Consider the following 72,089-nt stretch of genomic DNA (forward strand, 5'->3'; position numbering starts at 1 on the left):
AAAAAAGAACAAATGGAAGACGTAATTGTTTTATCTAAAATAGATTTCTCCAACAGATTACTACTGAAATACACAGACTTTTTCCCAGGCTGCTAAGCAGGACGAAAACCTGGAAGGCTCCATATGTCATTCAGCCAGCCATTAGATTAGAATATAAGGTGCAGAAATGAAAACCAAAGACAATTGCAACAGCTAAGTTCAGAGCTACAGCAAGGAGTTACATTTGCCACCATTTTAAATATAAACAGAGGGACTGGAGGGTCAGAGGTATCCATCAGAAGTTCTGAAGAGGGCAATCAGCATCACCTAAATACCCAGAAATATTTCTGTTCCAAAATCTAGGACTTACAATTATTTTGAGTGAGACAAAATACTATTTAGAATAACAAATAAGAAGCTAGCTAACAGGCAGACCATCGATTTTCATCAGCTCTAAAGCGCAACCAAGCTATGCTATGCTTTCCTCAGTGGTCACAGCCCAAAGGATCTCTCTGTTACTACTAGAGCTGAAGCCCTAATAAAGGTTTTCATTTTTGCAGGCATAACATGAGGTTGCATTTTCACATTTACTATTAAATACAGGTGTCACTCTGCACCCTTTCCAGCTAGCTGATAACAAGAGCAAAGTAAGCAGCTGGAAATTGAGATCACTCCTTTTCCCTTGTACTTGGGGTCTTTTCAGCTTTGGTGACATTAGAGTAAAACAAATTATTAGATTGTTCAACATTAAATCAGCTCTTTGTATCTTTCCTGAGGTAACTTGGTATTTACCATTCTGTTTGATGTCAGACAGAAATACACTCTTTTTGGACCCCAAAATAAATGTATAATAAGATTCTAATAATGAAACTGAACTTTAGCTGTGATAATCAAAGTTATAACTTGAAGAAATTCTCCTGTGTTTCCTATGTAGAGAAAAATTACCTTGACTTCTTCTAAAAACATCCCTGGAGTAAATTCTTCTATTCCTGAGGAATACTTCTGGTCCACCACCCTGTTCTGGCTTGAAGAACAGACAAGAGACAAGAGACTGTCCTGTCAAAACAAAGCAGACTAAAATGTTTTTCTCTATAGCCCCCCTCCACCCACAATATTATTTCCCTTCTGCCTAAAAACAGATAAAACCGCCAGATCTGAACAGCACAATGCCACCCCCTTGACTTTGCAGAAAATCAAAATTAATCATTTTCTACTGCAGCAGAATTCTTTCTGCTACCTGCGTAACAGGAATCCTAATTTCTTCAAGAAAATGAGCACCTTTTTAAAGGGGTGCCCACAAAAACATCAATGTCCTTACATCCTACTCAAACGAAAATGCTCACTGAAAGGCTGTTATCTACATGCAATATTATGTTTAGTAGGAAGTATGTTTGGAAATGTCTTGTTGCTGATCTCCTCCGAGATCCCTACCTCAGCACCAGAATGAATTCAGATGTGACCTGCAAATGTCTGCAAATGCCTGCCGCTTGCTCATACTGTATTTGCATCAATAAGAGAAACATTTATGCAACAGACACCTATTTCGTGTTGCTCTCTGTTGCCACATGTTCACCAGGACTTGAAAATGCCCAAAGCAAAATCCCACTTGAACTTACTTCTGAAGTCAAGGCTGTAAGGAGAAGTGCTGGGTGTCCTTGACCTTGTGCTTTACAGTGTGCAGCTTTTGCAGACATGCACCCACAGATTTCTCTCCAGGCCAGTGAGACCCAAGCAAGCTGCCTCCAGGCTAACCCAGGGAGCCTAAAAACAAGAGACTGAAGCAAAGGTGAAATGAGTGCAGAGCTCCAGGAGGACCAACCCTGTCAGCTCCAAACCAGAGTAACAGTCAGAGTAGGAAGTCGACCTGCTTTGAATTTTCCTGCCATTTCCCTGGTTGTTGTTGGACTCCAAACCAAGCTGGACACACCAGCTCCTATTCAAAAATCTTATATTCATCACAGTCCTTGTCACGTCAAAATAATCACCTAGCTGGTGAATCCATGTTTGTTCACATCTTTCTGGCTTGGAATTCTAGTTGGATAGATACAAGCAGGGCAGAGTCCAGACATGCAGGCTGGGGACAGGTCTGTGTGCCCCCTTCCCACAGCCCTCCACACCCCAGGCTCCCCAGGGAAGCTGCATTCACACAAACAAAAACATACCAAAAACCCCCATCCACTGTAGCAAGACTAAAGAAAAATGACTCATCCACCATAGTTATATTCAGAATCAAATAAATGTCAGGTGGTCCTGCATTAAATAGGCTGACCTGGAACAATTGATGTCTAGTGTCACTGAGCAGTGGTTTTGTTTTCTTCATATATCTTCTTTAATAGATGACCTGTGAATCTGGTCTTCTTCAATTAAATGAATGCTCTTCATTTTAATTGTTGTTTTCAATTGTTTTCAGTCTGTGTGTTACTGAAGAAGACAAAATGTGGTTATAATTGAAATTACATTTTCTTCAGGGACATGTGCTTTGCCTTAAAGTAAGCCATTTGAAATTATGAATATATGTACTGAGGTCTAAACCAATATAATTATATTCATTGAAATTAAATGTACTCAGTACTGGTGAGGCCTCACCTCAAATCCTGTGTTCATTTTTGGGCCCCTCACTAGAAGAAAGATACTGAAATGCTGGAGTGTGTCCAGGGAAGGGCAGTGGAGCTGAGGAAGTGTCTGGAGCACAAGTCTGATGAGGAGCAGCTGAGGGTGTTTAGCCTGGAGAAAAGGAGGCTCAGGGGGGACCTTCTCACTCTCTACAACGCCTGAAAGGAGATTGCAATCACTTAGGGGCTGTGGTTTTCCCCCAGGTAACAAGCATCAGGACAAGAGGAAACGGTCTCAAATTGCCATTTCCAAGGGAGATTTAGATTGGATATCAGTAAAACTTTCTTCATGTAAAGGTTTGTCAAGCGCTGGAGCAGGCTGCCCAGGGAAGAGGTTCTATCACCATCCCTGGAGGCATTTAAAAGATGTGCAGTTGTGGCACTTGGGGACATGGTTTAGTGATGGGCTTGGCAGTGCTGGCTGGGTTAATGGATGGACTCACTGAACGGAAATGTCTTTTCCAATAAAAATTATTCTGATTCTATGATTGTGAAATAAATCTTTACTGGTTAAATTTTTAATGAAATGCAAACTACTGAATTGGTTAAAGTTACCGATTTCTGACCTGAAACAAGAATTTGCTGAAGATATAAAACTGGTTTTGGCATTTGGACTCTCTTTTCCAGGTTCAAACATTAATTTTCCAAAGGAAAAAAAAGAATCATTTAATCAACTGTCAGTTCAATAATTTTTCTTTTCAAAAAGTAGCACGCTTTCTCTTCTTCTGGTTCAGGAAAATGATACATTCAGAGCAGAAGAGATCCAATAGTTTTAAAATCTTAAAGGGCATGATCACAATAGCAAGGTTTGCCAAGTAATTAATGGTAATATTTCAAATGTTTATTAAATAATGTTTTGAATATGAGACATTTTTCATTAACTTTTTTCTCTGACATATGTACCACACTGAAGGTAGCTTTATGAAATTAATCATTAAAATGTTTCTGTGCATTTAATTGAATTTTATTACCATTTAAATATAATTTGACACAAATTGCACATAAAACATTAATCATCTAGCAGAAAGGAAATGTATCATTCATCATATTACATAGTGAAAATGTGAGACATAAAAGATCAGAGTAAGAATATGTTATTACTTACTGACACATACCAAACCCTACATACATATATACATATCTTTATAGGTATAGCTGTATGTCTTTATATCCAAACACACATGGTTTAACAAATGTTGTCTTGTTTAGTAGAAAAATGCCAAATTTATTATACAAACATGTTCTTTCCCAAATCAAGAAGTTTTAATGGTTCTTTGCCAGTAAAGGACTAATCTATTTTTGGTAAAACAATTATGATCATAAATTGAAAATAAGGTTATAATAGATTATTTAAATCAAGGCTGTCCACTTACTGATTTAAATTATTATTAGAATTGGCAATTTACCTCATTTTAATTAAACTAATTCAGTCATGCAATGATATTTTTTGTCATTAAAATATTCCAAAAGATTTACAGAAAATTGAATTAGAAGCCTCTCTGCTCAAAAATTTGCAACAAAATAACACAAGTTATTTAGAAATAAATATATTTGTAGCAAATATTTTCTGTAGAAAATAATCACATTTTGCTTCCAGTTAGCATATTCCAGAGCCAGGGTTTGGGGTGTTCCTGAAAACCCCATTTTCTGAGTCCTGTTTTGCCCTATGCGTGATATGATGTTTTCTACTTGACACATTATTTAATATATATTTTCTGTTAAAAGGTGGATCTAAGTCAAAATATGGTCATTTAGAAACATGTTATAACTTGACTCTTCCCAGACTGCAGTGGAATACCAATATTCAAAATGAAAATCATTAATTGTGCCTGTACCCAAGATCAGATCTGGAACAAGCTGCTGGGACTTTAACATTTAATGACCCTCATTTTCCTATGTCGTTTCAGGAACTTCTCTGTGCAGACTTAAATTCCATTAAATTCCAACATGAGACTGCACTTGGCACCAGAGTTGTACAGGAAAGACTTTCTCCAGGTCTCTACAGGTACAGGAAGGCCTTGGCTCAGCAGCAACTACTTCCCAAGATGACAAAACTGATCTTGGATCTTGACCTTCCAACATGATGGCCTTCCCCTGCCCCCACAGCTGCCATCCCCATCACATCTGGATTTTCAGCCTCTGTACAACGAAGGTTCTCACTATAAGCAAAAAATGGCTTGTGGACAATAAGTAGGACAGATTCCATGCTGTTCAGCAAAGGTTGGCCTCTTAGGTCTTGTAGGACTCACCACTGCTAAAGACCTCGATGAAGGATGGCAGTTTGTAATGACACTGTGACGCTATGCTGGCAGGAGCAGCCAGTCCACTGGACAACGGGATTAGTATTGAAAATCACCTTGAAAAATGGAAAAATGTGCTGGGAGGGGGAGTGGGGGAAATTCTGCTGTCAGCAGGTGAGGGACAGCACTTGGGAAGGAATAATCAACAGCACTCACACTAAAGGGAAGCAACTACTCACAGGGCAGTTTTGGAGAAAAAAATCTATACATTGTAGTGGATCAGTATGAAAATAAGCCAGACGTGAGCAAGGGAAAGAGGAGGAGACACAAGCAGCAAAATGCTCCCTGAAAACATATCCCATAGCAATACCTTTGGCTGGTCTGTTCTCTCCAGTTTTCACCCTGCACTTCATTTGAACATAGTGCAGAGAATAGCAACATAAAAAGAACCCAAGCTCAAAAACAGAGAAAAAGAGTTGAGGGATATTTAGCCTGAAGACAAAGTAGGATGATAACCCATCCACTTCTAAGCCCATTCTGTATTCAGCAACCAGGATGTACAGATATGCTGTCCCATCAGTGACACCATTCATTCTGTAACATTTTGCAATTCTAAGCAAACTAGCAAGAAACAAAGGTAAGATTTACCTGATCAAGCACAGACATTAGTGTGCAAGCACGTTGCAGACTCTTTTGATAATCAAAGGAAAATTCATTCCAGCCTAAGCAGAGTCCATGTTTGTTTATGAGAAGCATGGACTACACAAGCATTTCAGTAACTATAAAGGCAACCCAGGGTAATGAGCTTGGATGTAGGTATTTATCCAGTAGAGATTAATTCCACTCCAAATTATTTTGGAGAACCACTCAAGAGACTCTCTTTAAAACTATAGATTACACAGAATTAAGATATTATGTCTGTCAAAGGAACTGTTTCTCTGCAATATCTGAAAAGTGCATGTGCAGCTGTGTTTTCACATAAAACACTTCCCCTTTTCATTACAATTAATATGAGTATCAATTAGTTAAATACAATTAATAAACAAAAATAAATGAGGACTTACTGGGGCTCAGAAAAATACAAGATTCATTTTCTTGTGGTTCATTTTCTATTAAAGACATACCAGCCAAGTAATATGAGATGTGCTAGAATGAATGTTAGCTTATGAATCTTCCAAGTTAATAAGATCCAGTGCTTCAGAGCAGAAAAGCCTGGTCTGCAGGGAGTTAAAATACCAGTGCTTCTTATCTAGGAGACTTATTGCTAACTGGAACAAATAAGAAAGAACATGCACAAAAATTCAAAAAGGATCTGAAGACATTGCAGCAATAGCTTGCTGCTAAAGAAAATAAAGCATACTATCCTCTGAATCAATAAAACACAGCAGACAGTTTAGTCTTTGGGACCAAAATGTAACTTGCAGAAATAATTTCATCTGAAATATACAAGTCAGCATTCCTTTCAGTCTCTCTTCTCTGAGAGTGACCTACACAGCCAGATGCACACATGAAAATGTCGTGCAAGAACACCTCAGTGAAAATCTGCCTCTGGAGACATCTTTTGAGCATCACTACTCTCTGAACACAACACAGCCTCACCAAGCCACCTCCCAAAACCAGAGGTTCAGCTAATACTACTGAACCACCATGGCAGCTCTGCTACAGACAGCTTTGCAAACATACCCAATGCTACACATTAGGTGAGCTTTGCAATACAAATTACACTGACTTATGTTCCTCCAGCAGATGACTATAAAATTATATAGAGCACTCTCCAAAAGGAGCTTAACTTGCCTTCTGCAATGAACACAAGTGTGTGGCATGAATCAGGAGGATGAATATGAAACTGATTCTTAATAGCTTATTGCTTCACAGGGGAGAGATCACCTTTGCAGGGGAAAAGGGGCCTGTAAATTTAACACAAAGCTAATGCCTCATAAAGCCTTCACATAGAACTGAGGAGAGGCTTACTTTCCTCAATTATTCCATGTCTTTTCTTCCTAATTTCTCGCCTTTAAGCTAGCCAACTGTTTTCCAAACTCAGAATATACCCAACTGCATGCAAGTTTCTTTCAGGACACAGTTTTACTCTGTGATGCAACTTAAAGACAAACAGCTCCAAAGTGTAATGTTTCTTCAGTACTTGTTCTTTTTCTGGACGTTCTCTTAGCCATTTTAGGGACATTGGTACTTCCTTGTCAAGCTTGACTGTGATTCATGGTTACCACCATTTTTTTTGGCCATGGACAGAGCATGACCCCCAGGACTATGACCATCATTTGAGACCACTGTTGCCCCTCTCCACTCTGCAATCCCATGTGCAGAAGGTGGGACTGGCCACAGACCAGGAGTGAGGTCACAGCACTGGAGAAGCGTCAACAATCTATCTAGACTGAGGTCCCCCCGTGAAGGTGGGAGCTTCCTGTATAATCAGGACAAACTACAATGGTTTTCTACATCTGTCTTAGAGTAACTACTATTAAAACCCACAGTAGTTTCCCAGAAGGTCAGTGTGGGTCAATGTACTGGAACCATTTCCTTGTGTTCCTTCACCCGTGCTGCAACATTAAACAGGTTTATCTTGGGCCTTTGCATTTTCTGTCCACTAAAGGAAATGGTGAGGACTGAGCTTTATTCCCTTTCAACTATTTCTTTTACACAAACATGCACAAATACAAATGCTTGAGCAGCTCATCCAGGTCACACCCAAACATATCACCCACACAAGCTGGTGCAGAGGAAGAACATAGGCAGGAGGCAGGAGAGCCTCGATCTTGCCTCAGCTTCAGCCACCACTGACACATGATGAAGAGCTGATACTTAAAATAACTACAGTAGCTTTCTTTCTCTGGAAGCTCTCTTTCTCTGCTTTTGCCAAAGATTTTCACATTTGATGTCCCTGAGTTAAGGGAGATGGACTATGAATCATTTTGCCAAAGATTTTCACACTTGATGTCCCTTAGTTAAGGGATATGGACTATGAGATCTGGGGAATGAGCAAAACAGTCTACATTGGTGAAAGTGTTTCAGCAATAGCAATAAAAATCTTTCAAAACCTCTTGGAGGAAACTGGGACTGATACAAACTTTACCTTCATTCTTTTCTTTTTTAACTGAAATTGCTGAAGTTCCAGTTTTCCAAATGGCACAAGGGTAGATATGTTGGCATGAATTTGGCAAATCACAGAAAATTTCCATGTAATCAAGACATATGTGGGACCTGGCACAGTTTCAGATGGTTGAGTGCATAACTGAGAGTGGGATTTTATGGGAAACATCTGCTGATAATTAAACTACACAAATTCCTTTGTAACTGGAGAGGGGCTGGAGCTCTTCAAAGATTTTCAGTACTTGCCACCACCAACTCATTTCTCAGTTTCCCAGCTGATTATTTTCTTTGAAGATTCCTGATCATTTAAAGTCATGCTCCTCCTTTCTACTTTCAAATTCCAGGAAGAACATAAGCATTCTCACAGTATGAGCCCGCCATATGGAGAATCTTCTCTTTTGCATATTGTGAATGGACTTTATTTTCCATTCATTTCATTTTCTTAAGGTTGTTTTTTCCTGCTTTTGGATTCAGCATGAAAAATCATTTCATCTGCCACTCTGATTTCATTTAGTTACGTGAAAAGGCCACACTTCCCTAAAAGTAAAAGTGCTCTTTGTATATGCACCAGCTCAGGAAGCTCAGAGTTAACCCATAATCTATTTAATCATAGTTAAAGAGTCTTTTCTCTCTGTTATAATGTAATAAAAGCTGCCACAACTTTTTTCTGCTACTCTAATTCCTCCGTATACTGGTGGCAAATATATACATTATTGCAATCACTAGAGCTATTGCATGAGTAGTGCCATTGACTAAAGGTGGACAAGATGAACATCATGGAATTGCACCAGAACTTGGTAATGGTCTCAAGAAATGTTCTGGTGAAGCAGCAGACCTACTCAATCTTTGCCCTGAAGAAAAGTAAAAAAAACCCATTACTTCAGTTAATTTATGTGTACACACCATCACATTTTAGCAGTATCTTTAATTAAATGTAGAAGCCCATAAAAATCTGTATAATCCCTACTACATCTGGATACAATGTCTGCATACAAAGGTGACCTCTTCCTTCATTTCAATCATTTCTCCATTAGCTGTATACAGTGATATCTTTCACAATTTTTTCTCTATTTCACAGCCTGTGACTAGCAGGGAAGACCTCAGGAAAAACACTGAATTGACTGGAGAATAATCAGATCTGCACTCTGTAAAATAAATGAATACTTAACCATTGCTATTTCCTCAAGGAGATTGTATTCTTTGTAGAGGGAAAATGTTGTAATACACAACTATAGAGCTTGTAACTCTTACAAAGTATTATCTCACAGAGGAAACACTCTAGCAGCATTCACAGAGGCAAAGCTTCATTATTAGGAAGGTCAGTTTGCTCAGGGCAAAGTCACAAAGCACTCTTTTCCAGCTTTTGTAGGATGATATATCACCATATCAGTCATGCATAGAAAACATATATTTAGGGTTTAAGTGATGAGGGGAGATAATCTAGCCAAATCCCTATCAGCAAAACAAAACAAACTAGATAATAGCCCAATAGCTGCACAAAGCCTGCAAACCTCTCTGCTTTGAAAAGCTTCCTAAAACAGATCACAGAACATAAGATCCTGCGACCAAACACAGAAGAAAAATGGGGTATGCATGTTTTCCTCTGCCAGAGAAGACCAAGACCATTTCAATAAGTACTGTCTGTGTGCAGAGGTGGGGCAGGGGGAGGGGTGGGGGCGGAGAGGACCAACTACAGGGGTTTAAAGAAAAAGAAGTACCTGGGTTTTTTGGTGTATCAGCCAGAGCTCTGGATATGGAGATGAGGACAGAGGTCTAAAACAAATGGTTTGCATTTTCTTTTTAGCATTATCACTGTCTAGAAGCAATAGGTTTTTCATCTAACTCCAATCTCTCCATCCATAAAATAGGTGCAAACAAATACATTACTCACATAGAAAGCAATCTCCATCCCTGGAACTGGAGACATTAAGCTCACCACAAGATCCTCAGTAGCTGGGGGTCCCCTGCTTCTTGAGGTCCCCAGGAATACAGAGCTCAAAATGGGAGATGGCACAGCGTTGCTCTCTCATCATTGCTGCATTTTGGACAGTAGTGTTAAGAACCACTGGCATAAATACTCAGAAAGTGGAAAAAAAAAAAAAAAGAAAAAGAAAAAGAAAAAACTCTGGAAGGTGCCTGAAATTCTAGATAAAAGTCAATATTTACCATCATATACATCTAGGCCAGGTTGGGTGTGGCTTTGAGGAGGCTAGTATAGCAAAAGGTGTCCCTCCCTATGGAAGGGTGGGTGGGAACGACATGGTCTTTAAGGTCCCTTCCAACCTAAACCATTCTGCGACTCTGTGATTATTCCCATATGTTCTGACCAACTGCCTAATTTTCTGTGTACTCCACTGTTGTGGCGAACTCTCCGCGTGTGGAGACACGAGGCTTGACTCCATTTCAGAAGGCTGATTTATTATGTTAAATATTATATTAAAATGCTACATTAAGACTATACTCAAAGAACAGAGAGATCAGAAGGCTACAACAAGAACAGAACAGAATAGAATAGAATAGAATAACAAAATCCTGTGTCTCCTCACAGCCTTGGCACAGGTGGCTGTGATTGGTCATCAGTCAAAAACAATCCACATTGACCAATCACAGATACACCTGTTGCATTCCACAGCAGCAGATAGTAATTGTTTACATTTCTCTCCTGAGGCTCCTCAGCTTCTCAGGAGAGGAAAAATCCCAGCAAAGGATTTTTCATAACATCATGGCTACACTCCACCACTTCCCATGGTAAGTACAGTGATTAAATGATACATGTCTATTTGGAGACAGACTTCATGCTACTTTGAGTTTTCATGGAGGCAACACTTAAACCTCAGAGCCTTCAAACCTATCCATGAGAATGCAGGTCCTGGTCTTGACATTCTTGATAATGCACTGTGAATCTCTAAAAATTCTTTTTAGAGATAGACATGAGCATCATGTAAGTCCAACACACTGGTTCTACGTATGAAAAGTCTAGGAAAAGGCTTTCCAAAGTTGAAATACATAGCCAAGGCATAAACCTCTTCTGAGGCTGTCAATTTTTGAAGCAGACTTTGGGGACTGATAGATACTGAGGCACAGAGACTGTGCTGTGGTTTTCCTAAAGTGTACGTCTTGTCAGTACCCCTGTGTGGGCATAGGTTTCCAAGATAATCTTCCAAGCAGAAGCTGAGATATTTTCTCTCCAAGCCAAGAACATGAAAACCTGTGATAATGTTCAATTATAGTAGCTTTATTTCCATTATGTCTAAAGTAGATATAATTGATTTATCTTCTAGATATTTATGCATCCAATGGCACAGTTATTCAATAGTTCTGCTCTGCTTCGCTCAGAAACTATATCTTGGACATTAAATAGCATCTTCATTGGAAAAAATATTCAAGAAAGATTATTACTACATGTCTTTCCTAGAATCAGGTACTCCGGATACCCTTGTAGCACCAGCGCAGATCATGCTACATCTTGCACATAAAATAATCCTCAGAAGATAACAAATTTATCCAGATATTTCAGAGATACAATTTACAGCTTGTCAGAAATGCCTCAACAGACTGGTTTTGTCAGAAAAAGATGAAGCATCAAAATTTCACAACCACTGACCTGTTTCCAAAAATCTTTTGATCAGAAGAGGTTCCTCAGCTGCATGACTGAAGTTTTAGATAAAGAAAAAGCAAAACAACATGTTCTGCCTGCTAAGGAATGTTTTTTAACTCTGTCAAGAGCTAGGATTTGACCTTGGCTCATGTAAATGCCAATCACAAATATTAGAATGCAGCACAAAACGGGACCAATGTATATTTAGTTATTCATACACCATTAAGAAACTACTGCTGAAAATACTGTAGAGTAGATCAGAAACCAAGAATTCTAAACTATATTTCTTCATCTGTTTCTGAAGTGGCAGCCTTAAACTATCAGAGAAGGGATCATTACCACCTTTGCGGGCAAGGAGTTGGGATAACAAGAATGCCCTGATCCTGTTCTTCACCACTGAGCACACTTTTGCTGAGTTCTTCACCCCAAAACTGATTCTTTATTTGCATCCACACTACAATGTGGACTGGAACATCTCATGGGCTCCAGGTTAAATTAATCACCCAAGCACACTGCTTCCCATGAAATGCCATTTCTCAAGCAACTGAGCAGGTGTTCCCAGTAGAGGGACTCAGGAGATGCCAGCACCCAGAGCACACTTGAAACATGATATGAGTGGCCCTAGGTCTGCCTCTGTCCCATCCACCCTTGGTAAGGTAATATCAAGCAGAAGAGATGCCGGAATCTTTTCTAGAAGGACTTAGCCTACCTATTATAAAGGCAAAAAAATATTTATAGCCACTAAGAAATCTGGCAAGCTGTCACTGCAGAAACCAATACTGGTTTAGGATCAGGGAGCACAACAGATATTGTATGCAAAGAGAAGAGCTCAGGTAAGACACAGATGCTTTGTATCACCTGGAGGGTTGGCTGCAGGAACTCAATGAAATCCCGCATTGATCCCAGCCAATATATTCCACAGTTGTGGACTTCTCCACTACTCTTGCTCACACAATGACTTTTTAAGCCTCACTTGCATCCCATGCTTTCCAAGTCGTATTCCCACATTCCTGCTTCCTCCAGGGGGCAAACACAAGGACAGCACTAAAACTGCACTTTACTGAAAAGAAAAGTTGGTTTTCCTAGACTGGGCAAAATTTGTATATGTGGTATTCACCACTTCCCCTGCATATAGCTGAGGTTTAAAAGAGGCAGTCAGAAACTGAACAGCCAGCAGATCTTTCCAATGACACCAGCTATTCTTTCTGAAGCGTCCTCTGCTATTTCTTAGCCATGTTCCAACTGCAGCACTGGGAAGAATGTTGTGTACAGATAAAGTGTTCGAAATTACTCAGGACAAATGTTCGTATTTAAATACATGTTTTCCTTTAATTTAGCCATCCTGAATGGCTTCCAGTCACTCGAAGATGTTGAAAAGCACCACAAATGTAAAGAATTACAGCATTTACTTTAACCATAGAAGCAATTAAGCCTCCAGCAGTGTGGAAAACCGCTTTTGAGCTGTATTTATTGATGCATAGATTTCACTCTAGTGTGATATTTGAAGACAAATTGCTGTGCCCATAATTAAGACTGTTGAGGAATTGGCAAGTGAAATATAATGATGAAAGACCAGCTCAAAGGGCAAGTGAGTTAGATTGGTCAGGATGATACAATCTATATGACCTCAGTGCCCTATTCCTGCTCATTGATTTCCCAATTAAATATAACTTTTTATTCAATCAGTTAGAATATACTGCAAGTTATTGATGCACTGCTGGTAGGAAAAAGCAATGAAGTAAAGATAAAACAGAGAGTGAGCACTGCCTCATTTTAACATTTTATTAACCTTAATGGGGTCATGATGAAGATGATGTTATTCACTTAGGTCTTTCATCCTTATTTTTATTTTAGTTTAAAGTGAACTTTTTCAGGCCAAACTAGGGCAAAAGCAGCCCAGTCCTGGAAATCTTAAGGCCCTTTGCTTTCTTTTATTTGAACAATGCTAAATTCCCACTGCCAGTACACTTTCATCCTGTCTCAGCTAGATGAGAGACAAACAAGGAAATGCACAGAGGCAATGAGAAAGAAGTAGAGCAGTTTCTGTATGCAGAGAAATTGAATAGACTAGGACTTCTTCTTGTAAAAAAAGCCAAATGAATGACAATAACAATGATAATATAGGTCTGTGAAATGAAAATCACATGTAGAAGGTGAACAGTACTGTTTAGGCCTGCTCAGCTTCAGACATCAACAGCAGAAAGGAGCTGAAAGGACTGGAGAAAAAGATTTCCAGAAAGACTACACCTGCATTTGGGCAAATTTGGCTGTACCTGAATGTAAAACTCTCCAAGACGTGTCAGCCAAAGAAAACTTTCCCCCTAGAAAACTGAACAAACTGAAAGGGGTTGTTGCCTTAAGCTGCATAGGACTTATGGGAGACATGGAGACAGAGCAGAGAATGCTTGAAGACTGCATAAAATTTATTATAGGACATTTTAAATGAACTGTGGAAAGACACAAAACATACTGTGGGATGTTTAGAGGAAAGATCAAAGGTGGGGAAAGGGAGAGAACAAGCTGAATCTGGGAGGAGCAATTGTGTACAGAGGAAAAAGAAGACAGAAAAGGCCACCTGCATGTTGCTGGTCACTATTTTCCTCCAGTCCCCATCACAACATCACACCTAAACTGTGTCCTTAGCAAGCTGTGTGAGCATGGTCCCTGTTCCCTCTGTGTGCACAATCCACTAGTGAACTTCATTTTTACTGGCCCTAGCTGATGTCTTTATACACCTTTTTTGTACAGTACAAATGCCCTGCAAAACAGTCCCTAGATGTCAAATCCTTTTGCAGTTGCAGTGGATTGGCACCCAAGGCATTCGGAAAACCATTGGCTGAGAAACAGGCAGACACTGGGAACCCAAAGGGTGAGAAGACTGCCTGGCTCATGTCCCTGTGCTCTATGAAACCAAGTTGCAATTGTGTTTGGGATGTTACTACAGCCAGAGACACAAGCAAAAGTGCATCAGCTGAAATGAATGCATGTCTCAAGATTTTAGCCCTTAGTACACCTGCGTAGAGAACACTGGTGATCTAAACTAGAAGGCTAGGCCTGCACAAGCCTGAGTGCAATCATCCTCATGATCTGTGTTACCTTTTGTATGTATTCAATGAGATTTAGATTTTCTGCATTCTTTTCCCATATGTGCCACAAAGTTTATGACATCTTGAGTGGAACATTTGCAGCCTGATACAAAGCTCACTGCTCCCAAGGGAAACCCTTTTGTGTCTTGCTTTTCCACTTGTAAAATAAAGGTAACAACTCTAATTTATCTACTCACAGAACCAATTACAGTAACTCTTCACAGAAGAAAATCACATGACAGCATTCCACCAATGCCTTTATCAAACAAATGGTTCCATCTAAGTTTTTTATTGCAAAAAAAAGCACCCAGTGCTGCAGATCCACAAGGACACTAAAGTGAAGCACTGGAGTTAAAATGAATAGCTTAATTACTTTCCATAATTTATTGGACATACACAACTGATTCCATGGTTTTCCAAAATTAATTCATGATGACCTTGAAACAAAGAAATGGTGTGAAGGACTTTCAGGCTTTCTTTTTTTCCCCCCACACATAAATTTACAAATCTTCTCAAGATTTGTTAAATATTTGTTCAAGATTTGTTCCCCATTCAGCCATTTTCCAGCACATCTGTACTAAAAAACCCTCCCCTCTTCAAAGAAAGCTGAAAGAGGTTCTGTGGTTCCTGTCTAAATCCACAATCATTCTGACAGCAAGGAAAGCAGACAAATGGTCTGTGTTTACATTGGTCACACTTTTCACATCACTGTATTGTCCTCATTATTTGTGGAGAAAGATGTTTCATATTCAGCATTCTCAGAGATGCAGCAACCTTCTCATCTGTTAAAGATTTTCCCTTGATAGAGCTTTTGAGATTTCCATCCTTTAAGGGTCTGCCTATTTGTATTTTGCATGGATCACTATGCATATGTATTTTGTATAGGGAGGGAATAAGTCTGAAATGAGTCAGTATTTTTGCTGTGCTCAAGTGAGATAGTTTGAAAATTCCCCTGGCTGTGGCTTCAGTGAGATCTGAGCAGTTTCCCTTGCAGTGGATAAACACTTTTTCAAGGAACCATCTCTCTGAGGACATCCTCTCTTAAATTATTAAAATATCTGGTGGTTCTTAGTAGCTTGAATTCATCACAGCTTTTGCATAATAAGCACTCTCTAATTTGAGTGTGTCACATCCATACAGAAACCAGCATGACCATCCAGCCTGGACTCCTGCATAATGATCATCTGCTGGAGAAGTTTCTTTAGTAAGTCCAGCATTCATGGCTCAGCTGCAGCATTGCCTGCAGAGAAGTATAAAATCTTGCTTTAAAGACTTCCATATAAATGATCTATCACAGTCCCTAGCAAGGAATTGCAGTAACTGAGCATTAAAAACATGGGTCTTACTTTTAAAAAATGTTTCTTATGTAATGTTTGGCTGCACTGGGTAGAGACCACGATCAAGGCACAAATAAATGAGATCTACACCACTACATGCTGTTCTGATTTTCCCTACAGAAGCTTCCTCATACACATATCAATTTTTCACTGACTCTCCTGTATCAGCATTCCTAGAATTGGCTTAGCTTTACATTTCTCTTCCAACCCCTTGCTATAAATAGCTATGTCTCATATATCATTTAAAGAGAATAAAACATTACTCCTTGCATTCATTTATTTGATTTTACAGCCTTGCTTGTATGTTAATCAAATGCATAAAGTGCTGAGATGCATAGGTGCCAAGTAAAAGTCAATATTTTACCATGAACCTCATTTATCTGCATTAGCCTGAAACAAGGTAGATCTGTAAATTTGGACATTATTGAATTTAATGACAAAGATCAATTACAGCATCTTTGACAGGACAGGGATTTGTCAGATGAGGGTGAAAAAGCATCACTTCTTCCCAAGGGAGGTTGCAAATGCTGGCTGGGTGACACTGCCCATCTCTTCCAGTGGACTGATGCATGCAAATTCTTAAATAACATTGGTTGTATTTGAAATACAGACCCACAGTTTAGCTCTGAGGGACTGTTTAGCAGGATTGGCTGCAATACAAGAAAAAAGAACTAGAAAGTAATCAAAATGTCTTCATGGGAGAGATGCGCAATTTGGCTGCAAAACAGAATGCAGTTCTGAACTTAGGCTGATTCTTTCTGTGTCCAGTACACAAATACCAACCAAACTGTTTAATGATCAGTGTGGTAGTGCAGATTTTTAATTTACAAAGCTCCCCAGAAACACAAGCACTAGTTTTTGAAAGGAAACCTGGGAAAACATGGATAATAACCTCCCCTGATAGGAGGTTACTACATTTCATTGAAGACAATGCCTACAAATGTGTAATACTTCCTTACCCATCCTTCAGCACCATGACCTTTCCCCACCACTGTGTAGGACGCATTAGTCTGTCCTGCTTGGCTTGTCTGAAATGCAGATAAGGTTTCACAAAGGAAAAACCATTTCTTTTTTCCCTTGGTGTTTTTCCAGACTTCCATCCAAGGGCTGCTGGGTACCATAATAGCCTTTGAACTTACTAAGAATTGAAGAATTTCAGGGTGTCTCAGGATTGATCATGTATCTCAGTATGTTTTTCCAAATCCTGGAAGCCAAGGCAAACTACATCTCTAATGCCTATTTTTAATTACCAGATAGGCAGAGATGAGTTACTATGGATCAAGTCTTTAAACATGGAAATCCTGTAACCCTGACACAATTTCATTAGATTGCTTTCACAAAGAAGGGCTACAGAGTTATATTCTGTATTTTCACTGATAAGGTCTATGTAATTCAAAAAAGCAAGCTGTCTTAAAAAAAAAAAAAAGTTATTTTGGGTTGAATAAAACACACCCCTCATGCCACATCTCTGCTTACAAAGATAGGAGTACATGTATTGTATAAAGCTGATTTATTAGCATGATAATGAGAGTAGGTAGTGCTTTTAATCACACCTGTCCTTCATGGAAGTATTCCAGCCTACACAAACAGAAAGCACAGATCCTGAATCCAAGTGCACCACAGCTTAAACTGACACTAATCTCACCCCTATTGTATCTAGTGAGATGAGACTGAACAAAAAGCACTTGGACAGTCTTGAAATGTAAGGGGACCTTTCTGGACATGCAGGTTAGCCCCACCTCATGAGTCATGAGTGAGAACAAGAAAAACATTAGTGGGAGGCATGTCAGCAAAGCTGAGGACCCAAAGCACAGCCAAATGACCATGCAGAGAAGTTCTCCATTCTGAGCAGGAAAGCAAATAGTCAGGTATGATGAAGAGTTACTACAGTTTCTAAGAGCAGGAGTCAACAACCCGTGCAATTAACTACTGGCAAAGCTTAGTCCATTCCACACAGAGCAAGCTAGAAAGCTAGTGTGTTATTTGAGACGTGTAGCTGACATGACTACATGCTGCCAAGTGAAACACAAGGAGGTTACCCTCTCACCTGGGACAGAATGAGTTCAGAAATACTCAGCTATGATGTCTCAATGTCATGTTGTAACAGACCAAGACAAGCAAAGTCAACCACCTGCAGTCCTGTGAATATCTCCCAAGGTTAGTTCATACCTCACCTTCAATTTGCCTTCTCCCAACACCAGCAGTGAACTCAGTCATCGTGGTGTAGAATTTCCTACTAATTTCTTTCAGACTTTAAGAAAACAGGGCAATTTTGCCCTCAGAATAGCAACACCAACAGCACACAAGGTAGAAAGCCCCTTCTACCTAGAGAAGCAGTTTTCTTCACTGGGAGTGAGCCATGCCTTGCCCATCTTTGATGTATCAGAGGACCCCAGGCACCAAAGATCTCCTGGCTCTTGTGAGTACTTATAAGGGGAACATCACGGATTGGCCGTCATCAGAAGCTGAGAAACAGAGTTTAATGAGCTGTAGATGACACGACAGTACAAGCAAGAATTAAAGGTGAGGGGCCTCCATATGTGCTGTAGATCAACACCACCACCTGAAGCAGGACTGTCACTTTGTCCTGTGCTTCTTTTAGCCACTATTTCATTCATAATATTCCCAGTTAGCTGATCTAATACTGAATCTGTTTAAACTAACTCAAATTATTATGCCTCAAACAGTTTGGGAAACACTTAGCAAGCAACCTGAAGAAGCAAAACACTTTAACAGGAGGAGTGATGAACATGTACAGTTAAGCAGAAGACACAAACCTATGGAGATAGCACAGCTGGACCTAGAAAGCTATGTTTGGACAATACTTTTTGTTAACATTCATCAATAAAGCCAAGAGATTAAGTGTCTTATTTATGCTATAAATCAATTGAAACTTTTTCCTTAAGTAGTTGTATGCTTGTTTCTTTTTTTCGTGCATACAAGAAGAAGGTAGACCAGCTTCAGACAAAACAGAATTAAACTGATAACTTTAGGGAAGCCAGATTTGTCTGTTTGAAGTGGTTAAGACATGCTTGAAGAGATATTCAAACAGGGTAGGTCTCTACTGAGATTTCACATAACCAAATAGAAATGTCTTCAAAAAAATCCTTACATTGTGAACAGAATTTGTGTCTACAAAAAATATTTTGCTGTTAAGTTGATTTTGAATTCCAAATGCCTACAGCATAAAAAAAAAGGTTGGTTTGCTTGTACCCCAAGTCTTGGGGACTCCCTGTGTGTGTGGCCTATAGGGAGACTGATGGTCCTTGGGATTATTTGGTTTATCTGTTCCATTACTAGTTTTGATCCTGAAAGTATCGTTCACTGCCTGCCAGTTAATGACATAGCATTTATATAGTTATGAACTGTTTCATCCTCATTAGGGTTTAAACTGAACAGAGCAGTTTCTCAGCAGAGATACAACCAGAGCCAGTCTCAACTTCTGACACAAAGAGTGGTTTTTTAAAATGCCAAACCCTGGTATTTTATCACCATCTGCTGGTGACAAAGCGTCATTCACTTAGAAAATGTAAATTCAGTCTCAGCATATACAAAATAATTCTCTCCATAAATATTCAGATACCTTAAATGAAGCCAAGACTAGTAAGACATCCATGGAACTCAAGTCCCAAAAAAGTCATCTGAGAAACAGATTACATGATCTTCCATACTCTACAAATATTCTGTCATAGCTAAAGCTCTCACAGAACCATAGACAGATGCTGTCAGATAGCACTAACAGAGGCTTCAAGGTTGCTGGTAAGTGAGATAAAATCCACAGTAGAGACACGAATTTCCTCTCCACCACTGGCAAAGAACAGGTCATGCAAGGTCAATATGCCAGGCACTTTTTTTTGCGAACAAACCAGTCATCATCTCTTCCAGTTGCCCAGAGGGTTTTAAAACTATTTCCCAAATCTCAAAAAATCATCTCAAAAAATACAGTTTACTGAAAAGCAAACTATATTCTTCCTCCTGCCTGACCTCTGCTGCAACCTATTGCCCTTATGCCTTCCCCCATCTTCACTATTCCTCCTTTCCTCCCCTGTACCTCCTACCATACCTAAACACCAGCACTGTGAGTGGGAGACTGGATTCCTCCCACTTAAATTCCCATGTAACTGAGGCTGCTCAGATAAATGGCTGAACTGCCAAAACCTCTTCTCTAATTAGTGGCAACAAAGTTGCTCTTCCAAAGGACAGTTTCTGCCTTAGAGGAGCCACTGCCTAGAAAGAACAGAAGGAAACTGATTTTAATTTAGGTACTTTTGTCAGGTTGTTAGGTTGGGTAAGAAGTGCTCAATACTCTCTTCTTGCTTTGGTGCTCAACCTAGAGGCAGCTACAGACAAACTTCTGCAGCCCCAGTGAGACTTGTTCAGCAGGAATGGAACCTGTGGTGCAACATAAATTTCTCCTGAGCATGTACAAACTGGGATTCTCCAAATATTTCATATCTAGATACGGGTGACCTTATTTTCACAGCACCATTTCTGACTCAAGACTACCTACCAGCAAATTGCAAGTCTCTGCTCTTAGAAAATGAGGGAATTAGGGCTTCTGAAAGAACAGGTCATTCAGATTTTAATTTTTTACCTTGAGCAAAACAATGCATTTTTGACCCATGTCCTGGAAACAACAGAAACATTCTGGCTGAAACTTTTACGTATATAAAAATATAAACTAATGGAAGTACTTACTGAAAAGAACTTTAGTCCTAATGGTTAATGTTTGGAAAAGTGGAGAAGAAAGTAGGCAAAGGTCCTAATAGTGGAAAATTATAATGCAAATTAAAATATTTTAATATAAAACAGTGCCACCAATTGCACCTGTGTTCACTGTCTCCAGATTTTGATTGTTTTATGCAGTTATTTGAACATACTCAAAAGAGCATACCTAGTCTGCAGTTAAGTTGGGCACTTTGGCTCTTTTTTCCAGTCTCCAAGTAAATATCCAACCTCTGTAGACTTATCTGGTAACTTTTTCCCATTCACTATTTCTGTAAACAAAATGCTCACTGACTCCAAAAGGGAGAAGATTAACACTTATGGGTCAACAGCCCTGACAAAAGCAGCTACACAACAAATACAGGCTACTGCTCAGCACAAAGACAATTAAAATCTCTTTCTGAAATGGCCTTAGAGTCTCTGAACCACTTGACATCACATTCCTCCATGCTCCATTTAGCCTTGTTCCTCCTCTGTCCCATAAGACAGCTCCTTCTTCACCATCACATAATACTGTCCTTTCTGTCACACATTTTCACTATCCCAAATGCCCTCAGCCCTATTCTTGGCACCCTACAGCAGCCTCATCTGTGCTCTCAAGGCTGTTAAGGATTCCATGAGCCCTAATATTCCTCAGCTACACAGAGAAAACTATTCTTGAAACACCCCAGGCTTATTGGTCAGGAGAACAGGTCAAGAGCCCATTCTTTTGTATCACCTGATCTCACATGGCCAAATACGAGAGCCTCAACACCTTCCCAAAATGGGAGAGACGTGCACCTGTGGGCAGATCTGCCCAGTGCCTTCCTGACTGCTGGCAACTGGAACTGGCTGCAGGGCTGCCTGCTCTTCTGCAGGGAATCTGGGGGAAATGGACCAAGAAATGACAAGAATGATCAAAAAATATGGAACAACTTCTGCACAATAAATGGCTACATAGGCTACAACTCCTCAAGCTGGAAAACCTGCAATTAAGTTCATGAAATCCTTAATGGCCTGGAGACTAGAAAAACAGCAGAAAAATACACTGACAAAGAGAAAAAGGTGTCCAGAGAAAGAAGAAAGGAGAACAACAAAACCTACCCCAAACCTACCACATGAATATTTTACAAGCTCTTCCTGTTTTTGTAACTGTGACTAATGTGAAAAGAAGTACAAGAAAATTACTCTTTATTCAGGTAAAAAAGTTACTTTCCACACTTCTTGCTCATCCAGGATCCACACCTTACTGCACTCATGGTTAGACACATGTAGATGCTTCTGGTCTGTGTGTTCAGGTAGGATCCCAGCACATACTCTAGCACATCACCCACCACTATATTGGTGAAGTTTTGTGTCAATCTGGACTCAACTTGCCTGAGATTTCTTCTTACTCCTACCTTTGCCTCACCCAAGAACCGAAACTTCTCAGAAGTTCTCTACAAATAACTGTTCTCTGTGTCATGCCACTATCTGTCACTACTGACTAGGAAATACCTTCCCTGACTGCACAGAGGGAATGTGCCTGCTCCGTATGACCTTCTTTTACCTAAATGGCATTAAGGCATGGATCTTATAGGGGTGCAAGTGAACATCTGTGTCACAAGTTCTAGAGCAACTTCCTAAACAGGCTGAGATTAGCTTTTAGCGGGGGGAGCATAAATGGCTCTGCTGCTGTCATTGCACAGAAAGCTCCACAAGATTAGATAAATAGTAAATAATCAAATAATTAAATTTAAAAAAAAAATAAAAATCATGCCTAAACCAGAGTGCACGAGAGCCCTGATGAGATCAGGCTGCAAAATGGGGTTGCCCTGAGCCTTTTGGACATGGTGTAGTCTCAGAGGTTTGCAGCAAGCTGGCAATCTGAGATGAGCTCTTGCCTAATTAACAGATTTCTTGTTGTGTCTCAGTGGCTGCACTGCAGAGCTTTGCCACCCTTCGCTAATTTGCAATATCTCAAGCTTTAAAACACTTTCTTTCTTTCCAGTTCATTGGGGCCAGCTGGAAAAGCACCTGCCAAGCAGAGAACTCACTTGAAAATGTCCAAATCCAAAATGAGGCCTGGGACTAAGCAGTTCTGCTCTATTGCCTCAATACTTCTTACACCTGGGCTTCTTACTACATGCAAGAGGTGAATCAGGCAGAAACACATATTGCATTCTGCCTCTACAAATAATCACGGGTGAGCATCAGCATTTTTAATAGGTCTTGCTCTCGTAATTCCCTCACATTTTCACACTGCAAGGGACAGGTTGGTTACCCCATCTGGTAGCAGGCACTGAGGTCTTAATTTTAAGTTTTTAGCATTTGGAAAGGCAGCACAATGCTTTGCTAAAACTTTACTACCACAAAGCGAGCAACAAAAGCAACACCCTGGGAGCTTCCCCAGTGACAAACCTCTGCCACAAGGCACAGGTGCAGTGCCCAGGGTCTGGGAGGGCTGAAGACAGGAGGAGCTGTCCACCAAATGTGATCCTGGCTGCAGGAAAGGCCCTGACATTGCCTACAGAGATGGGTCAATCACAGGTTTCACAGTCCATAGCAGCACACTGGCATGGTAAAACGGGAGAGGTTTCATAAAGATTTGTGGCAGAAATATAAATATGGGTATGATTAAGATTGAAGCATGAATTAAAATACCTGTGTAAACACGAAATGAGACGTGAGAACAAGATTTAAAGGAGTGGCTTCTACAGAAAGCGCAGAATACTGTTCTTAGTCCAAGCAAGGAATGATTTGTTTCCATGTGGCCCAGCCAGCTGTGCTCTGACAGCCCGGAGACCGCAAGCAATGAAGCGCAGCAGCTCCCCTCAGCCAAAGAACACGGGCGCAGCCTACACTGCACTAACTTGTAAGAGAACCGCCCTGCAAACACAGATCGCAGGACAGTCTTTGTGTCTTGAGCTGAGGGGAATTTCTGTCATAATTTATGGAGATTTACCGGATGAACTGCTTCTCCTCATCTCCCTGTTCATTTTCTTCCTCTGTTGCCTGATTTCATCCCGTGCCTACACGCCATGATCACGGATCTAAGGCAACTCAGCCTAGCTAAAACACAAGGGCAAAAGACTCTGCGGTATTTTGCTGAGAACACTCCTGCCCACAGCCCCTGGCCAGCGGCGGGGCTGGCCCGGGACAGCGACGGGCGGTGTCACCTCTTGTCGCCCATCACGCACATCAGCGCGGTGACGCGGAAGAACTACATCTCCCGTCATGCTCCGCCCCCACACCCCATATCGCCTGTGCGCGGGCGCTCGTTGCACCGCGGGAGTTGTAGTCCATGGCGGCGGCGCCGCGGAAGTGACTCGGCGGCGCCGGGGTGAGCGGGGGTGTGTTGATTTTCCGGGGACGGCGCTCATGGAGGCTCGGGAGCAGCGAGGCGTCTGAGGGGGTTCGCCGGCCGCCGCCATGTTCGGCTGCCTGGTGGCGGGCAGGCTGGTGAGCGCAGCCCGGGCCCGAGCGGGGCCCTCAACCCGCTCGGGGGCGGGGTGGAGCTGCCGCAGGGCCTTGGCCCCCCCGGGCCCAGGCAGGGGCCCCGCCTGCCCGGCGCTCGGCTGACTCCTGCCCCGCGTCCCCACAGGCTGCTGCCTTGTCGAGCGTCCTTGCCGGGAGGCGTTTGCGCATCCCCCTGGCAGTGTTGTCTCCTCAGAGACAAGCTGGGAGCTTAAAAGAAGCTTTTTAAGGCTAGATTGTGCCTTGGCTGCAAGGATGTGGCATCTCGGGTAAAGAGGAGGGTATCTTCTGCTCTGGCATTCAGCCATCCTTCTGCTGCCTTTCTCAAGGTCTATTGTATTTCCTATGTGAACAGGTTTCCATGATCCTGGGGTTGTGCCAGCCAGGTGGTCAACAGCCACTTCTTAGTGACTTGGCAACCTCTTCTGCACCCTATTTTCCTCCTACGCACATGGGGAGCGAAGGTATTCTGATCCTGTAGTCCCGGGTGGGATATGTGTTCAGTGCAGGTAGAACAAGACTGTTGTGTCTTTCTGGTAATATTTTTTGCAGTTGTTCTTCTGCTGTGTTTGACTTTTATCTGGCTATTTGCTCTTTAGGCTAGTACGTTCCTCACTTTTTGTTATGTACCACTTTAGGTGTATTTCTGTAAAAGGAAATTCGCAGACAGATGAAGATGAAATACATGTTAATACTAATAAAGGTTTTGTTCTCTTTAGGTACAAGCTGCGCCCCAACAAGTGGCTGAAGACAAATTTGTATTTGATTTACCAGACTATGAAAACATCAACCATGTAGTGGTCTTCATGCTGGGAACTATACCATTTCCAGATGGAATGGGAGGATCTGTCTATTTTTGTTACCCAGACCAGAGTGGGATGGCAGTGTGGCAGCTGCTGGGGTTTGTCACTAATGAGAAGCCAAGTGCCATCTTCAAAATTTCTGGTCTGAAATCTGGTAAGACTGGTAGAACATAGCATCGATGCGTTCCTGAATGCATAAGGGATAAATGTGTGAAGGTTGCTTTGAACAAAAAGCTACTTAAAAAGGCAACACACTCTGTGTTTTCAGATAGTTTTGAGCAGATGCACTAGAAGCAGCCTGTCATCTTCATGGACATCTGTCTATGTGTTACTGTTCTTTGTGAAATTTCTCTCTCATCTTTTCTTGTGTGTGGTGTTGATCTGGAAATTCTTCTAAGCAGACCTGATGTGTTTTTGTCCTCTTTTGTCCTCTGCATAGAGGAAAAATGATCCTGTAATTTCCCTGCCATGTTTTTAGGTGTTTGTCGAGACATGCCAGCAGCATTTTCTTTCAGCTTCCTCTGCTAAGTGGTTGTATTTTTTTTTAGCACAGACAGGTTTTGCAGGGAGTGGAGCCTGGCAGTGATTTCTGACAGCTGGCACTACCCAGCCAGGGGCAGTTGCTCTATAGAATTGTCCAATATAGGGTGATCTCATTGGAAAGCAGCTTTCCAAATGTTTTCATTCTTTTGGTACATTGAGTAAAGTGTTTGTGTGTGTCTTTGTGTGCATTTGTTTTCCTGAATACGAGGGGTGTACTGTGTGCATTATTAAAATGATGAGACATTCCCATGACACACCTCCGTCGTATGGAAGGGACAGATACATCAGTCAAGCAGCTTAAAGTGTTACAGTGATAAAGTAGTGCACATCTTTTGTAGGCTTGGATGTACTTTACATCTTTAACTCGAATTTCTGTTGAATTAAGCAGTGAGGTTGCTCTGCTAAAATGTATTCATTCATAACATGACATGCTTTCTTTTGGGTCAGTCCTGGATGTGACAGTATGGTTGAGATAAGGGCTCTCAAGCTGCAGAGCAAAATGAATTCTGATTGTACACATTCCTCAGAATCTTGGGTTTTCTTCGGAAGAGGGAGCAGCTGCAGGAAGGGTGCGAGGGGATGTGGTTTTGTGTATCCCAAAGCTGTGTGGTTAGTGTAACAGTAAAGCATATCTCCAGTGCTTTTGGTGTATATTTCTCATGCTTGAAAGACTCACTGGTGTGTGCTCTCATACAGCTTTGGTGGAAAATACATTTTCAGATGCTTTTTGCATGATTAGCCATAATTTCCCAGTAAGGGCTGCTCTCAAGAAAGAGCTCAGTGGCATAATTAAACACATTTGCAGCACCTTGAGGCAGTGCTGTGCTTGATCTGAGCAGCAGAGAGCTCTGCCATTCCCATTGTCTGCAGCTTAGCTCTGACTGTGGACTCAGTCTAAGCTACACAATCTAAGTTTCCATGGTCATAAACAATTTTAAGGTGGAGAAGACTATGTAACAGAGAGCTGGAATCACTGAGAGATATTTCTGATACTTGAACTCTGCATTTTGGGTTTAATACCTGGTTGAGAGGACCAAAGGTGTGTCTCTGTCAGCTCCCTGGGAAGCAGTGGTTGTAGCAGAGTTTCATTTCACACATAAAGAAGGGGCTTAGAAATGCTCCCTGCCTTGGAATTGAAAGGGGTTTTTTTTGTTTTCAGTTGTGCCTGAAGGTGTGGTAGAAATAGAAAACAAACTTTGGACTTGTATTTTGCACCCTTACTGGGAGTAGGTTCACAAGTGGGATAAAAGTTAGAGCAGAGCCTTCTCCATGACAGACTTTTCTGCTGTGATGCTGTTTATGCTCTAATAGGATGTCTGCGTTTGAGGCCTACACATGGGTAAGGGTTTTATTGTGGTTGGGTTGAAGGGTAATGAGGGCTCAGTCATTGAATTAAGGGTTCAATGAAGGGAAAGAAATGGGTGGAAAAATACTTTTCTGATGCACTGCTCTGCAGTGATGTAATGTGTTGGAGAGTGTGGGGTCTGAATACAAAAAAAACTGAGCTTGTATTTCAGTACTGTTTAACATTCTCAGCATTTGTAAGGTTTGGAATGCTAATTGCAAGAGCCAAGCATGGAAAACGTGGAGTGTATTTCTCCTAGTGTGAGGATGGCAATGGATGCTTTTATTTCACACTTTTAGGCAGACATCTTTCCAAGGCCGTGGTTCTGTGGGAGTCCTTGGAGAGTGAATGGAATGGCTGTGTTTTATTGTTTGTATCATGACTGTCTAAAGTAATCATACATTGTAACAAAGCCTGTTGCTTGAAGATGTTACATTTTTATTGAAATGTCAGTTTCCCAGATGGAGATTTACAAGATGAAAAATTTGTACCAGCTCTGTTGCTGTTGGGATTTTTTGAATAATGAACTTGTTACTTGGTTTCTGATAGCTTGTATCAAGCAAGCACCTATCAACAGCAAATGTGAGATCACACAGCAATAAAATGGCGTTTCTCAGAAGAGGTTCTAGTAGCATTTCAGGAGATGAACTCTCTTCTGACTTTGTGTTAAAGTAACATTTTAATAGGAATGCTTTACACATAAGGTAGCACTGTATTGCAATTGTAGGATCTGGAGTAAGAAGTAGCACTTCAATTGAAAAGGGTGCTGAATTTACGAGTGTACTTTCCGTATGGGTTGGCTGTTTGCTTCTTTGTGACTTGTGTCTCTGCAGAGGAATGGCTGAGATCCTGATCTCAGTTCAACTTGTCAGACTGTTTTTGCTGGCTGAGTTTTTGACTAAGTGAGATGGTGCTTTTGATCTCCGTTAGCCTTTCTGGCAGCTTAGGATGGCACTGACTGGTCTGCAGGACAGCCCTTGATTAGCTCTGCTTTCTCCTGCTAGTAAGAGGCCAGAGAGTGCTGCAGAAACATTGCCTCTGTGTTAAGAGGGTACTTGACCACTGTGTTCCCACAAACACAGGTGCAGCACTAGTGTTTGCTTACTGATTGCACTCTGGTCCCACAGGCCTTTTCCCTGCATTTTCCCCTAGAAATGCTGACAGAAGAGTGCATGATTTAAGTGACTCTGAGTGTCTGTCCTTGTTTGCAGAGACCTTGGCTGAAGCTGGGACTAAAAGTATGGGTTGAAAAAGGTCAGAAGTGAGGGCAGAAGGCTGGGATGATGCCTGTGTTTATGGCATGCAGTTTGGGGATGGTTCCTTCTTTTCTTTGTGGCACTTGCAAAGTCAGAGGCCTTTCTGTTCCATGACTATTTCCTTGACCTTTGCTGCTTTGGTGGGTTTTAGCAGTTCAGACGAGACCTGGGGCTGCCCAGCCCTCCCTGAGTCAGAGGGATCATAAACCAGTGCTCTCTACTTTCTCAGAGCAGGTTTACTATAACCTGACTTTAATGAGTGAATCAAACAACTGCAGCAGTGCTGCATATTTCTTGTTTATCTGCAATGGCCCGAATGTGAATTAAAAGCTAGGTTCCTGTAGAGAAATGTTCTGCTGTCTTTCACTCACTGATCGTATTCCCTCCTGAATCTGTTTACTTCATAGGGAGCTGTAAAGTCATGTTCTTCTGGTTTTTAGAAATTTCCTTATGATCTGTTGTGCTTTTTAAATGTACCAATCACACTGTTCCATCTGTTGTGCTTGTGTGTACTTTTGCCTGTGCTCAGACTGTGGTTTTTCTGTATTTCCTGGGATAGGGAGATCCCTCTGGTGGGAGCTGGGGAATGCCTTGTACAGGAGAAACACGGTGGTTGAAGTTACACAGCCTTTACGTGTGTGCCAAACCTAACGTGTGCTGTTCGTGGTGCTTTCAGGCAAGGGAAGTCAACATCCCTTTGGTGCCATGAACCTCCCACAGACACCAACAGTGGCTCAGATTGGAATCTCAGTGGAACTGCTGGAGAACCTGGCCCAGCAGACTCCTGTTGCAAGTGCTGCTGTGTCATCAGTAGATTCATTCACAGAGGTAGCCTGGACTTTCCATTTTCAGAAATTCTCTTTCTATGGAAGTCTCAAGAATTGAGCCTCTGAAGCACTAATTGGGGAGTGGGTAGGGGATGCTGTTGGGGGGGGCAGTAGGATTGTAAGCAACCTAATAGTCAAATCATTTTGTTGGATGCTTTGATACTTTGAAATTGCTTTTTCTTACACTGAAAAACTGTGTCCTGTAAAAGACTGGAATTTGCATCCTCAGTGACACAAGGCCAAGAGGTTCACTTGTGTCAGTGTCACTCTACTCTAAAATTATTTATGATACTTCTTGTAGGAGCAGCTGTGACTAAATACATGTAAGAGAGAATGGATCTTTGGTGATTTGTAGGTGCTGAAACTTCAAGTTAATGCAAATGTGGACATGGATGCAGAGAGATATTAAGGTGCACCATTTTCCCTGGAGAAATCCTTCTGATGTAGCTATGCAGAACTACAGAACAATGCCCTTTCCCACAGAAAGATTTTTGTTTTCCCCAGTGCCTTCACTGTGGATCAGGCCTTGGGCTAAATATGTGCCATTTTTTAACCCAGCCTGTCCATTGGTTTGAAGCTCTGGAAATCCTCAGCCAGCTCTGGCAGTTAGTTGGCAGTCTGACAGCAGTCCAAGGCAAGCTAGACCTGCATAGTGGGTCTTGATTTCCCTAACACTGATGGCTCTGGCATTTTCTTCTAACATTTCAGCAGTTGGTGAGGCTTTTCTTCAGGCCTTTTTTACCTTCTCACTTTCCTTCCAGGTGCTTGCTGAGGGAGACTGGTAATGGTACAGTAATCCTGATACTGTAGCTGATGTTCTTTGGCAGTTTATACACATTGTAGCTCCAAATAGGTAATGTTTCTCACAGAAAGTTACCATGACTAGGAGTTGACCAACAGCTATTTTTGTAAACTACAGTTAATTGCACTTTTCTAGAGTTGTTAGGGGCTAAGGACACATAAATATTATTTCTGATTTCACCAATTTTTATTATAGCAGTATTTAAGTCATGAGGAATAACGTGCCACATCAGGTCATTTGCAAGATGGCTCACGGATTTTTCTGGCAGTAATATTAAAAAAAAAAAAAAGAAAGAAAAAAAAACCCACCTCATGATTGCATAACATTTTTACAAATGTAATTTTCAGTTCAGTGAATTTTTCTGTTAAAAAAGAGCAGCACCTAACTCTGAGCATCTTAACTGAAATTGTAATTGCCTTCAAGGAATGCAATTGACCCAAAGGGTGAGGTATTACTTACTCCCTACAGAGAAAATGTGTGAGGTCAAAGTGAAAGGAAACCTTTGAGGGAGTAAATTGCAGAGGAAGGGCCTATATGACTGGGAGCATATTTGTGAATAACTAATGGCTTTCATTTAATATTTGACATCAGCTCTTTGGAACTGCTATGTTATAGCAATAAAAGTATTTTTTAAATAGCAAAATCATCTGTTGGTACCCTAAGTTAAGGAGTTGCTCTCCTATTACATTTTTAGTAATTTTTATGAAGATTTATGATTGAATATGTCTTTTTATGCATATAAACATATATAAAAAAGAAGTAGGACAAAACCATAGAGTTCTGCATGTAAGTGAAATGAGACTGAGGGCAGGATTCTGGGATATGATTTCTTCTGCTCCTTTTGTCAGAGGGGAGCACAAGACTGTGCATTTATTAACTCAGGCTCTGTTTTCCTGTATCATTTCACTGTCTATGAAATTTTCTATATGAAAATTCCTTGTTCTCCCACCAAAACAAAGCATAACTTTTTTCTTTCTTTTTTTTTTTTTTTTTCAATAGAAGAAATAAGGAGTACTTAGACTTGTATATTTATAGACTGGCTGGGAATGTCATACATTCCAGCCTCATCCTCTACACACAGGGCTTGCTATTTCTTGGCCTCTCTTTCACTCTCTTCTTTTCTAGTCCTACAGTTTAGGAGTGCCCTGTGCATCCTTTAGGTGTTTTCCCCACAAGATCTTGTAGTAAAAGGTGCCAGGACAGCAGCCCTTCTGTGGGGAATGGTAAAGGAAATTACCCTGTCTCTGGAGTCTGATGAGCTGTAAATAGATTACAGACTTTTCCAGTGGTTTAACAAGTGTTTTTCTGTGAGCTGGAATGGCAGCTTTGGCCCAGTCTGGAGTTCTTCTGATTTTTCAGTTTGGAGGAGAGGGACAGGTCTTGTCACTCTATCACTTTTTTGTCATAAACAGAAAATGTTCTTCCTAAAGCTGTTTGTCCAGTTGGATGAAACTGAGCAGGGAGAGGGTAAGTGAAGATTCTTAAAATGATTTCTGGGTGCCTGATGGATCTGAGGGCAAAACTGAAGCTTAGAATGTTTTGATGTCTCTGGACCTACTACATCCACTTTGCCACTGTGTTTTAGATGTCAGTGCTAAAATTACTTCATGTAGTAGCTGTACATCTGTTAAACTTTTGAACAAAAGTTCCAATTGAAGAAAGAACTTCTTAAAATATCTCTCTTTTTTTTTTCCAGTTCACTCAGAAGATGTTGGATAACTTCTATAACTTTGCTTCCTCATTTGCTGTTACTCAGGCACAGATGACCCCAAATCCTTCTGAAGCTTTCATTCCTGCAAATGTAGTTCTGAAATGGTAATGACAGTGATCTCTAGTAACAAATGTTCTTTTTTTTTCTAGGCATTAGACCATCATTTCTAAGCACTGAACGATTGTCATGCTATTCAGTGAGATGATGCAGAAGTGTTTAAAATTGTTGTTGTTTATTTCTAGTATAGAGAGGTCCTGCCCACTGTTTTTATGTTTATTTGTCAGGGCTTTTTTTGTTAGAAAAGTGCTGTGCAACCAGTGAAACGTTTTTGGTTCTAAAAAATTGCCTTTGACATATGTGCATTTGCACTGTGTTGCTGATAATGCAAAGGCTCTGGAGTTGTGGGAAGACAGAGCACACTGATACATGTCAATTTATGCTTATTTGTTTTAGTCTCTATAGGTGCCTTACTTAAGAATATGTGAGAGGTGATGAAATCATGTCACTAGTTGACCTGGTTCTGTCACCAAGATCCTTGAGTGTAAATATGCAATTCCCTCTGGGAGTTGTTTTCCAGGGACTGGTTTAATAACTGTCTGGGGATAGTGTGTGTAGTCTGGACATAAATTGTGAACTGCAGGCAATCCTTTAGGTTATCTGAAAATGTCTTTCCTATCAGTTTGGCCTTATTTATTTAGCCTCTGCAGTATTAACCTAAGCCCTTTCAAAATCAGTGTTTGAGACTATCTCAATACAGTTTTATCATTAGTAGGATCTCGTGAATATGCAAGCAGTTGATGAGAGCCGTATGTATTGTTTGGGAGTGTAATTTGATGCAGATGCCTTGTGTTTAGAAGGTAACTACAAACTCCACGAACTGTATGTGGGTAGAGTCTCTGATGGTCTGTGCTTGGTGAGGCTGAATTGGTTTAAAGCCCTTCAGTCTTTTCTCATTTAAGCTAGGCTATGAACTATGAGGTATAGGAGAACATTTTGTGGTTTCCTTTACTGAACTATGAGGTATAGGAGAACATTCTGTGGTTTCATTGGCAGCACCTTTTGATTCCTTACATTTTGGGTTTGTGAGGATTAAAAGGTGGGGTTTAACTTTTGTGGCTCAAAGCCTATAGGCTTCTTTTTTTTTTCTTTTTCTTGTAGAAAGGCACAGGAATTGTATATTTTGTCTCTTTCTTCACTGTGTGTCAACAGTGAATTCTGATGCTGTTTGTTTATGGTTTGCTTGGTTTTGTGAGTATGGAAAGTGAAATTAGGACAACACATTTGCATTATGTGTTAGAGAATTACATTTCCTCATTTGATTTTACTAGAACATTACCATCCAGTCTCAGATTCATATATTCATTCATGATTTCCTAGCCCAAAAAAACATTATGCATAAAACAGCCACTTATAATTCATGGACTTGTTTAGGTTGGAACAGACCTTTAAGATGAAGTCCAATTGTTCACCTCCTGCTGCCAAGTGCACCACAAACCCAGGGCCAATAAAACATGTCCACATGTATTTTAAACACCACCAAGGACGGTGGCTCCACCACTTCCAGTGCTTGACAACCTCTTCAGCAAAGAAAATTTTCCTTATATTCAATCTAAATTAACGTTAAATTTTACTAAGCTTGAATGAGTCTCCTCTGGGATACTGCTTTAACAAAATTCATCTTGGTGAAATAACTAAGTCTAACTGCGAATATTCTACATATGCAAATGGATTTGGGATTTACTGATTTCCTGGTGTAAAATAGATGTAATTGGTCATGTTCTCTGCACAGACGAAATTATTTGTACCCTTTTTTAAAAACACAATTTTATATACAGCAGCTGTTGGTTTTTTTTTTTTTATTTTTCTAGGTATGAAAACTTTCAGAGACGTCTGACACAGAACCCTCTCTTTTGGAAAACATAAGCTTAAATTCTGTCATTTGGAGTTCTTTCTAAAGTGTTACCTGAAAGATGCATCAAGTAACTCTACTGAAGATTTTGGTGGGGGGGGGAAACCCAAACAACGATTAGTCTAAATAGACAAACTAGTAACTTTTATATTACTATTGAACAGTATTTAAAATTAAAATCAATGAAAATTACTAGTCTGCATGTTGGTTTATTTAATTGAAATGCTTGGCTGCAACAAGAAATCGGTATTCCATGTAGAAATATTTACTTGAAAGTGCATTTAAAGTGGAAAAAAATTACAAGATGAAAAATGGCAGCAGTGTGTCATACTTGTATGGTGCTTTGGGGTGTTGTACACAAACTGAATGCAGATTCTTCCTTCTTTACCTCATTTGAAGAGTGATCAGGCAACTGTGAATATGCTGATGGTTTTCCTGCTGGTACTTGCACTGTAAGTTCTTCCACTTTGTGGACAACTAATATTCCTGTCCCCAGCTCATATAAATGGTACAGCAGTATTTCCCTCTTTGGCAGTAAGACACTATTGAGCTTAATCCTGGAGTACCTGTCTTTAACTTTTCCTGTATGAAAGTGTAATGAAGAGGAATCTTTGGGAACTTCAGCTGTGCTAGAAGAATTTTTCCCAGTAATAATAGAGTAAAATCTTGTTTCTCTTAGAAACAGATGTGGGGTGTCTGATAATGCTGTCTAGGTTACTGGCACCAAAAGCTGTCACATTTGCTCATAAATCCATAGGATTTTGGAGTGGTCTGAATGGGTCTCATGACAAGTACAGTTTCTGCTAGTGCCACACATGCCCAGGTATCTCATAGGTAAGCTGCAGCTGGCCCTTCTGTTCACTAGATTGAACAAATACTGAATGAAGAAATACTGTTTTGAACAATAGATCTTGCTTTTTTAAGTTACTTTCTGTAACCATGGACTAAGCCTTGTTCCCAAACCACTGCCATGAAAATAAAAGTTTTTACTGGTTTCATTGAATGGGAAATGAAGCCTTTAAGGAGTCCTTTATCAAGTCAAGTCAGCCTTAGGTATGCTTGTCCTGAGAACGGAAACTCAGTCCTTTGAGCATGCTCAATGACACCCTATGTCATTTCTGCCTCAGCTTAAAGTGGACTCTTCCCTGGCATAAAAGCAGAGGGACTCAAGGAATAAGAGGAATGAGCTCAACCTGGGGCCTAGAAGAGCAGGAAAACAAACTGATGAAACCCAGGAAATCTGTTGTAAGAACAGCTTTTGAAAAGTAAAATTAATTCTCTCCCAGGTAATTTATGGAACAAAACTCATGGTGATTTCCTGGAAGCCATGGCACAGACCCAAGCCCTGAAAAATTTGGGTTGCCTGCTTGACAAGGCTTAATTCTCGTAAAGACATATTTGTAGGCCACATGTTTGTAGAGAAGCAGCAATGAAGGAACTTAGCAGAGGCCCAGGCTGAACTCCCTCATCAGAATGGGTCATTAGGATAATTCTGTGTTACCTGTCAAATTCTGCTGTAGCATGTGGTAGTTTTGTCACACAGGTGGCAGATGCCTCACCTTGCTGGTGACAGAAGTGGATCAGATGAGACAAGAGGGACCAAATGGAAGTCGGGAATGGTCATTGCTCAGCTTCTCACACTTCTAAGGAAGGATCTGGCTGGTGTGGAAATAAGCAATTAACACTTCACAAGCCATTGCAAGGCATCAGGAGTTAGGGAATATATGTCTCCATGATGTAGTAGACTCACTCCATCAGCACAATTTAATTAACAAAAGAGTGATTTATTTGTAAGAGAAAGAGGTACTACCTACAACTTCCTCATCTGACTGCCCAGAGCTGCCCTCTATGAAATAATCCTCATGTCACTACTCCTTGCTGCAACTTCTATGGCCCTCACTATCTGACATGGTTTGGTGAAGAGCAAGTCATAGAACTACAGGTATTTAAACCCAAGGGCCCTGTTTGGGCACAGGCTGTCACTCTGCTGCTCACTCTTCTAGTTATAACAAGCTACTTCTGTTCTGACCAAACCTGCATTCTGGTTATTCCAGATGCTGGTGGGATTGTTGTTTGGGCTTCAGGAAGCCAGACACGCCAGACTAGACCATGTGGGTGGGATCACTAAGTCCAACATAAGTGCTGTGGCTGCTCTTGCCCCTGCTCCAGTCATTAGGACTGTAAATGAAAATATCTATTATATAGGGTTTGAATAATTCAGTAGTGTAGATTAAGAACTTCTTCCTGTGCTATAGCCACTGTGGGTTCAGTGGCTGTTGTCTCTGAGCTCACTGAATCTAGCACATGCTTGAGAGCATCATTGTAAATTACTTTTCTTTCCTGCTGTGACTGAGCTTACAGATCAGAAACTCACAGAGGGAACAGTCTATCCCCCTTCAGTATCAGTATTTTGCCTTTCGCAACTGCTGTGAAAGTAAGAACTGATTAATTTCTACAGGTTGTGTGGATGTCCAGACTGTGCTTCTCAAGCATATGTGCTTTTTCTTTCTCAACTTTGAAGCATAGGATTATGGTGGGTGAGTTCCACTAGCTCTGTGAGATCCTATCATATGACCACTGGTTAGGATGCTTGAGGAAACAGGCATTCAGTTTGTCTAAGGGAATTTAACTTAAGAAACCCCAGGGTCATCTAACCTGTCTCCCAACAATACTTCTTATCTCAACATTGTGGTTGTAAAATGGGAGAAGGGAATTATAGGAAAAAAATCTGATGAGAAACAAAGATAGATACATTTATCTATTTTGCCTTTAACATATTATATATATCTATATATAGATACATATACTTTTTTTTTCTCCACATGCAAAATACTAAAATTCCTTTTCCCGGGTATAGCCAGAGGTATAATGCCTGTAATAATAACAACCTCAATGTAATACAAATTATTTTGTAATGATCCTCCTACATTTAGAGTAATATTCCCAGTTTCTAGATACTAGGGAGTTCAGGTTTTAAAGAAAACCTGTAAAAAAAAATAAAATACTGTCTACTGATCATTAGGTTTTGAGGCTAACACACCTTTCCATGACAAACTCATAACCATGGCCAGGGTAGATATATTTCCCTCCATTTTGGGACATTTTCCCAATTGTTTTCCTTTCCAAGGCAACAGGAATTGTTAGTTAGAGTGGGAATTCTTGTCACAAGGGCCCTACCTCTTTCTACATGTGCCCTCACCTTACTACCATGCCCAGAGAAAAATTTAAAAATACAGGAAGCAACAAAGTGCATAGACTGCTGCTGGCTTATACAGTAACAGGTGCAAAATTCATGGCAAATAGTCAAAATTCTAATTATACACAGGATTTGTTTATTTGTTTTCTGAAAGTTGCTTCATTTCTGCATTGTAAATATTTTTCTGACACAGCTCATGGTGACAGTGAAGCATTCTCAGGTGAACCTAACTGTGTCTGTAGCACTTGCAAAGGAAACTAATTCCTTGACATTTAGCCATGGAACCAGAGCTCCCCAATACAATCTAGTGGTGAAACATAAGCATGAAATGCACCACAGAAAACAAGCACTCCTACCTATACTAGAAAGGGCAAATTCGATCCATATTTGCATAAATTTTTTTTGGCTTAACATTAAAAGCCTCAAGAAGAACCTGATTTAAACTGCATTGTGGTAATGTTCTTTATTCATTCACCACCAGATGGAGCATCACCCCAGGAACCAGGACCATACTCTGAGAAGAGAGACCTTTTAAGTGAACCACTGATTTAACAATCAGGAATCTGTTTTCTGTTTCTGCTTCCAGCTGTGGTACAAACCTTCTTGCTGTCTCTGGGTAAAATCTCTGCCTAAAAGTTAGAACTGTAGTCCAAGCCTACCATTGATACAATTTCTAAGTTTCTGAAACTTGGTAGAGTAAGACAGGCTGCCAGGTACCTCTACACTTCAGCTTTTTTTTTTTTTAAATCTCTTCAGGGAGATAGTCAGTGTGCAATAACTGAGGGAATCAACAACCTTCAAATTTTAGTATGTTCCTCATGCAGAGTTCATAAAGAACAGACTCTGTAACAACACTTGGAGCCTCTGAAACAGTTTCCTGACTGTACTGCAGTTACTCATCAGCCTGACTTTACCTCTCCCTCACCTGTCTTGAGATGGGGAACAGAAGGATCAATTACAGAATTTGCCAAAGAACAGACTTAAGGTTGCCCGAAGACAATGGAGAAAAACACATGTTCTTTCAGGCTATTTTTGGTACATTTCTCCAATGCTTGGGTTAAACCACACTTTTATTGTTGAAAAATCTAGGCACTGGAGCACTTAAGGCATGTTTCACAAAAGTATATATTAAAAGGTGAAAAGGTTTTAGAAAATATTAAACTCTTCTTTAAATTCTTTTGCAATGATTATAACTCTATAGCTCTGTATCTTCCAGAAGACACACAATAATTTTAATCTTTCTTTTTTTTAGTCTAGAACTAGGCAACTGTAGGAAGAAAACACCCTAATGAAATAAATACATAAGTTTTATATCCACTTGAGCTTTATCAGTCTGACTGTTGACAGAGACTTTTTCCCCCCTGTTGTGTATTTTCAAGATATTATTAGCTCTACATGCAGATGGGGCTGACTGTTGTAAAGGAGAATTTTTTCTCCCCTTGGTTACAGCTTTACTTACACAAGTCCTTCCCTTCAATAACACTGTTCATCCGATTTCAGCTCCATCCAGGTTTCTCAGGGCAAAGCTCCTGGAACATTTGTCTGCATTTTACTAGGCCCATCTTCAGCACATTCCTAAGTTAAAACAGAAGTTAAAGCTGATCCTAACTTTGTTAGGCCTCTTTCCAGTCAAGCACCACCCTTCCTTTCCTTCCTCTCAAACAGAGCAGCTCATTTGTCAGAATGTACTACTTATGTCCCAAAACAACATCCATGGCTGAGAAACCCCTACTGCTTTTGTATCCCAATTCACTCTCAACCCCCATGGGAAAACACAGGAGACAGTCCAATGCCATGCTATTGCAAAGCATTTGCAAAGGCTAAGTGGCACCAGCCTCCAACCCAATCATTCTTAGTACAGCTTAGTACAGCTAATTCAATCAAAGCTGTTTCCTTGAGGCTGCAGGAAGCCTGAGCCTTTCCCACTGCCTTTCCGGAGTGCTCTCCCAACACTCCAGTCCCATAACTTTTCAGACTCTGCCAACCCCTCATACTTTCCAGAGAATGATCTATGAGGTCTGTGGACCACTGCTGTTGTGCAAACACTGGCTCATACTATGCCAGCAGTTCTGTAGATGCAGGAAGTTAAACACTTTCCCCAAGCTCCTGTCTCCCTCTTCAGCTGATCTGTGTTCAATTCTGCAAGAATTTTGGTCTCCTCCCTCCGGTACTCAGGCTTCTACATGGTTCTGCCCAACTCTGGTTTTACACTTGGCTTCCTGACCACGTCCTCTTCACCAGACACTCATGGGCACAAGAAAGACTATACTGGCCATTTGGCTTGTGCAGAAAAAAAAAGGTCCAAAATCCAGCTCAATTAAACACTAGTTTTGGACAGACCTGTGATACTACTGCACTTCCCCAGCAGTAAGATCAAGGATTTAAAAGAGGAAAAAAGAAAAAGGAAAACAATCATATATTACAGATTAAAATTTGTAAACTGCTTGTCAGTCAGTTGTTCTGGGCTTCATTTTTTCAGGCTCCCAAAGACACAAACCAAAACTAGTTTAGTCATATAACTTCCAACTGAACAGGTAGTTTATCTAACCAGAGCATTTACAAGCTTTCCAAACTGTAACAAACAGAAAAAAGCAATATCCTGAAAGACAAAAAGTCAGATATGCACTTAAGAAGTCAGCAACAGACAGGACTACTTAATGTACTGATCAGAAAGGCACAATAATACTGACAATGACAGTGTACTTGTATTTACATCACAACTCCAAACATTCTTCTCAAGTAACATGTTATGTTGAAGGATAAGGGCAGGAAAAGGGAAAAAAAAGCATGTAAATGGTTCAGCCTCAATAAATGTTATTTACTTTCTTCCTCATTCAGGTGCACACAGCTACTGAGCAATGTCCTGAACCACTTTCTTAACACAGACCATGAGCATTTCAGCTACCTGCTGAGAAGATACACACAAGTGTTTTGAACACAGATTATCACTGCTAATAATTTCTGCCATCTTATCTAGTCCCCCTTTCATTTTTATTAACTGTACACACATTTTAAACTTATATGAAATATGACTGAATTTAGAATTCATTATTCCTAAGGCAAGTAAAAACATTGAGGAGGCTATTTGGGAATACTGACAATAAAGGCAATTAAAATATATTTCCAAAAACTAACTTTTAGATAAATGCAGTAACTAGACAGAATTCAAACAACAGAACAATGTGATCCACAAAACAAAGCCATTAATGTTTTTTCCCCCATTCATTAACAAATATGGTGAGAAGCAAATTCCAATTTGAGATTACTAAAAATTAAATCAATTTCAATCTGCAACTAACTTAAAGAATGAGTTCAAAATATTTTTAGAAATTAACAATTATTTACATTATATTCTTAAGAGTAGCATTTCCTTTGTGTAGTCCCTGAATAAAAACTTCATTAGGTTTTTGAAAGGCACAAAATACAACTGCAAGCATAAATATTACAAGTTTCTAGTAAGTTGACATACATTCATGTGTTAAGTCTAACAAAGAAATTTCCTAGGCCATAAGTGAAATAATGTGGGAAATAATTAAAAGGGACAATTCAGAAAACTTTACAAAAATACTTCTTTTTATTAAAAGCAGCAATTTCAAGCAGAACAATACACAGAATGTAAACATCACTAAGTCCAGCTCCAGCCTGCCGAACCTTCGAGAAAGTCTACACTAAATGCATCTACTGTACTAGCATGTTAACAGACTATATTATAATTTGAAAATATATTTTCTTCTATGAATTAAGAAAAAGTACTTTATCGTAATCTGTCCCAGCGCCAGATACTGGCATCATCACACACAGCTATAAGGATACTGCTATCCCTGCTAAAACTGGTCTGTCGGATGGCAGCAACACACTTGGGGTGAGTAAGAGTCGTACACCTAGAAAGAAAAGAAAATTATTGAACTGCAGTGTTAAATCTTCCTACTACCTTATGGAGCACTGTTTCAGTAATCCCTTATTTATGTGACCTAGGAGGAATTGAAGGCAACAGGATTATGGCCTTCGTGGTGTATTTTGTATTCCAGATGAAGACTTGGGAAAGCAGTTTCCTGTTCATTCACAGTTGTTTCTCATCCACCCAATTTTTATTGACGCAAAGATTGAAAGCTTATTGAATTACATTACTTAGGATGTCATAATCAGTGTTATTTCACAGGGTTAGGAATGAAAAATCAGAATCATGTGATTAAAGACTATAGCACTTCCAGGAATTTCATACATTAATGTAATTATATATACATATTTACATGGATTATATATAAATATGTTAAGATATGTATAATATATAGGGTATATAAAAATAAAATGCATTAAATATTTATAATATACAGTGTATATCCATTTTATGTATATGTATATTATAATATACAGTGTATATCCAGTATATGATATACAGTGTATATCCATTTTATATACAATATTTTTTGTGAGTGGGTTTGTTCGTGGCCTTTTTTGTGTTCAGGGTTTTCTTGCATTTGTATGTTTACACACATACATACGTACCTATATGTATCTAAGAGACATCTGTGAAATTGCCTGGCAGCACAGGTGAGGAAGGGAAAATCCATAGTGTTTTCTCCACACTGTGCTCATAGCTCACATTTACACTCTCCTTTTTTACTCCAGTCCTGTCACCTATCTCACCTTTGTCATGTGCTACACCCACCTAGCACATCTTCTCCTAATGGCTTTGCAAAATTTCTGCCCATTAGTGAAAACTCTGTGAGAAATAAATTGCCTTTTACTATATCTACATATGGTAGCCAGCATAATCCAACTGGGACCTCTTGGCATTATTATACTATAAATTATATATCAGTGAGATATAACAAACATTGACCTTCAGGGGCTCACAATGTTTATTCCCCTACTAGTTATAATGGAAAGTAAGTAGTACTGGAAAGAATTTCTCTATAATCAGGAAAGGAAAAAGAAGTACCCCCACTCCCTGTCTTAGCAAAAACAAAATGAAGTACTCACTTGGCTTTATGTGGGTCCTCTATTTCTAAATCCCAAACATAAAGTTTGCCAACCTGATTGCCCAGAGCAAGCATCTTAAAAAGAAAGCAGAGGATAAAGAGGTTTAAAATACTCCCTCGAAGAATAAAATCAGAATTTTATAAAGGCTCTAGAGTTGATAAACTGTGTGGGAACACTGAAACATGAATGACTTAATGAGTTTGTTGGAGGAGTCAGAAAGGCTGTAGAATTTGCCTGCTTTCTTCCATTTCATCAATCTCTGCAGACAGGGGGTGAAGACATCAGGAAACTTATTTCTGGTGGAAAATTATTATTTATTTTGTGGAATTTTTTCTCACAGGCAGAACCCAGAATGAAAAATCTGGAGCTCCTGCAGGTTCATATAAAGTCCCTTACAGCAACCGTTCTGTTTCTCAAACATCACATGAACCAAGACCCTTCCTGTACCCATAAACATGTAATCACTGAAAAGCTACACACCTTCAAATACAGCAAAGTCAGACATGTACCTTTTGCCAGAAATCCATTGAAAATCTCATGTACCATATGTCACACTGGCTATAATCAAATCTCCCAAGAATGGTCACGTTTGACTCACTGGGCTTGATTTTATCTATATCATCTTCCATCTTGCCAGGCTTCCAGCAAACAATGGCATTTTCACAAGACTGAGTGAAACAATGAAAAGAAAAACTACCTGTAATTTATACTGCAGAATCAGTGCAACTAGAAGCAAACATTTCACTTCACATCTTCCCCCATGACACTATGAAAAGCAGAACTGAAAATCTCACCTCTGCCCTTAGATCACGGCCACATCACCAACAATAATCACTGTCCATCGCTGGCAACCTGATGTCCTCACAGCTTTGCCAGGTAATGGGACTGCAGGAGCCCTCCCTCACCCGCTTCAGATGAAGTCACCCAGATGTGTTCAAACACAATTTCATAAGCAGCTTCAACTTACACTGGTTTGAGGATTGTTTACCCAATCCCTTTGACTAACAGGACAGTCCATCACCAATTGCTGGCATCAAGGCAGTTGACTGCCTGCTTTAATATCTGCAAGCCAATGTTACTAGTGGACACAATACATTAATCAAAGTTACTCCATTATGGTTACTCCTCATCTCACTCTTTAGCAGGATCCCTAAATAGTATCTAGAGATCCCCTTTCCACATGTTCCGTGCAGATTCTGGTTAGCCAGAAACTCTTTACCTGTAACGGAGTACAGTTGTAGTAAGAATTTTGCTTTTTAAGTATAAGCTGCTTACCCACACATCCTGACATGTAACAAAATTCCCAGCACACTCCACAAAATCATTTGACACAAGACAGTAATTTAACCTAAGACCCACATGCTAATAAAATTTCTAAAGTTTAGGACCCTCAGGACCAACAAATAAATGTAATGTAGCTCAAAAAGCTGCAGCATTACCTTGGAAAGAATTAGGTCTCCCAACCACCGTACACAGTCAACATAGTTTCTATGTATGTCTCTTGTAGAAAAGTCAGGAAAGTGAATTTTCTGGGAAACAAAAGGCCTGTGGAGAAAATTGCCAAGTGAGGTTCAGAAAAACAAACACAGAAGCACAAGTGTAATTTTTAATAACCAGTTTTAAAATATTTCAATGTTAAAAGAACAAGCCCAGCTTTTTAACAGTTTTATAACAAAGCAGACTTTGTATGCAGCTTGTTTTTCTTTTTAATAGTAATAGGAACAGTCCTTGTTTTCATCCTCATTCCTAGTGAAATCACTAAGTTTCCCACGTAAAAGACTGTGCAGAGATAGTGCTGAATAAAACTACTCCTTCAGATGCTGAATACAATGCCTGTCACCAAATACTTCAAGAACTAATTAAAGCTCAGTCTTCCTGATGCTGCTTCAGCGGCATCCAAATTGTTAAATAGAAATGCACACTTAAAAAAAAATAATCATTTTTTAAAAAGCACGCTAAAAAGCATCATTTAATATTTGGTAACATTACCAAAAAAAGCCAGAGTATTTTCACAGCTAGTCTCATTGCTGAACATGTTCACTGTGTTTTAGACTCTTCAATTCTCTCAATGGTTTAACTGGAAGTTAAGATCAAAAAGTTGAAGAACTTCATAAAGGAGAATTTATCTTGTATCTAATTGCTATGTTTACTTGATAATTTACTCATATCTGAGATCAAACCAGAGAATGATGAAAATTAAAGTTACTACTATGTAAACAGCTTTTTCCCCACCCCAAAGTAAAATAATACACAATAATTAACTACTCAATATAAGATTATTTGTCACATTTAATTACACAGATTTGATTGCCCTCTAGAAATTTTGAGATGAGATGATATGAAGACAAGATACTGACATCTTGAAATGCATGAAATACAATCTTTAAGATAATAATTCTAGACATTTTCTAGTCTAGTAAATAAGAAATAATTGAGATATTTAAAAATTAAAAAATTGGGATTTTTTTAATCAATTCAATAAAATTCCAGTGAAGCAAACAACAATAAGACACACAATCTAGTGAGATTCCACATCCATGTCACTACCCAAAGACTCCCAATAAGGAAAGGAATTAACCTGGACCACTGATAGACAAGGAGACGAAGACTACATACCTGTTGGTTTTGTTTGGGTTGTACTCATAAGACTCTTTGATAGCATTAATCATTCTCTTGGAATTGATTCTCCAGAGTTTTAGAGAGTGATCCATCCCACAGGACATGATTTTTTCACCAAGAAGATCGTAATCCTAAGTATATAAAATAATTTTGAGCACTCCCACCCTATGCTGGATTATATCAACTCAGATATTATTCCATCATTTCCACCAAAACAGAATTTTATGCACAGAGCATGCAATAAAACTGAATATTTCAAATAGAAAAACACTAAGAATGTAATCCAGCTTACTGCAAAGCAGCACATTATCTTAATAATTATATTAGTGTCTCTCAAGAAAGAGAGACATATTCAACAGCAGTGACAGTCAGTGAATCTAGAGCTAGTTCTCCTGCTTCACTTAGTTCCCTAGGAGCAACCTTGGCAGAATTCCAGGGCTACAACATGGGTGAATAATACAGTGTCAGGTTTCCTACAGATGCACCCCTCACCTTTCACAACAGGTCACACAACAGGAATGGAAAGAGTTCTTAAGAACAGCATATTAAAAGTTAACTATTCTAGTTGATGTTTGCTGGGTACCAGTGTCTGTTCACAGCCACTGAAAAACAATTTAACTCAAACAACTTCTTTCCTTCACTACTGTGTCTCTCCAAGTTTATTTGCTTGTGCTGCTTTGACTTGATGAGAACTCAAGAACTTTAAAAGTGGGACCATCATGAAATGTTTTTACTCTTTCTAGACCCACTGAGGCCTATTTTGCTCATTCTAGGCTGCACCCTGAGTAAATCAGCCACTGAAACACACAGATCCTGTCTGTAAGAGGTGACCACATTAATCAAACCACCTGACATTCAAAGTTGTCTATCCCCTTAAAACAGTATTTATGCACTTCCAGGTGGTTAGTTTTAAGTAGCTATAATATCTAAACAGTGCACAAGAGGACAAAAAGTTGCTTACTAAAAAAAAAAAAAAAAAAAAGTTGCTTTGTAAATCTAAATCACTGCCCCATGATCTTCCACTTACTGCACTTAACACCTCATCCCTGTGCCCTTCTACTCCTCCAAATATTGCAACCAGCGTGTCTGTCTGGATGTTCCACAGTCTCAATGCATGATCTATAAAGAACAAATAGAATTACATGCTGTTTTTTATATGTACATTTGAATAATATATTTCAGCTTAATCACTTTGCATAACAGGTGTTTAGGTCAACATCAAAAAAGCACTTAATTGTTCTTTTTTTGATAGAAACAACAGAACTGCATTAACTGAAATTGCTATTATAACTAAATTACTGCTAAAAGTAATTCTGTAATTGAAAAAGCGTGCCCACCTTCTCCCCTAGGGACAGTTTCTAGCAAAAACACGCTTGGATCTTTAGATCATCCAAAAAGCAAAGGAAAGTCTGATCTCAGACAAATATGCTTTTAGTCAGTCATAAGAACAATTTTATGTATCAAAAAATGCCTTTCTGCCATTCTAACATCAACATTCAGAAAAGTTGTCATTTTCCATTTTTTAACCTTTAGAACATTATTCTTGGTGAACCACAGTCAGTAAGGATGGGAAAAACTGTTTACACAAAAAATATGTATTCTGAAGTCAATCAGATGAATCCACTTATTTGAAGAAAGTTTTAACAATTTCTCATGAAGAACTTCTAGTGTATCTCTAGTGTGTTTCCCTTTTGGATTCCACAAGTACATTGCATTGAATTACAGCAACACCCAAAATCCCAGAAGGGAATCAGGTGGCCACGCGGTCCCAAATAGTTTCCTCTTTTTTTAATAATCACTCAGCCAAGCAGTTCTAACAGCCCAAATATTCTCCTGACTCATGTCTTCTCAGTGCTAGCATCTGGTCCAGAGATAGCATATTAAAACTTGTAGTACTATGGCTGATGTCAAAACATTATTACAAAGAGAACCTAAAAAATATACAGAAACTGGATGTTTACAGACCCACACCACCAACTTGACCATTGCAAGCATCAGAGAGCTTCCCAACTCCTGTTCTCATGTAGCTTCATCAGTAAGTTCAAATATACTGAAGTCAAAACTCCCCTTAAGTGAATGTTTCCAACTAAAGAATTCCTATAGGCCAGCTCCCTGTGGCAGATCATTCCCTTACTTAACAGAACAGTCAAGATCAGGAAGTTGTGACTGTTAGAACTTTCTGGACAAGCCCATAAGACACTACACCAACAACTTCCTTTACTAAAATGCTTTTTACAGAGTCCAAGCAACAGACAATCCGCGTTTTTCCTCATGAACAGGATGGTGAATGCTGTCTACAATGTTAAGAGATCCCCACTAGATGGCAACGTGATTCAACAACTGAAAAATTTCAATTCAACAGTCAGAAAGCAAAGAGCAAACCCAAGGCTCAGGATTTTTCTTACCTAAAAAGCAGCACTACTTACAATCCCTTTACACCATAGCTGGAGTTATGGTTGTAGGCCATGGATTTAGTAAAGTATAAAATATATAGCCATTTAAAAGCATGATTTGCTCTCAACTTTCTAAGTGAACTTGTTCAGTGCCATTCACAAAAAAAAAAAAATTTCATTAAGGTTTTTGGCCATATTCAAGACCAAACTCCAATCCAAAGTATCTTTATACAAAACCAACATTTTTATACAAAAACAACAGAGGTTTGTCCTCACCTTTGCTTACAGATAAAAGAAGATTGGGATCTCTTGGATGGAATTTCAGTTCATTAATTGCATTTCCATGGCCCACGTAGTGCTGGGATAGAATTCAGAGACCAAGTTACCATTTCCCCTCATGTTTACATGTACTTAGAAGAAAAAAGTGTGATGCCTTACTGAAACACAAGCTGTATCTCAAAGTTCTGAACACTCACCTTTATGCACTGCATTGTAATAGGATTAATTATCCTAATAATACCCCTGGATCCTGCCACAGCCAGAAGAGGATGGCTTGTATTGCTATCATATGTCCATGCACAGGTATAGAAATTTTCATCTGCCTACAATACCTCAAGTTAAGGATCACAGAACAAACAGGAGATTTTTTTTTTCTTTTTCTAAACAACATTTTATTTTAAACAAACCTGTGGCTATTTTATCCAAGTGCCCAGGAGTCTCTTCTGAACCCCATAAAAAAATACAAACATTCAATTATACACCTGCAGATACTAGCAACATCACCTTTTCTACAGATGCTCACTTCTATTCCATAACAAAAAAGGAAGACCTTCTCTTTCATGGCATCACCTTTGATTTGGAATAATGAATCACGACCGAGTTCACAAGTTAATGACTGGTATATTGCAAATGATCAACACAAATTATTAATGCTTCAGAGAATGAAACACAATTCTTAGGCTTTAAACCCAGTTCCAATTCACAGGGAAACTGAGACCACTGTAAAGCAGGGAAACATTATACAAATATTAGTGTTAGGAAGATTAAACTGATGGAGAACTAGTTTTCAGATATTTTTAATAGAGTCTGGTCCCTGAGTCTACATTTTTAACATTTTTTCAATAGGAGGGATTCTAGGATGTGGGAAAGAGGCAAGACTTGGACCTAACATAAAGAATGTACCACATGAGCAAAGTATTAAATCACAGACAAAACATTTTCATGGTTTTTCCTCCAAAGCCTCTTGATTTTTCATAAAGAAGAAGCAAACACGTGGGTATTTAACTTAAAAGGATACATCAGCATCCACATAAGACTGCAACAGACGGATTTCTCCTTGGGAATGACATTCATACAAAGTAACCTGGAGAAAACAAACCAAAAATAAGTAAATGAGAGAGACTGCTGCTTAGTTGGGACATTTCAAAAGGAAATCACATGCACCCATCTATTGACTGCCTGGTGGGGAGAGGTAGAGTGCCTCTATGGTTTAGATTTCATCCATCATCCATTTGTTTACCAGGTGGAAATGGTTTGATAAAAGAATGCCCACCGCAGTTTCAGTAAAGCACCATTCCAGGACTTGTCAGCTGTCCTTTTCAGATATTGAAGACTATTATTTGAATTGCCTTAGTAAGATAAACCCTTGTTAGAATTAATTACTGCAGTTATCTCTAATGTGACTTGGTCTTGTAATGAGTCATTGATACCTTGCTTAAACTTAGTGGTTCTGGTGACTTGCCAGGCAGAACAAACCTAGAAATAAAACACTTCTTATTTATTCACAACACTTGCATAAAACGCACTTCTCAGGGGTTATTTTCAAGACTGAAATGACATCAAACATTGTTCAGAGGAAGTCTATAAATTCCCTCCACACAGACCATGAATTTAGCTACTGAGCTGGCTGGCATAAGCCAGCCACTGTTGCAGACAGTTCTCATCCTGTACATATGCGTACAGTACTTTTAGATAACAATATTTATGAAGAGTAACTTTATTGAGAAGATACATTTATGCACCTCCTTTCCTTATCCCATATGCATATTACTGCAGGACTTTTTTCTTTACTACATAGCTTAATCACCAAATAGCTAAGATGACTTCATAGAACAATCCAAAGGATGCAGCTCTCCCAGATAACAGATGCTACATATCTTAGAAATACATCTGTTTATATTAAGTATTGTGTGTCCATACCAAACACAGGTAAAGGGATTGCTTGAAAACAGGAATGCATGCAGAACCACACAGAAGGGCATATGATGAAAAACAGATTACTCACTCTGTTGCTGCCTACTGTGGCAAAAACAAGAGGATCACCTTCTTTACTGTGCCAGTTAAACTGGACTCCAAACAGAGGCTGGCCATGGTCCTCCTATACGTGTAAAGCAAGTTTAGAGATAAAAAATCCAACCAAACCCATAGGCATATCATTGCTGTGAAATTCAACAGTTTCACACAAGCTTCCCTCCTCAAACTAATGGGTTCACAGCCAGTATAATTTTAGACAGTGAACAGTTAACAAACATAGTTTTGTAACACCACATTTTAACTTGGCTGTCTTAAAGGGAGGTTAAAGGAATATTCTGACAAACACACCCCTCCCTTTTCTTTCTCCACCAACCTTTGAAAAAGTAAATGGGAAGAACTGTTGTCTCAGTTATGACTAGAAGCTGGCAGAACTCCCAAGTTGTATTTTCAGCTCTAGTATTTTAGTTTACAATTTTCAGTAAGGCAACCTCTGCACCTAAGGTCATATTTCTACACATTTTCTATCCCAATTACTTATACACAAGGGATAAGTAACTTCACAGGGAAGGATTACCAGGAGAGAGAAGAATTATATTGGTATAAGGATGGAGAAGCATCACATTTAACTATTACATTACAATTAGGTCTTGTAACTTTGTCACGGACACAAGGAACTCTCTCCAGTGTGTCACAATACTGCTACAAAGTTCATGTCTACAAAATGTTTTCAGACCTCCTTTGCAATAGTTACCAGAGAAATGCCAAGTATTATTTTTATACAACTTACATCAGTTTGAGAGAAAAAAAAAAAGGAGGTATGTTTATGAATTGTGATGAATATGGTGGTGCTTGTTAATAATTGATAACAGTATTTTGGCCTGTCCTGACAGGATGTTTTCAGCAAGAATAATGTTCATTAAAGTGCCTCCCCACAGGGGACTGTCTGGGACAGTGCAGGCAGGAAGGAAGTGTCTCATGATGGCTGTTCAGCAGCCTTCAAATGGCAGCACTTCAGAGACAACATGAGAAGTACCAGCCCTGGCAGCTCTGGCCTATCCAAAACCAAAGAATAAATTCAAGGAGGGGGTGTGAGTAGGGAGTCTAACACTCCCTAGAAAAACAAAAGTAAAGGAAGTCTGGAAAAATTTTAAATAGCATTATTTACCGAGAAAGGCAGTATCTGTTATTAACAGAAATAAGTAGAAGAGCTAGAAAGAGAAAGCAGAAAATCTTTCAGAGATTAAGGCCCTCCTGCAGTTCTTAAGAGAGGTAACAACTTTCAAAGCTCAATACAGATTAAAAAGAATTGTGCAAAGCTTAACTCAAAGCATTACCCATCATAACACAAAAGCACAAACTAATGGCTATATGAGATGAGGGATATAGGATATTAAGAAAGGGAAAAGTAGCAGGGCTCTTAGTAACCCCAGGACAGAAGGAAAAAGCAGGTATTCAGTATTTGTAAAGTGTTAGAGTAGAACTAGAAATGAAGAATGAGGAAAACCATAAGCCATAATATTGCATACACATGGCTTTTTGTGTGCAATACATTTATTAATTTTACTTTTCAGCAATAAATTTATTAATTTTACTTGGCAGCCTTAAATTTTGACTGTATTTAAGTCTTGTTTGTGAGAGATCAAATTGAAAATGCTTAATAAAGTTTTTCCACTAATAATAACTTGGTTTCAAATTTCTGCTTGAAGGAGTTCCTGCTGCTGAAGAGTGAGTGCTTCTGACTATCACATGAAGATAATACAGGTAAAATGCATGGGTTCCCAGGGCTTTATTAAAGAGATATATAGCAGGTTTTGCATTTGTTTTTCTGGAACAAGCTCGTTCTCTGTTATATGCCCTGCTTCTGATAAATTTAACAAAATACACAAAGTGAAAAGCAGTATGTTTTTTGCCCTCAAGATAGGATATTTTTCCAGTATAAGTTGCAATAAGTTTCTGATTTTCTTGGTAGGACCCAGAGTAAGGTGATAAGTAGAGATATATAACACAGTGCTATACTGTTTTCATATTTTTTTATTTGAGTACCTACCTAAAGTATTTTGCAAGCCTTTGCAAAGAAAATCTATTTCCCTGGAAAAAATTACTCTGCAAGACAAATGTCTTTAGTCTACTTACTTCACCCACACTACATTTCTCACACCAAGTGCTACAATCTCCAGGAGCCTGGCTGTATATATTGCAGTTTTGCTGGCATTTAATGGATGAAGCAGCCAAGCAGAGGCTCTTGCAGGAAGATACCAGGGTATCTGCAGAATCTCTGCTCCTATTTAAACTCCCAACATCCCTGGTGGTCAGAGACAGCACACAGCTATTTCGAAAATACTTGTCTGCTCTAATTTTTGACCCAAGTGCTAAACAATGAAGGAGGTTTTACAAAACATTGTACTTCTAGGTGCCATACAGGATGGCTATGCTCAGATGCCAAGTATGTGACACAAATCTGACACTGGTTTGTACAGACAGAAGTGACCCAGATACTCGTCCAAAAGTAAAATTGTGAAATGCCATCTTGTCCCTGCTATGAATAAAGGGCACAAAACCCAAAGTACCCAGGTTCTTCATGCACTAGAGAAAGAAGGCAGAGAAGAAAACAGACCTATTGCTACAGAAGCAAATAAATAAACAATCACTGGCGAGTTCCACCCTTACTCACTAAACACCAACTTGGGTTCAATCAAAAAGTAAGATCAGACCTGGTTTTAGACAGAAAGCAGTGAAATCATTATGATGACAAAAATAATCACCTGCATGAATGCCTTTTAATCTGTGTCACCCACACTGCCAGTGGGGGAACCAACAACCCACAGGTGCATTTCCAGTTCCCAGAAGTGGAAGTAAGCCATTGTGGCCAGAGGGTTTAGTTACATTTAATTGTCATTACACGCCAACAAGCTAGAATTCTGCATGGCATTGCATACTGTTCCCAGGTCAGGGGACAGCAAGTAGAAGCTGAGACAATACAGGGCTGCTGACAACTTAAGCACACACCCTAAGCAGAAGTAAAGGGTAGGGAAAATAATTGCATTGCTTTAAAGGGGGCACAACAAAGCAAAATATACACAGTTTTCTGTCGAAAGATCTATCAGCAAAATATATATGTATATATGAGGATGTGCAACTGTGCTAGCTGTGTTAGCTGTATGTGCTCATTTATAAACTCTATTTCCATTCAGCCCACAGAAAGCGAAGATTTTTCAGTACATCTTACAAGTAACTTACTACTCCATAAAGAAAAAAGGAAGTTTTTTATTTCCTGACATTTTCCAAGTTGTATTTTTGTTTTTCCGACGCCTAAATTTCATTCAAAATAACTCCCAAAGTAGTGTTTAGAACACATATTTAGCAAGCACTGAGTTCCTCAGGCTGAGTCATAATCGTTTAACACTCAAAGCAGACAGTAATGGTCATATTTGTTTCCCCAAGGAAAAAGCTAAAAAACAAAATAAGAGGGGAAAACCAAAAGTACGAAAGTGGAAAAACACGTAACTTATACACCCTAAAGAATATTAATTTCTATGATCTTTTAATCATGTAGACCCTTTATTAACTTCAATACCGGCATCTTACAGCATAGTTCCAAAACATATGAACTACGGGATATATTACATGGTACTCAGAGTCACAAGTGTCTTTCTAAACCCACATACACCATTCAATCATTAGAGTTTTCTCCAGAGTATCTGCAAAGTTAGTATGGAAGAAAGGGAAAAGGAAAAGAAGGGAGGCTTCCTCAATCATGAAGTAAAAAAAACAAATTTGGCTGCTACTTAGGTCTTCGTCTTAACATGCACATTTCTTATTATTACCTTTAATTTCAGACCAAAGAGAAATGGGGAAAAAGCTAATAAAAATGCCCCACTTAATTGAAATGCTATATTTACTCCCTCACAGCTTGATTCCACTTGCACAGGAATCTGTTCCCAGGCCCTGATCCAAATCCAAGGAAGTCAGGGATTGCTTAGTTTCATAGCTTGGTCTTCTGGATCACCCTACAGGGGGGTCTGGATTGACATTGGGGTGAGGGAATGTTTTGTTTTCCCAGAAGACACTTGGAAAGTACTAACCCTTTTTGTCTGCAGACTGAAAACCAGTATGAGTAACAAAGCTCAGAAGTCATTAAAAGTTTGGGTGTCCAAAGACCCGTGTCTGTTTGAAGCATAACTTGAAGCTGCAAATAGCACCATCCGTGGGGGCGATTCACACGAAGCACAGGAACTGCTGCCTACCTTGGTGAAATGAAACAACTTCCCTCCTCCTACACCCTCAAAGGCCTGGAGGCAATTTTTATACCTCAAGAACACAATAAGATCAATTTGTTTCCCAGATACTTTTGTCGGTGTAATTTCGTATCACAATTTCTCCACTGGCAAAGCTCCTTTAGAAGGTTTCCATACTCCAAACTTTTATCCCCTCCCACTCAGGTACCCCAGTGTTTCACTAGGGCAGCCTGAAGACAAAGTTCAGAGAAGGAGCCACATCAGCACAGCTCCACAGTTAAGCATGGGGGGAATGAAAAAATACTCTTAGAGCAATTCTGCAGAAAATATCCACTGCTGAGCTACACATATCCTCACACCTTGCTGTAACTCCCATCTTGCCACATAAATATCCCACACAAGTCTGAGGAATGAAAAAAAGAAGAACATCCTGACAGAGTAAAATAGTCATGAATGAGAAAACTCGTTCAGTCCACCATAGTCTGTCACCAGTGCAAAGGAAACAGCACTATGGTAAAACAGCAGAACAGGGAGTAAAGACCATGAATCCACATCTCTTAAAACCATCAGGCATTAACAGGGGAAGATACGTACTGCTTGAATCAGGTGCTAACACATGGTCCCAACACTCACAAGAAATTAACCAAATTGCACTACACAGTAGTTATGAAACTGCCAGAGGACAGAAAATACCTGATCTGGTTAAGCGTGAGGAAAAAGTTACTCTAACATTGTTGGGTTGATTTGTTCAGAGTTTTTTTTCAACACACAGAGAAACCTGTGCAGGTTCTGTGCTTTGCATGGAATTGTCACAGGTTTTGTTTTAGTTCAATTTGTTTATCTGACTTCTTATATAAATATCTAGCACCTACAGCTTCAATGAAATACATAATCATAGCATCACACAAAACTTTGCAAACTGTACAAGGTTAATTGCAGCACTATATACTGTTTCCTATTTCTTAGTATCCTTTTTCTTGAAAACTTTGGCTATTCCAAGCAAGAAAGGTAACTGCTTCAAACCAGCAGGGAGCATAATTGCTTAAAGATATTTAAAATTATCTAGCTTGATGCTGTCTCACAGCCAACATTAACATTGCTGCCAGTAACTGATGCCCAGCATTCCCTGAAGCTCACACATACCTACCTTTAGGCTATTTACACATTTGAAGGAATATTTGCACTTCTTCGACTTCCATTTTCCTTTCCCCCAGCTTTTTCTTCCTGGAGCATTAGGAGTGTTTGTTGGCGTATCAGGGCGCTCGGTGTTAGTACCGCTTTCAATACTAACAGCATCATCCTGAAAACATTCCAAATGATATAGAATGTCACAGAGAGATCATAACTGCTGTATAAATTCAACTAATCTCGCAGCACTTGGCCTTTTCACTTTTTGTCGTTCATAAGAACAGATCTCCCAGGACTTGGTGTTATTTAGATTCATGTCTTTAAATCTAATGCCAGCATAACAGCATTCCCCTCTAGAAACAGAACATGAATCACATGAGGACTAATCCAAGAGGGAGAGATATGAACTGTGATCTAGTGACGTTTCTCCAGAATATTGGTAGCTGCTCTTGAGAAAATGTCTAGCGATAAAGCAGCTGCTTCCCCTAGAAAACATCTTTGATTCAGATGAAATGAGTACTTCTGAAGTACTGAAGAAGAGTTGTTTGTGTAAAAACATGAGCCTTGACCTTACCAAGAACCAAGCCATTCTGAGCCTTCTCTACACCCTCAGCAGCACCACTCACAGCACGGTTCTGCAGCGGGTCAGCAGCAACATCAGAAGACAAAGTCCCTCCTCTCCTTCCTGCTCTTTCCCACAGACACTTACTTGTTTCCACTAAAAGCTAACTTCTGATCAGCTAACTAATCCAACTGGCCCTCCAAACACCAGCATAAGAATGAGGAAAATTGAAAAAAAAAGGGATACACAAAACACCCCATCCAGCCACTGAGAGATTTTACATCAGCTTTGGACAATCAGCAGAAACTACAATTTCCTGTGTGGTCTGACTGCAGGGCACTGTTTAAAAGGACATTTCCCTGCATCACCCGTCACAGAGCACTTCACCTTCACCTGCCAACTCCGTGCTTCCGTATGAGTACGTTCAGCTTGTTAAAAATCAACTTTTCCCAATTTTTCCGGCAAGATATTCCATTCATTTTCCAGACTAGTGGGAGGAAAACAACTCATCCCAAGCCAGGTAAATTCTGGAGCTGAACTAAGGGAGACAGAAGCAGATAACAGCCTGTCACTGTAGGAGATTCAGGAAGCTGCATTAGGAACTGCACTAGGAATACGGAATGAGGTCAACTACAAACAGTAATACACCAATTTCCACCAAGCATTCATTCTTTGTGCCAGTTTCATGTCTGTATTATCAGAAGGCTGAACACGTGTACTAGTCTTTGCCCAACAACTCTGAAAAACAGGACATTCAGAGGACAAAAAGGAGGAAAGATACCACACAACCCTGTAAGTGTACTGCCCAAATCTGGAGTCATTCCCTTCACACTGAACCCCTAAAAGAGCCAACCCTCCATAAATATTCATAACCAAATTTAACAATTTTTAAGTTTTCCTGTTTCTTCTCCTTTACCCTAAAAACACTTCAGAGTTTGCCAAATTCTCATTTTCCAAGTGCACTTGCCAGAATTTTAATACTTGACAAGACTGAGGTTTTCTCTGGACTAGACAGATACAGCCAACGTGAGAACACCGGGCAGCTGGTGTGGTGCAACTGTACCAGGTATCTACAACCACCACAAAACCTTCACAACAAACCTGCACACAGGACACCTGCAGAGCAAAATAAACCCTTTCTCCAAATCAACACCATTATGTCAATTTTTAAACAGAATCCCCCATCTTGCAGGAGTAGTGGAGTCCAGTAACAAACTCTTGAAAAAGGAATCCCTTCACCACTGAGGCAATCCACAGAGATTCAGGGAATTGTATAATCAGAATGGTTTATGTTGGAAGGGACGTTAAAGATCGTCTAGTCCAAGCCACTGCCATGGGCAGGGATACCTTTCACTAGACCAAGCTGTGTAGAGCCACATCCAGCTTGGCTTTAAACATCTCCAGGGATGGGGCAACTTATTCCATGCTCAGTGATAGCCTAATACTGACAACAAATTAAGCCTGAACGTCTGTCACCAAATTACACTTGGAGCCACAAATGCTGCTGAGCTATGAAAAAAAAAAAAACCCAAAAGCAGCAGTGTGGAACATCTCAAACCTGCCTGTCTCCTCACAGGCACCACTTCCAAAGGTTGTGGAGGATGTGGTCCAGATCCCTCACTTGCTGGATAAGTGCAGAAAGAAACTTCCACACACTACAAAACACACACACCGTAACTACACAACCCCTCTCCACACCAGCAACTACATAAAGTGAGTGCTCAGTACCTCAGGTTAAGTTTACCTTTCAGGTATAAAGTTATTCTACATCACTCACATTACCTTTGCTCTGAACACTAGAATTTCACCTAACCTAGAGATTACAGACCCCATCCTTGGTGCCTTCTGCTCATAGCAGCCTACGAGCACATCTCCTACTTCTCATTCACCAAAAGGCTGCACACATCAACTTGTGCTGCTGCATGTTACTCTACAACGTGACAGTGAAGACACACAATGCAAAACTGCAAGAAAGATGGAAAATGCTGCTGGTTCGCACGGAAATTTTTTTTAAAAAAAAAAAGTCTGGCGGTTTGAAGCAGAGTTTGGGACAGAGCCCGCTCGCAGTTTGGGCCTCAAATCCACCTTCACCCACGTGGAGGCAAAGCGGGACTCTCTCCCCCAGACCCTCTCCCACCGGGGCCTCCCTCCGGCGGCCACCGAGCCGACACGGCTGGGTTGAGACCCCCTTCTCCCTCTCCCTCCTCATCCCGCCTCCCGTCCGGGGCACACGGGTTCCCGGTGGGCGATGTCCCCTCACGGCGGCTCCCGCCGGGCCGGGTGGGGGCGGCCCCTCCTCCCTCCGCGCTCCCGCCCGCCCCCGGCGCGAGGCCCCGCGCCCGCCGCGCGCGCGCGCTCCCGCCACACCAGCCCCCCCACCCGTGCCGCCTCCCCCTCGCCCGGCCTCACGTTCTCGTCGCCGGACAGGTCCCCGGGGTTACTGTTCTCGTCGCTGCTCAGCTTCTGCTTCTTCGCCGGCATCTCTCCCGCCGGTGCCGCCGCCGCCGGGGCTTCTCCCCGCTCAGACATCTTCCCCGCCCCCCACCCACAGCCACGCAGCCGCAAAGCGCGGACGGGAGGCCGGAACGGCTGTGCCGTAAAGCGGCCGCGCTGCTTGTGCCGGGGCGGCCGGGCCGGCGGAGCAGCGCCTTTCCCGCCGCTGGAAAAGCGCCCTGCCCGCCGGCCCGGGGCCTCAGCGGGCGGCGGGAACCCCGTTCGTCTCGGGGGGCGCGGCCGAGAATCCGCCCGCGTGTCACAGCGCGGTGGCCTTTGCCTTGCTGTAGCCCGAGCACGCGTGTGCTGGAGGAACAAACAGCCCCTTTCGCCGCGGGTGTGAGCGACCTCTCTGCTCATCTTTTCTTGCGCCCAAAGAGTCTGAGAGTTTGCTGGGGCTTTTTTTTTTTTTTTTTTTTTTTTTTTTTTTTTTTTTTTTTTTTTTTTTGGTTTTTTTTTTTTTTGTTTGGTTTGGTTTTTTTTGTGTTCTCTTACTCCAGAAAAGTCCTTCAGTCTGCAAATAGCGTTTCCGCATAAGAAAGACAGGCTCTTCTCTGCTTCCTTCTGTAATCTCCGGCAAGCTCCTTCTGCAGCTATAAATTAAACAACTCACTTGCAGGTTTTTGTTTGTTCATTTATTTATTCGGAAACCACAGGTCCCAGAGTCATAATAGTTAAGAACAGTAAAAAAATTTAAAAAAAAAATAAATAAAGGAAAAAAACCCCAACTTCTAACAAAGGGGGAAAGTAATCTGCCCACAGGCACAGCATCTTATCTGCTCTTCTTGTAGAGGCAGAAACAAGTCTTTTCCCCCTGAGGGAGAAATTCCAGTCTCAAGCTTTGAGGACAGTGACTGAAGTGAGCGGTGCCTTGTATATGAAACTTAATCTTACATGAACTTCGGAGATAAAGAGGAAGATGTATACTTCAAATGGTGTGTGTTATATAGTGTTTTTAGCAATAAACAGTCTGGGTTCTGCAGAACTGTAGGCTCCAATGAAGCATTACACAACATATAGCAAAAGGTGGTAGTCTGCAGGTAAAAGCCCTGCGTAGGTCTATGCTGTAAGACTGAGGTTTTGTTGGAAGTGTTTGTGGGAAAATATACAGGCTTGTTTCTAAAATACAGCAGGATTTTTTTAGACTGGTGTCTTGTAATTAAGACTAAATCACAACTGCGCTGCAGATTTGTTGAAAGAAGGGTAGGCACAAAGTTTTCAGCAGAGAGAATTTTGAACTTCTCCCTGTGGGTGCCCTAGAGCTACTGGGGAGAAGACAGCTCCCCTTTGTCCTGCAGCTGTCAGCTGACGTGCTCCAGACGGCCAGCTGAGCTGCACGTTCAACTCCACCACGTTTCACCAGCTCACGAGGAAAGTGGAAGCCTCAGCTGGCCTGTGCTTCATGGCCAGCATGCAGAAAGGTTCCTCACCCGCTCCCAGAGTCAGTCAGTTCATCTGCCTTGCAAAGGGCTACGTCCCAGCAGGGCTGTGCCTTCTCCTGTCTTCTAGATGCTGGGGAAAAGGTGATAGCTTCCATCCCAAGGTGGTAGCTCTGCTTCCCTCTGGAGGCACTTTTTAGTCTAAGCCACTTGTTTTTCTTTCTCTTTCTTGAAAGACATGAAAGGCTGGTGTACCAAGGGAGCCCAGTTTCCAAATGTTATAGTACATTTCGTGTAGCTTCTATTTAGAGAATTAGTTGTGTGGCTAAACACAGGGAATTTGCTCCAATTTGTGCTCTGCTGAGATTCTCTTTGGAAAGCCTCCATGCTTTTCTCTGCCTCAGTTTCTCAACAGTGCTATGTGAGAAGCTTTTCTTATATCCCAGAGGGGTACTATGAAAAAATATATTATATTTCATTATTTGTTTAATTAGTATAACACTGCTATATATATACCATACACATATTAACTAAGAAGCAATAGGGTTCCTGATATAGTATATAGAGGAAAACAGGAGAACAAGAAAATTTTTTCTTTTAAATCTGCAGTCAGTTTTAAGTAGTGATTTAATGGTACTTTAAAAACACATGGTGGGTACTTGGGAGGCTGGATTTAATATATATGGAAAGACTCTGCCAAATATGAATTCTTATAGGATTGCAATAATAAATGTCAAAAAAAACCTCTGGAATGTATCGAAGACATGGGGTCTTAATAGACAGTCTGGTGTTGGATTGTTGTTTTCTTTTTTAATACATATCACAATATTTCTGGATGATTCAGAGACATTGAATACTTTATATATATATGGGTTGAAAGTAAATCAGTCCCACACTTTTCATTCATTCTCTATCAGGTAAGCTTCTTCACAGAATCATGGGATCCTGGAGGTTGGAAGGAACCTCCAAAGCTCATAATGTCTGACTCCTGCTCAAAGTAGGGCCAGCTAAAGTCAGTTCCTCAAGGCTTCTTTGAGTCCAGTTACAAATTCCTTCAACACAAGATATTTTGCAGCCACTGTGGTCTTCGGTGTTCAGTGTTTAATTATCCTCATGGTAATCATTTTTTAAAGTTGTAATTAGTCAGAAATTCACATGTTTCGATTTGTGTCCTTTGCATCGTCCATGTCCTTTGTGACTGTGTCTGCCCCCTGCTCCATGGAGCAGCAGATCCATATGTTCCTCAGCCTTCCTTTTGCAGCCACTGTACCTACAGAAGCCTTTCCTGGTAACCTTCCCTCCTCTGTCTGTTTCATCTCCAGATGAGCTTTGGCTTTCCTAACACCAGCCCTACCCACCAAAGCAATGTCTCTGTATTCTCCTTGGGCAGTCCATCTGTGCTTCCACTTTCCATACACTTATTTTTTGTGCTGGGAATCCCTAATATATCCATGCTGGTCTCCTGCCTTGCTTGCTTGTTTTTCTGCACATTGGAATGTACTGCTCTTTAATTTCTTAGAGGAGCTTCTCCTTGAAGATCAACCAGCTGTCCCGAGTCCCATACCAATTGGATTCTGCCAAAAAGATTCCCAAGTAGGCTAAAATCTACTTTCCTGAAGTCCAGGGTTGTGATTCTACTACTTGCCTTGCTCATTTCTCTCAAGATTTTCAGCTCTATAGTCTTGTTTGCAGTAGCCACATCTTTGACCAGTTTACTTTTGTTTATGGCAGGTCCAGCAAGACATCTGCCCTGGCATCTTTCTTCCTTGATATGCTTCAGGTACTCCACATACCTTCTGCCTACTAGTGGTGATTTTGGCAACCAGCTGTTCCAGGTGGCAGAGAAACTTTGGTCTCCAAGAGTAGGCAGGAGACGATATGTAAGAAAAAATGCAAGAGATAGTGGTGTTCTAAAGAGTCTTAGAATTAACTCCGGGTTTCTAACTGTGTGGGTAGCCCTTAATTTTGCCATCTTAAAGATGAAGATGCTGTGCTGTACTGGGAATGGGGGATATATGGAATAGTGAGCTAGTGGGCAGACACCAAGGAGTAGAGGCTTGGATAACAAGCGTCTTGATCCCACTGACACAGGGAGCATGGAGAGGTATTTTGCCCAGGCAGTATCTCTTTTTTTCCATCCTCTCCTGTTCCTCAGTGAAGCATCTGAGTCTGGCTTTTTAGAGCTCCTACATCAACAGAGGGGCCCTGGTCTTTGTGCTGCCTCGATACAATGCTGCTTTAGGTAGCATAGTATTTTACCTCTGTGTGGAGATAGCCCCACAGCTAAATTACCTGATACCAGGATCTGCTCTATAAAAAGTGTTTCTTATTGTTGTTACTAACTGGTTTCTATGTGTCTGTAGATCAGAACTACTGAACTAACTGGATAAAAGTAATTTTTAAAATTGTATTAGCTCAACGGGAAAACATAGCCATGGCAACTGGGTGGAGTCTGTTCTGCTCCGTGTATTGTCAATAGCCCTGTCAGTCCATCCCCAATTACAGAGGCTGTTTTACTGGTATTTTTATTAAGAGTCTGAAAACATGGCTGAATTTTCAGAACACCACCAGTTGAGTTTTTAAGTCTGACTGCTAACACAGTTTTTGCCTTATGAAAACAGCAGCATTAGAAACCAATTGCAAAAGCATCCACATGAAAATGAAGTAGCATCCCTTTTGTGTAATGGGAGTGCGACAGCCAGGAAAGGCTGCAGTCTTTTCCCCCCTCTCACTTTTGAAAGATTAATGGGTCAAACCTTTGGCTGACTCATACTCTGAAAGCAAGGAACAGCTCGCACATTTAAATCTTGCTGCAGAAGTTCAAGATGATATGGATAAAACTTATATACGTTATCCATCTGCTAGAGCTAACAACCTGCATAAAAATGGAAGATGTATCTGAATCAGAAGACAAGACAGCTGAATTGATCTGACAGCTCAGTGATACTGAAGGAAGGATATCTCACCCACCCCCCTTTCTCAAGCTTTTTCCTGTTCCTAATTCTGGTTTTCCACCACTGCTCTTCCATGGGCTTTGCTTTTCAAAACACTCTCAATGAGCAAGTTCAGCTCACTAACCCAGAAGAAAATTGATCAAGCACGAAGTAACTTGATCCTTTGTCTTTAGCTAATGGGCAAAACCAGACAAACACAAATTCTCTGATAACCACCAGAAAGGAAGCTGCAACCAGGAGTGAAAAATGGCAGAGAAACAAGATCTCATCCCGATGGTAGTGGTGAGCTGCAGCTCAGCAATGTCCTGAAATCTGCCTGTGTGCCACTTCAGTTCATGGTTTATCTTCAGTGTTGAAAGGGTTTGACCCAAGGTGTAGGATTCTCTATGCTGCTCTTACAGCTATGCTGCCATGATGACAGAGGGGCAACGTGCATTTTTGTGTCAGTAAAGTATCATCTCAGTCTGTGGCTTCATGATCAGCAACAGTGTGGCTCAGCCAGTCCCATCCCACCCTATCCACCTAATTTCTCCTGCTTCCACCTGCCCTTCTATTCTCTGCCAAGGAGTGATTTACATAGCTGTGTAAAGAATCACACAAGTCAAGTGAACTGGCAGAAGAAAACAAGGAGCACATCTCTATTTTGTTGTATTAGGTCAGTTCCCTTGTTTGTTCATGAAGTAGTACACAAACAGCTCTGCTGTCACAGTGCAGGGAGTGGCGCAAGAACAATTGGTGGGAAGAGAGGGAGGTGGCAGGAAAAAAAGCCAGAATTACTTAAGCCAGTATTGTCACCAAATAAATCCTCACGGACACACAGCTCATGTGAACAGAGCCTTTAGCCTAGTTTAAAGTGACCTTTCTTCCGGAATAGCTTGTTCAGTATGTGAAGGAGCTCCGATTGAACGAGACAGGCACATTACAGTACACGAAACATGTTTGCAAAGGGACTTTGGAGCACAGTTTATAGAACAAATGGGGGCACCTACAGTCCCACACACTGGCTCAGTTATGAAGTACAATAAAGATTCTCTGATGAAACCTCTGCCACCAACAGGAATTCAGCAGCTGGTGTGGCCTGAAACAGCAGCAGTTTAAAACATCCTAAATGCTTAGGGCTGCTCTCCATGCTATTGGCCATCCCAGAACTAGTCCATAGAAGTGTGAATATTAAAGCTAAATCACCATAACACCAAAGAATCAGAAAGGCCAGGATAAGAAACTAACATTCAGCTAAACTGTATTTCACTTGCCATCTGTGCAGTGAGCAGAAGTACGTGCAGCTACCTCCCTAGGATTTTGTCCCCATCTTCCCAAAAAACACTACAAGGATGATCCCCACAAAGATTTGCTTTCAACTTTGGAAAGATAAAACAGGTCAGGAGCATCCAGAGACATCTCATGCTTCCATTACCACTTGGAACCCCTTTGGCAGGCAGTTCTTGGCTTGGGTGTCTTCTTAATACCAGGGAATACTATTAGAGAAGCCACCCTGCTACATAGACAGTCTGTAGGGAAGATAGTACAGTCTCAGGTCCTGTGCCACATTGTCTCTTCTGTGACAGCATCACTCACTAAAGGAGCAGCTAATGCAGAAAATTTGAATAAATTAGTAAAATTTTCAAAAATGCATATTTTGCCTTTGCCTGTAACTTTTGCCTTTTTTCCCATGCCACACCCTAGTTTTTCTATGTAGTTCACCATGGCAATACACTTTCCCTTAAATATTTTTCTATTGAAATAGCCATGCACAAGGCTTAGCCCAAGTGTTTTCCACTGAAACACACACAGAGTCATGATGACTGTGTTGACATAATCTTCAGAAGCTACTCACAATGCTAAAATTTCAGTGCAATAATTTGCTGCATCAAAATGTGATGATTTAGAAATGTCTTAGAGACAGTTGTGCATTGTAATTCAGGCTGTCTTTAGCTGCATGCTGCAGGAGTTATTTGCTGGGGAAAATGGTCCAACACCTATGGTTAATCTGTATTTAAATTAATGCTTTATTCTCTCAGCTCATATTTCAGTTTCATTTTCCAGTAGTTGTACTGGAAAAACTCCAGAGTAACTGTGAAACCTCATAACAGAGTGCAGGCAGATTTGCCAGCAGTGCTTAAGAGGGCAACAGTCCACACCAGCAGCTGCTGGAACAGCTCCCATGTCCTATCACCTCATCACTTTTCTCTTGTGCCTTCTTTTCCCAAGAACTCTGCTCCCCAGGATCTGCCTGTCTCTGTGGTGACTGGCAGCTTTCAGTGCTGAACCATTCCTCTGGTCATGCCAGTTTATGTAAATTTGTTGTCTCTCTACAAAGAGGAAAGTCCTGGGTATTAATATCTATTCCTTCCCACTCAGAGTATGTTTTCACTCTGTTCCAGTGCAATGCAGCTGCCATTCCACTGTCACGTTCTGTCTTGCCTCAGCCATATGTTCCCTCCCCTCCACTGCACAGGACGGCAAACCCATCAGCTAAACCCATCCGTTTAAACTGCATGGAGGTGCACTCTTCCCTGCACGATGCTGCAGACTGGTACACAAGGTGGTGTTGCTATAGCAAGGGGGCTGTCACGGGATTCCTGCCTTACAAGCCTTTCCTTTGATGCCCCCAGGGTGTGGGGACAAGTTCACATGCACAAATATTTATTAATGGGGCTCAAAGCTGAGGGCATATATTGAAACTGAGTGAAAAAAATAACTAGAGAGATTGAGAAAAAGAAAGGCAGAGCTCTTCTACATGGACTGTTGAAAAAACATGGGGAGAGGGTCCTCAGAAAGCATCCTCTGCTGGACTTCTCTCCAGGCTGCCCTGTAGTGCTCTTACCATAGCAATCATATAATGGTTATTGGGACCCACTCAAATGCTATTGGTTGAAACCACTTATGCTGTAGGTGCCACATGCTGGGTGGTTGTTAAGCTTTGTGTCCCCTGAAATGTAAACCAGAAGCAAAGGGTAGAAAAAAAGGGAAAGGAGGAGTGATTCCCACACTGGTGGCAATCACTTCCCATGAGAACCTCCTGAGAACACTATCAGGGACTTGCAGGTGCAAGGTCATTAGAATAACAACAGGAGAACAACAGAATAACAGCATGAGAACAACAGCATGAGAACAGGGGAAAGATACTGCCCCAGGAGCTCTGGGGAACATTGCCAAGGCAGCCAGGGTGAGAGGACCCAGCTCTGGGAGGCAGGCTGGGAGTTGCAGATGGAAGGCCTGTAGCAGTACAGAAGTCTCAGGCACCTAAGGCACGGATGCAAACAGCCCCTGACACACTGCTGGTGCTTGCTGTGCCCTTTTGTCAGTCACACAGCCTCCTGCTGAGCTGGTGGAGGCACAGTAAAGAAAATGCTTCTGGGCCAAAACAGCACTTTAGCTTGACTAGAGCCAGTCATGAAACTACATTTTTAGGAGCCTCTGTGCTATGTCTAACTGTGTGCTGTGTCTTGTGGTCAGCCAGATCAGGGATCCAACCAAAGTCAAAATTAATGGAGCCAAAAAGAAGAGAATGTTTTGAAATATTAGAGCCAGCATCAGAGAGAAAGCAAGGGCAGAGGGGTGCATGGACAATTTCTCCAAGCAGCAGCAAGGGCTGAGTCTTTCTTAAACTCATTGTGAGCATGCATTTCCAGCCAAGCTGGAAACAGAAAACATAAACTTTTGCTGCTTTAAAACATAACAGGTTAAACTATGGCCCAAAATGTCTTTTCATAACTTTTCCACTTGGAGACCCTAAAAGGTCGGAGAAGAAAAATTTGGTTTATCTCTGTTCTGGGTATTACCCAAACTAGGCCAGTGCTGTCACAACTGCATTGCACTGTTCCTTGCTTCCATCCTTTATTAGTGTAGCAGCATTACCAAGTGGAACTTTCCCTTGTTAAGTCTTTTTCAATTTATTCATTAATAGTTTATCTGCAGGAATGGAAAATGGGCACATTCCACATGGAAATGACAAAGAGGTGGGACGGGACTGAAAAAACACTGGGGTATAGGATTAGAATTCCATACGCTCTTGACATATTTATAGAAGGGTCTGAAAATAGCTTTTTAATGGAGGTAAATTTGAGATACTGCACTTGGGCAGAAATGTTCAACTGCACAAGCATGGGACAACATAAAAAAAAGACCAGACCTCAGGAAGGAGGCTGAGGGGATTATAACATAAAGGCTTGAATAATGTCAACTACTGCAACTAAGGTCTTATCTGTATATCCAGTTCCAGGCACTACACTTCAAGAATAATTTGGCTCTGTTGGAGAGTGTCCAGAGAAGAACCAGCAGGAATGATGATAGGTTTGAAATCATGACCTGCAATGGAAAACCAGAACAAACTGCAACTTCTTACCCTTAATAACAGAAAACTGAGAAGAGAGGTGATAACAGACATGAAAAAAGGAAAAGGTCATTGAAGAAATAAATTCTTTTCTACAGGAGAAGAAGCAATGGGCTTTAATTGCGGTAAAGGAGATTCAGATTATGTATAGGGAAAATATACTAAGAGATAATTAATAGGAAGGGGTTGTTGTGAAGGATAGTATATGGAAGCTTTAAGGTTAGAGAAATGTCAGTCATGAATATTTTAGGCATAACTGATCCTATATAAGGCCAGTGAGGCCAATGGCCTCTCGAATCCCTTCTATATAGGCATGTTCCAGATGCAGGGCAGACAAGGAGGAAGCACAGAATTAACAGAGATTAGTAGAAAACAAAATAGTCTAACAGATTACATTGCAGCAGAATCAGGGGAAAGTCTTGCTGGCCTGTTTCCTTCACCCTTAGTGCCAAGGTAAGATTTGGGCTCAGGGTGGCTACATATTTCTGATAATCTTTGAGAAAGTGAAGAGGCAATATTTCCACAGTGTGCATGGTGACTTATTGCTGAAAAGGGGTTTCTAAAGTTGGCTGGTAGGAAAAAAAGTTACTATGAAAACCCTGAAGCCTTCAAGTTCCTTTCTGTGTACCATGGCCTGTGCTTGCCTATATACTGTGACTCTTTAATGGGTGACAACAGTGTTGCAATAGTACAAAACAGCGATTTTAGTTCATCCTGAGACTGAAGGCTTGCTTTTAAGTGCACAGATTGTCCAAGTCTGTACAAGCTAACTGTTCCTAATCATGATTCCTTGTAAATATGTGGGTGGCACACTGGCACCAGCTCTGTGCACGCTGAGCAGCTGTGCAGCTGTGTGCTGAATTTCAGGCTGAGCACCAGGCACTTTGCAGCTACTCCTCTCCCAGCTGTTGTAGCTCTCATTTGCCATTGGGATGCACATTACCCACACTGCTTGCTATGGCTTGACTCTGAACATCTTAACTACATCTAAAGAACATGTTAAATGGTTGGAAATGTCACTCCAGGGGGCACCAGAAATGCCTACAGCTTTAGCTATACATTATCTGTCATGCAACTGTATTTGATGGAAATCATCAGATCCAGCTATGAGCAAAGAGCATCCCTTAGCCCACTTCCTTTGGGATTATTATCAAGACAGTCACAGAAAAACCCTTTAGGAAAATACATTTGGTTTCTTGCAATAAAATACAGATATGTGTATACTTCTAATCTTGTTGGACACTTGTCTGACATACAGACACCAGGATCACCCTCACTAGTTTCTGACTACCCATGAAAAACTCACTTTTTTCATATCCATCTATAAATCTGAAGCAAATAATAATTATGGTTTCCTCACTAATGGACTTTGGGCCCTATTGAGAAAAAGTTCACTTTTAAGTATTGCTTTATTACTTTCAGGAGGAAAAAAAACCCCAGCATTTTTAGGGACTTTAGAGATGAGTTGCTGAGAAAATTGCAGATTTAAGACTGCATGAAAAAATTGTTACTCAGACTTCATTCACATGTAGCATCTGTTGTATCTAACTAAATTAGCTTTTTTTCTATTTACCTTTCATGTGGTACTAAGCATGCTTCTTTTTCCAATAATATTGTACTTCTGCTTTTATGTAACACAACTTGAACTAGACACAAAGAAGATTGAATTGGAGATAATCATAGCTGAAGGGCTTCAGACAGAGACAGGCTGACCTCAGAGGAGGGTTAAGCAGGAGCAAGATGCTGTCCTGGACACCAGAGGCTGCAATATTCCAGCCAAAACATTGCCACTGACAAGGAAAGCATAGGAATGTGTTCCCTAACCAGTTCCATAGCTGTTTCATTTACACTTCATTGATTTTTAAGAGTAGAAAGGGTATTATATGATCCAGCCTGACCTCCTGTTTAATAAGCACAACTGAGTTTTACTGAATTAGTTTGTGTTGGGCCCAAAATCTCATGTTTATTTAAAGTATTTTCCACAAAGACTTCCAGTCCTGAGCTGAAGACATGAAGAAATGGAAAATCTGCTGCTTCCCATGGTAGTCTGTTCCACTGGTTAATCACTCTCACAGTTGAACAATTGTGCCTTATTTCTCCTGTGAAATGTTCCTGGCCCCAGCCATTAGTGACATTAAGTGGCACCTGGTGTTTCTTCCCTGTAAGAATAAGTTTTGTTATCAAGCCGCTTCCTAACTTATCTTTGGTTTTTATGGGCATTGTTTTATTTTGTTATTTTGGGCGGGGAGGTGGGGGAATCAATTTTTTTCTTTTTTATTTTTTAAAGATAAAACATAGCTTTTTAAGTGTAGAAACCACCATACCTATGGTAAACAGCCATGACCACAAGCATACTTGCTGCCAGTACCCCATGTGCCCAACCCACCACACCTCTTGCCAAATTTCTCCTCTGGAGTTGCCTGTCTCTTTCTGCTGTCAGACCTGTCTCCCAGGCCATTTCAAGCACAAATAATTTGGTTTCTTAATTTCTTTAATGGGAAGTGTCCTGGCTCCCTGTGACCCAGCAGGGCAGCTTTGCAAGGAGATGTTGGGTAGCAGCACCTTGTGTTGGGAGGAGGAGTCTAGAAGCAGCAGCAAACACTGCTGAGCACAGCAAAGGATCTCCATCTGCAGGTGTGGTTGCCCACCTTTGGTCACATTTAGGTGACAGTTTAAACCAGCCTGATTAGTCCCTGCCCATATCATCCCATCTTGTTCCTAGTACTGCTCTCCTATTTCTATGACTCTTGAGGACCCCACTCCAAGGCAATAAATCCGCAGAAAACTTTCACTTGTTTCACTGAAGTAGTTTCCTGGCACTTTGGTGCCCAGAACCAGCTCATCAAGGGAGTGGACAAATTCCAGTGTCAGCGCAATGGAGGACAGTGAAATCTGTGTTTATATTATAGGTGTCAGCCCCTACAGCCATTTTTCATCTGCCTGTGCCCATGAGTCACAGCCCAAAGCTTCTCTGACCTCATAGCAAAATGCCAGTTAGCACCATCCTCACAATTTACCTGTAGACCTAAAACCACCTTAAAGCTGACCATCTTGTGTATAAAGTCAAGTTTCAAAACAATACAGACAGATGGGAGAGATAATATTAGGCGTGCATTTTCAAATTGTCATTGCAATGAGCCCTGCTTACATCTTGGACTACAGACCACAAAGAAAGCTGGAGATCAGCTTATTTTCAAGCCCCATTAAGAAACTCACTGGAATGCAGTGACTGTGTTAATACCTGAACAGGAGACCAGAGTTTTAGGGAGAAGGTCCCAGTCAGCAACCTTGATTAAATCTTCAGCTGCTGCACATCAGGATAATGTATAGGCTTCTTCAGAACCGCATTATTTTACTCTTGGCTCAACAATGAGATGTTTAAATTCTGCCTGTTTAAATGCTGAAAAGAAAGACTGCCTTGTTTTTGTTTAAGAGTTGTCACAATGGTGATCACTTAGTCTAGCCTTTGTTTTGTTTTGCCCAGGGACACATTTAAAGAAAATGAGATATCTAAATGATACTCATGCTCATACATAGATTCCCACAGCAACTAAACAGGCACTGGCCATCAGACTTCTGGTTATGATCATCTATCTTCCCCTTGTGCATGTTCATTTCATATTCACTGTAGTTCTGATTCATTGTAATTTGTAAAGTAATAAATTCCTTACCAAAAGCTAGTGTCACATTTTCCAGAAAGAGAAGTCTCGAAAGGTGTTGAGTAAAAAAAAATTTGCATATCTCTGTTTTCTAATCTCATCCCAGGAACTAGTATAGCTCATATTGGCATGGCTTTATTTTTTAAATAGATATTGGAATACAGGCAGATGCCACAAACAATCAAAACAGAGTTACTTACCTTGTTTCAGTTTCACTTACAGTTTGGCTGCTATCATGCCATGGAATTTTAGAGTTTATACCTCTTCCATACCACAGTTTCATCACTATTCCTTTAAATGAGAATGTTTCCATTTTTCATGAGAATAGACAGAAAATACTAATTAAAAAATAAAAAATTCTTTTTTAAGAACACCTAATCTCTCACTCTAGTACCTTGTAAATCAATGGGGGTTGTACAGTGTTTGAAATAATGTTTCCCTCCTTCCTTTCATGCTCACTGCTATTCTCTTTCTGTGAATGGCTTCTTGTGAAAAGAACATGAAAGGAAGAATCCCAGTGTGCCTCTTTTAAGTGTTCATTTCATGCAATTCGTTATAGTCTCCCCTCATTGTCCTGCTACTAAAATTAAGTTTTAGTATTTTTCCTTTAATACCCATGGTTTTCCATTCTTATGTGAGCCTTACTGCCCATCTCTCAACCTTTTCCTTTTAACTATATCCTTTATTGGACCCAGTGGCCAAGCTGAGCACATTATTTCAGAATATTCCTTCAAAAACTCTCTGCTCTGTCTCCAGGTCTTTCCTTCCTGAATTAGTACTGACTAGTCTGCAGGTTTTGCCTTCCTATTTCTCACCTCTTTCCAGATCAGAAATTAACATTCATAAATATATCCATGATTACCACTTCAAACAAGGAATATAATATGAATAGCCCCAGATGGCAAGTTTACAGAAAATAATACAAGTTGTTTTTCTTATTACATAAGCAAGAGTTGAGTTTGGGTAGAATTTTTTTTCTTTGTATCGAAGTGTGTTTTATGATGCTCTTCCTTTGGAAGAGTCGTGGTAAGTAATAAGAGCATTTGTTCTCTCCTTTAATCCTTCTTCCCAGAACAGATCTAGGGATAGCATTGCTTCTGGCATTTGTGACAGAATAGGCACACTGTCCCCACCATCACTGCCAGGTCTATATAACACATGATTTCAGGGGAAATGTTGTAGGACACCAAGCTGCCAGGACTGGAGTGTCGCCTGCCACTTGGTATTGCCATACTGTGTTGCAGCTTCTACTCCAAACTTTTGGCTACTCTGTGTTAATTCTTGGCTGTGATGAACAAGGGTGGAGTAATTACTGATTTTTCTCATCTCTGGCCTCTGATTGTATTTTACTTCTCTTGGATAGCTTAACTATTCCTTATTCAAAGGCTCATTCAAGTCCAGCTTTCTGTCTCCTGATTCTTCCTGATTCATTTTATTGATAGATTTAGTGTACTGTAATGTAAGGCTGAGACATAAATTTCCTTTTCAAAAGTTGTCTAAGGGTTTGTCATATTGGTATCATCTTTCTAGCGTGTCATTCCATTTTGAATTGTAGCTTCACCAGTATCCCAGACACCAAAGCATGGTTTCACTATTAGCTGTGTACATCAGCCCTTTCTGGGTGGCACACTTTCAGTCTGTGAGCTGATACCTTCCTCTAGATTCAGCTGTGACACTGGAAGAAGTTATCACTCCCAAATTTTCTTTGTCGCCTCTCTTCCATGTATTCCTGGCCCTTTATATTTGTCAGATGACTTGTTTACGTAGGCACTTCCAAACCCATCTCTCTGGCAAAGTGACCTAGATTGTGAAAATGAATTATTTAAACTTTTTAAGCCAAGTGGTCCCTTTTTCACTTAAGTGAGTCAGAAATGTATTCCCACTGCTTCATCAGGAGAAATCCATGGAGCTGGTATTTTAAAAGAGAAGAAAGAATAGCCACTTTTGTGGAGAGACATGATGACACAGGCAGCAGCGGCCACTTCTTCCACCACCAGCTGGCTCTGGCAGAGAATATTTTTCTACTTCTGCTTTCTGCATGTAAGGCATCTGCTCCAGAAAGATTACAGTGGATAAGACTGGGAACATCTCTGCTATGTGGATTTGCCAGTATGAATCAGCACTTCCTAAAGGATGTTCTACACTGCGCTCATCTGCACGATACAGACATTCAGGAGGGAAAGCGTGAGCTAGAAGAGCTTCATCTAAATCCAGCCAGGATCTTCCACTAGAGCAACCACTGGGCTGTTTTACACCTAAGACAGCAGCGAAAGTTAAATGAAGAACATACTGCTGATGTTCCTTTTCAGAAACCAGTATTTAAGCTTCCAGACCTAAAATAAACTTTAATTCCCCTGTCCTCTCAATACTAAAACACTGGATGAGCATTCAAGTGTGCTATATAGTTTTATTGGTGACTCATTGAATCTTAAACTCTTTCAAATCTCTACAGTGACTATACAGTTTTTCAGTCATACTACCATTTATTCTACATTCCTGTAACTTCCTTCCTTAATCTGTGCTGATAGCCTCATTTTTTATCCCATTCTCTGCATTTCCCAGCATATTTTCAGAAGGCAGCTGATG

The 72,089-nt window shown here is 40.5% G+C and overlaps 2 protein-coding genes across 5 annotated transcripts; one reads left to right on the plus strand and one right to left on the minus strand.

The window, feature by feature from the left end:
• The first annotated feature begins 23,983 nt into the window (after positions 1 to 23,983).
• HIKESHI (heat shock protein nuclear import factor hikeshi) lies at positions 23,984 to 33,506 on the plus strand. Of its 4 annotated transcripts, XM_041414114.1 has the most exons (7): positions 23,996 to 24,105; positions 24,248 to 24,389; positions 24,476 to 24,584; positions 24,840 to 25,077; positions 28,744 to 28,895; positions 31,393 to 31,511; positions 33,276 to 33,506. In XM_041414114.1, exons 4-7 carry the CDS (start codon positions 24,927 to 24,929, stop codon positions 33,328 to 33,330), a joined length of 477 nt encoding a protein of 158 aa, XP_041270048.1. In that variant the 5' UTR covers positions 23,996 to 24,105; positions 24,248 to 24,389; positions 24,476 to 24,584; positions 24,840 to 24,926; the 3' UTR covers positions 33,331 to 33,506. The 4 variants fall into 4 exon arrangements, with proteins under 4 accessions (XP_041270047.1, XP_041270049.1, XP_041270048.1 ...); XM_041414115.1 differs by lacking the exon at positions 24,248 to 24,389 and having other exon boundaries at positions 23,994 to 24,105; XM_041414116.1 differs by lacking the exon at positions 24,476 to 24,584 and having other exon boundaries at positions 24,248 to 24,449.
• Positions 33,507 to 40,064: 6,558 nt separating this feature from the next.
• On the minus strand, positions 40,065 to 57,507 carry EED (embryonic ectoderm development). Its single transcript, XM_041414181.1, has 12 exons — positions 57,095 to 57,507; positions 54,143 to 54,295; positions 48,792 to 48,884; positions 47,805 to 47,870; positions 46,984 to 47,109; positions 46,784 to 46,865; positions 45,142 to 45,233; positions 44,112 to 44,245; positions 42,935 to 43,040; positions 42,005 to 42,163; positions 41,496 to 41,569; positions 40,065 to 40,393 (listed from the first exon to the last, which is right to left on the minus strand). Exons 1-12 carry the CDS (start codon positions 57,212 to 57,214, stop codon positions 40,267 to 40,269), a joined length of 1,332 nt encoding a protein of 443 aa, XP_041270115.1. The 5' UTR covers positions 57,215 to 57,507; the 3' UTR covers positions 40,065 to 40,266.
• Positions 57,508 to 72,089: the final 14,582 nt, after the last annotated feature.

This window comes from Onychostruthus taczanowskii, unplaced genomic scaffold (genome assembly GCF_017590055.1).
Source record: "Onychostruthus taczanowskii isolate IOZ18803 unplaced genomic scaffold, ASM1759005v1 scaffold44, whole genome shotgun sequence".
NCBI classification, from domain to species: domain Eukaryota; kingdom Metazoa; phylum Chordata; class Aves; order Passeriformes; family Passeridae; genus Onychostruthus; species Onychostruthus taczanowskii.

Excerpts from the sequence above, each read along its gene's own strand:
- HIKESHI (XM_041414113.1), top strand. The coding sequence starts at position 24,076 with ATGTTCGGCTGCCTGGTGGCGGGCAGGCTG. Across the intron at positions 25,078-28,743 it reads AATTTCTGGTCTGAAATCTG|GCAAGGGAAGTCAACATCCC; the intron begins GTAAGACTGGTA and ends TGGTGCTTTCAG. Across the intron at positions 31,512-33,275 it reads GCAAATGTAGTTCTGAAATG|GTATGAAAACTTTCAGAGAC; the intron begins GTAATGACAGTG and ends TTATTTTTCTAG.
- EED (XM_041414181.1), bottom strand. The coding sequence starts at position 57,214 with ATGTCTGAGCGGGGAGAAGCCCCGGCGGCGGCGGCACCGGCGGGAGAG. Across the intron at positions 43,041-44,111 it reads AACCCAAACAAAACCAACAG|GCCTTTTGTTTCCCAGAAAA; the intron begins GTATGTAGTCTT and ends TTTTCTCCACAG. Across the intron at positions 42,164-42,934 it reads GAGACCTAATTCTTTCCAAG|TCTTGTGAAAATGCCATTGT; the intron begins GTAATGCTGCAG and ends TGTTTCACTCAG.